Here is a 72,089-nt window from a genome sequence, read left to right as displayed (position 1 = left end):
AGTAGATTGCAAAGTTCCGCAGGTTGATATTGGGACAAGAAATAAACCGCACTAGTCCCCCTCCCTACAAGTACGTTTTTGAGTGAGGAATACTTTTCACGTTATGTTAACTAGGTTATTATACTCATAAGTAGTCTAGTAATCATATTATGTAGCATGATTTATATTTTACTAATATTATATATATTTTTTCTTAATATTGTTATTTTTTAATATATTAAAATAGTTTATTAACCTGCCAACGTTAAATTTGTTAAAACAACATAGGTTCAATATTAGGTAACTTAATACATTAATATTAATTGATATAGTAAAATAATATCAATATTTATTTTATAATTAAAAAAAATATATGCATCAGCAGGTTTTAGTTCTATATGTGAGTGGGTGGGTTACGATCATGGGCGGATAGGCCATTTTTGGCCTACCAGGCAATTTTAAAAAGGGGCCCCACATGAAAAAAAAGTTGCTCGCAAGTACAGTATTAGATGAATTATATTACCTACAATATCAAAACAAAACATTGAACGTGTATGATTTGTCTGTTATGGCAATATTAACATCTAGAAAATCTATAAAATATATTATAACAACATCTATATTCTATTATCAATTGACAATTAAGTACATCTAATTATAAAAGTTTAGTGTTTAAGTTAGGCTTTTACACTTTAAAAACAATAATGTTGAAAATTATAAATGTAATAGACACATTAAAAAACACAATTTGTGTCTTAAAAATATTAGAAAATTTATTTGACAACCCCTACTTATTTTATACTGCTGATTGCTATTAAGTGTAAAAATTATACTAAGATACCTATAAAATATAGTTTCTTTTAGTTAATATTCTACATGAATACATGATTATATTATAATTATCATAATAATTAATAAGCACCTATTTTATATATTTAGTGATGGGCCGCAATGAATAAAAACTAACGAATAATTATTCGATACCTAGTTTTTCCAAATAAGTTATTCGAATAATCCTTACGACAAATATTTGAATTATTATTCGAATATATTTTCAAAAGCAAATTCGATCTAGTAAGTACTTTTGGTAGATCAAAATTAAAAATCCTCCAGTACTTTTAAAATAATTGGGGGAAAAAAAGAAAATTTGTCAAAATTGTTTGGTAACCTTGGTTAAACTGTCTTCACTTCAATTGTATTTGATTAGTTTGAGTTTTTTTCCTACAAATGTCAATAAAAAATTATTTGTTCGGTTAAAAAGATAAAAATGTAATAGGTATATACTATATAAGTTTTTATTATACCTAAAATATTAACGATACATAGGAATGATTATTGTTTATAAGCATTTAAAGTTCAAATGTTGACAAAACCACAGTGTTAATTAATAATTTGTAGTTCAAAACTTAAAAAATATAAGATTATAATATAAAATAATATAATATTTCAAATTTGAAATTTCTTTTGTAATTATATAATATTAATGTGTCATTGCGTTAACCATAAAAAAGGCCCCATTCCCAAAATACAAAGGGGGGCCCACCGGGAAATGCCCGGTTGCCCGGTAGGCCTATCCGCCCATGGTTACGACTTACGGATAGCTTCAGTATTTGTCCCTAAGAATAAAATGTTCGTGACGCCACTGACTATACTCACGCATTACATTCATCTGTAATTTATACTAGTTTATAATTTGTTGTTCTTTGTATTATTATAATTAATATGTAATGTGACTATGTGAGTTATTATTTGTACAACCATATTATAACGCTAAGACAAAAACCTCACTTTATCCTGGTGAGGCGCGATCGTACGATCAATCTGCGGCAAAGGTCTGAGCGTATACGTACCAGCCGTCGTTGATAGCACTCGGATGGGTGACCACCCGGGTTTTAGCAACACATCCTTGCCACACATTCAAATACGTGTTTCAAATCAACCATCCCCCCCCCCTCCAAACTGGATGCAGTGGTCGGGAGTAGGGCGTTAGTTATATCGATGCTACAGTAAAACGCTACTTTATTTGTAGCAATTAACATAGCGTCGCTACAATAATAGGTACATCTAATAAAAGTGGAGAAATATTTTAGCACGTTAGAAATGTTTGGTCAGCGTACCGAAAATGACCATTATTCTGTCGCTACTTTCAACCTATTTGGTGATAGTTAAAATAGTAGTTATAATAACCATAATATTTATTACCTAATGTAGAATATAATAATGATGAGTGTATTAGTGAATTTTTCGGTTTTAATCCACAATTAACTCGCGTAGTTCAATCTCGTCCAGTGACAAAATGTTAAATAAGTTCAAACTGTAAGCTACCAATCTTTTACTAAAACATTTTTAAAAAATGTAGGGATAGCGAGCTTCTTTTTTGGTTGGAGGAGTTGTAGCGCTAGAGGACTAAAAAAAACCAGTAGCGTCCCGACCACTGCATGAATGCGTGATAGTGTGAGAGTGAATGAGTGATGAGATTGTATAATTAATAATAGTTAGTACGGTGACAATACGGCGCTGTCGCGACCATCAAGTAAATATCGCGTTTTTACTATCATCGTATGGGCCTAGCTTTTTTAGTTGAATCTACAAAATATAGGTTCAATTGAGGTTCAATATAGGTTTGTATAGTCAACATCATGAGCATATAGTATGCGCTGGATCAGAAATACACGTCGTATACGAACGATTGCATTACTGCAACGTATAATAATTGCAGTCATGCTGGCTATGCAATTAATGGTCTACTGCAGTTTCCGGAACCGCCTGTTTAATTGTGAAAAAAAAACGTAAGGAAACACGATACTTTACATCGTGTACACTGTAAATATATTAATATATAATATTATGTGTATGATGCTATGATAATATACGCACTGTAACATCACGTTTTTCCTCTGTAAAACAACTAGATAACACTATTTGCTTTTTTTCTATCATACTTAAACCACATACCACATACGATAAACTATGTATAACTACAGCATGCTGTCTCATCGTGATGTCCGTCCACATAAAAATATCTTATTCAAAAACAATTGTTGATAAAATCATTTGTACGTTAACCGTTTAACGTACTACGTTTTCAACCAATGGTGTTTTTTCAACTCTCTGAACTAGATATCTGCACATATTACCCATTATGTAGATAACATATAATAATATAATAATAGACCTAATGTCCTGAAATGCACACATATATTATAAACATTTTGAGAGTTAAATCGTTTAGTTCCATTAAGTCTCAAGTAAGTATTCGAACACACTATTACTAAATAGCTATAGACGAAACTATTCGAAATAATATTACTATCTATTTTGGTTGTAACTTGAGTCCTGCAGGGCCAGGTGGCAAGTGTAGACGAGTCAGTTATATTCTATATGGTAGGCGAGTGGGAATTTACGAGGACATAATATACGCGGCAAGAGCGCAAGACGTCCTGCCGCAGGATATAGGTACGTATACGTATACGTCGTAACCTGGTATTTGTGTGTAATGCGTATACGGTGTATACCTATATAGATTAAAACCTACCTACCTCCCTGCATTGTCCTGTTCCGTCGTGTGTCATCGATTATCATATCCATCCTAACAACTTGTTCGATGCGAGCATATATGATCAATTACATTAATTAAGTATAAATACGATGTAGGTACGGGTGGTTTTTTTTTTATTATTATCATTATTATTGCTATTATTAAACAGGTTCGCGTTATTATTGTACGCACACGGACAATATAATATAGGCACGACAATTAATGCGATAAACGTATTATGCAAGTTACAGTGATAGGTATTACATTGCACGTACAGACGTAATAATAAGAACACAGGCTTGTACCATAGATAGTCGTATACTGCAGATGCCTATATTTACTAGCTACCTGTATAATATATTTTGATACGCGAGTCGTGACGAAGAAACCGTCCCCACGGTGATATTAATTTAAAAGCACTTTTACTAGACACAATAATATACCCGGCACTGCAGACGTCATGATATATTATAATAAAAAATATCTTCCACGCTAAGATGATGCGTGTAGGCGCCTACCTACCTTTAGGTATATATAAATACCAAACGGTTATATCATTTAATGGTTATACGTGTAACAGCGTAAGGACAAAAGGACGTATCCGTACGCTATATAATGTGAGTATTACATATTTACATATCATTATTCATCCGGTGGCAGAGATCGAGCAAGCAACACAAGTCACAACTCGGGTCGGCCAGAGACGAGGAGTTTCGTCCAACTCGACCGCACAAAAACAACAGGACCCGAACTCGACCGTATTCGCGAAAAATTTATACTTACAAGGATTACGCCCATGTAGTTTTATACATAAAAAAATGTTTTTGTTATATAATTTTTTTTAGTTTTCATTTTCCATTATTATAGAACACGCATCAACACGCTGCAGGTGAAAAATTCATTTATTTGGCTTGTGGAAATTGTCCCTAAATTTTACTAGAATATTGTTCATTTTTTTTTTCTAGCCGGTATATAAATCTCACGAGGAGCCTTGTATTGAATTCTCAAGCTTTTTGACCGAGCGAACATTTTACAATTGATATTAATTTTAAAAATACTATTGATCATTGAAAATGTCTTATACCTATAAAAATCACAAAATGAGTTAAAGTATTTTGAAAATTTTATGGTGTATGGAAAATACTAATTTAAGCATTACAGCCATTATTTTAATGTTACACCAAAACCATTTTACAATAATTCTTTTTCGTTTTTCGAGGCGATTTTGAAAACTACTGGAAATTTTAAATTATATGTAATCCCGAATTCATCAACTAGATTCTAGAAATTGAAATTGTATGTATCATTTCGAGTTTCAACCAATTATTTTGTGTACAGACAAAAAAAACAAAGTTAAAAAAAACACATACATCATTAATTTATTGTAAAATCAATAAATTCTTCGCTTTGCTCAGAGCCTAAAAAATTAAGAAATCCGACTATTCTCTAGAACAGTATTCAGTCTTTTTGGATTCGTGACCCACTTTTTAGGCGATTAGGCCCACATTTTTCACGACCCACGTAAGCTTTGTAGAAAAACCAAAAAAAAGATAAAATTACTTAATAATTTTTAGTAGTACATACTAATATACTATTATAAGAATACACACTTATATTTTAGATGTACAAATGGTTATAGGTTATTGATTGGTAACGTAAGTACTTACTCAATAGTGAATGTATTAATATTTTATAATTAATAGTTAACCATATAATATACCTACTAAGAGTACAGTTAGGGTTGCTGGATTTCAAAATTAAAATACGGGAGTAAACAAAAATATCTATTCCGAACTTCACCACGAAAACACTAGACGCTAGGACATATGTTTTATGAACGTATCTTGAATTAAACTATAGGACAGTCTTCATTAAAATATGAATTAGAGTAAATTTTTTTTGTTTTTATTGTTTAATTTTTAACTTTTTTTTTCTCTATCTTATGAGGACTCTAGACCAGTTTCTTTTTAATCGACGGGGAATTTGTGGTAATGTGAGAGTGGACATGTTTTTAATAAAAGGGTTTGTGTGATTAGTTAATTTGGAGTGGAATTTTGAATATTGGCTTTTAGCAAATTCGTTAATAGTTTGAATTTTTAGGTCGTTGTGGAGAGCTGCATTTGTTATGTACCAAGGAGCACTGGTGATAAGTCTTAGCGTAATTGATTGAAAGGCTTGGATAGGACGAATATTTGCAGGTTTAGCTGGCCCCCAAATTTGGATGCCATATGACCAAACTGGCCTAATAATTACTTTGTATAGCAGTAGTTTGTTTTTAAGGCTTAAGTTGGATTTCAGTATAGAGGTCTAAGTAGATGAAGGCGAGAGTTGAGTCGTTTGCGTTTTTGCTTAATATGGCTTGACCAGGTTAGTCTTTTGTCCAGAGTGATGCCTAAGTATTTGGTTGACTGGTTTAGTGGAATTTGTTTGTTATTAAATTTTAGTGGGCGGTAATCCAATTTTTTTAGGGAAAAGTTTACCTGAGAAGATTTTTCGTCGTTAATTTTGATTTTCCAGTTTTTGGCCCAGGATTCTATTTTATTTAAATGTAGCTGTAAATTTTGAAACGCGATATCAGGATTATTATTTGACGTAAGTATTGCTGTATCATCAGCAAAAGAGGCGAGGAGAGTTTGATTTGTTGTAGGTATATCAGCGGTGAATATATTGTAAAGTAAAGGAGACAGGTCACCACCCTGGGGAACTCCAGCTTCTATATTCTCAAGAGAGTTAATTTTAAAAAAGGGTTTTCTGAATTTTAATTTTTTATCTCTTACGCTGCCCTCAATTAAATAAAAACAGAGTGAAAAAGCCTTTTAGTGGAGGTAATTCAACATGACATTATATAATTGAGACATATAGTTGATCATACATTTAGTAAACATTCGCAGACAAGCCAAACGAGTAGGTACATGACACCGTAGACGTGAACTCAGGCTTAGTTCTATGAAGGTACCAAGGTGTGCCTTGGTATAACCCTGAACCCACGTTGATAATAATAATAATATTAAAGTAATATTGATTATTGATTAATTAGTGATCACATGCCGTTCTAGATAGGCAACCAAATGTACAGAAAGCTACATCATTTTCGATACAGGTATTATCTCGTTCTGTGGTACCCTACTTCATAGTTCATGCCTTCATGGAATTAAATCATAAATCATTGTTTTTACCATTTCCTCGTCAATGTTGTATAATAAATAATAATTGTGTCGACAAATATTGTATTTATATTATATTGTGAATTAAAAGAAATTATACAAAGTAGATACTTAGATACTCATAGTGATTTTTAAATATTTATTTAAATTACCATTATTTTCACCCATCATGCTATATATAAAAATAATACAATAATAACACATTATGCGGTTTAAAGTCTTTTTTGTTAGTAAAAATTGTTATAATTGATGCTTTATTAAATAATTCTTTTAACGTTAATATTTTTAGTTTTTTAAATATATTGGCAGTATTATAATCATGATCAATAAAATCATTTGTCATCATTATTCTAATGAGTATTCTATGGGTTACATTTAAAGGTTCTAATACAATTTGATGTGCTGAGCCCCCATACTATTATACATTTATACCATATGATAATAATGATTGAACCAAACCAAAATATTCCATGACTCAAGAATATTTCGTAGCTCCTTAAATATTACAGTATCGATGTGAAAATTCCATTTTAAATGATCGTCAACAATTACACCTAGATATCTTACTGTTTTAACTCTTGCTATAAAACGACAGTTCCTATTATATAATATATCTGTTAAATGTTTCCCTTTACAATCATTACAATAGGATTTAATTAGTATTTAGTCAGGCGCGTTAATAGTAGACAAGACAAATGGAATAAAAGCAGATTTATTTTTATTCAATGCTAAACTATTTATGATATACCAATTATTAAGTCCAAAATTACCCTTTTTTTCTACCAAAATTCTAATTATCGCGCCTGAATACCATATCATCGGCAAAAGGGCAGAAGACAATATGTCACAATCTTTGTAACAATGTCTAAATTTAACAAATCATTTAAGTACCCCATGTAGAAAAAATTAATGGACCTAATACTGTTCCTTGCTGAACACCATGTGTATTTATTAATTTTCAGGCTACAAAAATCATTTACTTTTCACATGAATCAATTTTTTAAAAATACTTTGGTTTAAGTTCAGACTAAATATAATTATGTAAATCTGATGTAGATCTCTGTATACATGTTTGCAATTGGTTACTCGGGCAAATGTAGCACGTATACTCAAAAACTACTTGATTGATTTTGACAAGTCCTAGATATTGTTTATAGCGATATTAGAAAAGTTTAGAGAGTAGCTAATAATTTAGTATATACTAAGTGCTAAATCCAATCAACGACTTTGCAATTTCCTATCCAGGTCGAATTATTTCAAAAAGCTAGGTACACTGACCCCGATTTACCTGTAAATTAAGCCACACTAAAACTGAGACACACCTTTTTGGAGTAGTATTTTGTATTTGTTGATTTTTCCAATGCGAAGTTGGGTCTTACAACTATCTACTATAAAAGAACATAGATATACAATTTATTCAACTACTATTTTGTATAACCTATATAAAAAAAATTTTAAAAAATGATTATGTACACTAGCCTAGTTATATAATTTTCAACATTTTCAGGAATCTGTAAGCAATCAATTATTGTGGTTTTACAATTTTACATAGCTGAATATCATATAACATGTACTGAAAGACACTAGCACTGTTATGCGTTAGCTTGTGTGTTTGCCACTTGTGACTGGGTGGCATTTCATGAGCTATAGCCTCTAACAGAATAACCTGTATAGATAATTGTGATTTCCGCTTTTAATATACAAATCGAAAACAAAAGAAACATAAATAATTCTTAGACGCCTTTATTAAGTTTTCAGATCTTAATTAAATATTAAAATATTAAAATACTCATCAAAATAAAACAATATTCCATATAATATGATATAAATGATTTATTATCATCATAGCAATACACAGCTTCCAAAAAATGAAAAAATAATTGAGTATCCAACTAATGAGGTATTGTGTTCAAACATCACATATTGTATGGGAACGCTATTAAAATATAAAGTATTTTGTACTCCTAACTATTAAATTAAAATTCTAAAATAAATAGCAAACAAAAGTTAAAATTTTCCAAGTGTGGTATTTTCACAACTTAAAATGATTTGGAATCAAATTATGAAGTATAATTCACAATTAATGATAAATATTATAATTAATAGCTAAATAGTAAATATTCATTGGTAAATTTGATAAATTAATAGTTAAAGTATCAACATATTAAAGCTAGAAAATAATTATGCATTTATAGACAAATAATATGGTATTTTTTTAAAATAAAAATCTATTTCAAAAACAATAATCATTGGCATGTGTCTACACCTAAAACAAAATAAATAACTCTGTCTTTTTCATATATTATTGTTATTGTTATCTATAATATTTTTACTAGATGCAATATTGTTATGCATCAGGGTACTTACATGCACATGATAATATATTATATGGGTTTAAAATAAATTATATTCAGCTTGTAAATCAGTAGTAAATCTTAAGCTTAAATAAATTTAACACTTTGGAATATATACAGGAATAAAATGGTAATCAATAAAATTAACTAAATGTAACAATCACTTTTTCAAGCCTTTGGCTAGTGCAAACCCAATTCCAACGACAGCACTAAGGCCCAATGCTAAAGCTCCAGCTACCGCCATTCCTTTGTGTGCATCTGAAATAATTTCAAAATTAATAATTCATAGCATATTATATAATATTATAGCATATATTTTGTTCCTAATTTATTTATATTTGATATGGACATCCACACATTTAAAAATTTTAAATACCTATATCAAAAATAGTCCAAAAAAATATAACAAAATTATTGAATTCCTTAAAAACGGCCGGTATCCGATCCCCCTGAGAAAACTGTATATTTAATTATATTTAAATTATTGTTAATTATTATTATTATTAATATATAAATATCATATAATATTTTATTTTTACATAAACAATCTATACAATTTTGCACAATAAGTTTATATGATGAGAGTATTTAAATGACATGAAAGGTGTGAATTAAGCAGCCACCCATTAGTGACTCTTGGCTATTGATTAGTTATTATTATTATTCCCCCCCCCCCCCATTAAGAGACATTAGACATTAAACATTAAAGTTTTGTAAAAGGTCAAGGCACCAATTTCTTTTTAATCCGCAGTTAAGATTTCCTGGGAGAGTAAGGATGGAAAGATCTTTTATAAGAGGGTTGGGATGGGTTTGGAGTCATTTGTGAAAACGTGTATAGAAAATGCGTGCTTCCTCATCTATTGTTTTCATATGGAGATCATTATGAAGAACGTAGTTAGAAATATAGGGCTCCGTATTGGTTAATCATCGCAGTGTTATATTTTGGAGCGTTTGGATCCTATTAGTGTTCAATCTTTTTGCTGCGCCCCACAGTTGAAGTCCATACATCCAGATTGGTTTGCATAATATAATATAAATATATTTATTTTTAAATATCTACTTGTTTTTACTTCATAAAAATTATAATAAATACAATATAACTTGTGGTATAATAGACAATAGAGAGTAAAATACATTTTTATTGGGTACTGGAAATTCCCTATGTACCTGAAATTTATAAATGTGTGCACTGTACATAATAAGCGAATAAGTGATCACTTTACACACTAATTACAAATGTATTTATTAATTTTCCTAATCAATTAGTATCATATTTTTAATTTTTAAAAATTGTTCTTTTTTTGCGGGATTCATTTAATATTTATGATACCTTTCTTATAATTATTATTAGAGTTTAAGTGTAAAGCAATATAAAGAAGCAAATGACATTGATGATAATGGTTATTGATGATATTGATGAAATATTTAATTATTTTCAAAACGTACCAGATTCCATTTTCTTTTGAATTGTGACCAACAAGTTCTGTGCTTGCATATTTTCAGGTTGCATATGTAAAAATGCTTTAATAAATTGCAGAGCTGTACTATATTCCTGAAAAATGTGTATTAATTGATTAAAATATTAATAAAATCACATAAAAACATTGGCACATGATATAAGTAGATGACTATAATATAGATCCTTATAATTTCAATATGTATTATTTTTATAAGTCCATAAAACCTAAGTCATACTTGGTACTTACTTTAATTCTTGAATTTCCTAATGCTAAGTAATAAAGGTAATTTCGTTTGGTATCATCATCATTAGCTTCATGTTTGATCAACTGTTCCAATAATATAAGTCCTTTTCTGATGTCAGCTGGATAATTGCTTCTCACTAAGCACCAAGCATAATGAAACTTTGTTTCTTGCGAAACAGTCCCTGTAGTGAGTTGATTGTGATATTCTTTTTCAAATTTCTGAAAATTATAAATATTTAAAATTTTAATAAAAATACCTATAACAGATTGTAGTTTCTTATTTTCTAATAGACTACAATTATTGTTAATATAATATACCCAATATTATAACATTATCTCACGACACATGTCACAATAAAGTTTCATGACCTTGAACTTAAACCAAATGGAAAAAGGATACTTTAGTGTTAGAACAAAACAAGGCCATAATAAATGTTATAAGTACTTTAGGTAAAGTAAGCATTTTCCCATGACGATTGTCGACTGTAAAATAAAACTGCTCAGTGGTAATCCATTCCATATACTCGATTCATGTTCATTATATATACCTACCTAGGTAATTTATTTTAGTACATCCATATTCAATAAAAGTATAGTGTAAATTACAACAAATTTATTTAGTTAACCTTCCACGGTAATAACAGTCTTGGGATTCTAATAAAATATCTATTTTTGCATATAGGACAAATTTATAACTCACAAACTGACATAACCGAGAGGGGAACACAACAGTATTGTATAAATGTATTATTTTATTATTATCCAAACCCATTGAAATAATACAAGGAAAAACTTTTACCTAAAAACTAGAAGTATCTACTTAAAATCAAAAACCGTAATGATAATTTAGTGTTCCACTAAAAGACCAAGAAATGTGCCGTGCGCATTTTATAACAACCGAGAATACAAATGGATGAACAATAAAGACTTACCTTAAGATCGTCCATGGTGACCACATCGCTTAAAACGTCTTCAACGTCCATTTTCCCGTAGGTTTTCAAAATTTTAATCTGCTAAATTCTAGAATAAATGTAAAAAGTTAAAAACGTACGGCGTTCACGGTTCACACGAACAAAAGGGTGGCGGCAGACAACGACGGACTCGTATAACAAAGATAACTGGGCGAACTGGCAGACCTTTGTAGATGTGTTAATCCGATTCTGACGAAATAACAAATAAGAGATATATTAGTTGGGTAAATGAATGACGTATCATCTGACTCAATGTTTGTAATTATTATAATTTATACTTTTATATTATTATAGTTCGATAAGCATATACATACAGACACGATTACCGATGTTATAATAAATTGTAATCAAATGTGAGAATTCAAAATTTTGTAGATGTCAAAACGATTGGATTGAGTTATTAATAATAACTAATATGTAATTATAATTAACTTATAATTCATTATCAAAATTAAAAAATAATTTTAATTAGGCATTGATTGTGTTTTTGTGTATTGTACTATTGTGTGACAGTGACACAACCACAACAGTCAACAACTACCACCAGACGTCACCACGTAACTCAGCAGCTGATCGCGTTGTTATCAACACTTCAACACTGTTATCACAGAATAATTTATTCTGTGCTGTTATTCTAAAATGCTTAGACTTAGTCAGATCATATACACGAATACACGTATATGATCTAAGTGCTTAGATCACGGTCTTAGAAGATATCTTATCTTCTAAGACCGTGGCTTATATCATAATCTAAGACCGTGCCGTGGATCATATTATTAATTATTTATTATGATTGTACATGATTTTAGGTAAAATGTAAACAATTATGTTATGCATAGATAATAATATATAAATATGTTTTAATATATTAATATAAGAATCTTATTTCTTTAAACATAATTCTTATATTATATATAATGTTATGATTAACTGTGAATCACGATGTATATTCTGCAGATAATGCTTAGTCGCGTAGAGTGTAGACAATATTAATAATAATAATATTCATAAAAATGATTATACGTCTATATTCGTATTTATATAATTATATATATATATAATATTTTATAATATATCTACGATAACAACCACAGTCATAAACTTAGGTATAATAGAATAATACCACAGTCCACTGTCCAGTTGAGTAGCCCCATGAAGAATAAATATAAATTTATAATATGTATATATTTTATTCTTCATGAGTAGTCCACACTTCCACAGGCCACAGCTATAGATAAGAATATTGTGAAGGGCACAGATGATAGATATAATTGTATTATAAAAGTTAAAAAATAATAAAATAATATACAACATTGTCAACATTGGTGATTACTGTTTAAAGACTACTCAAGGTGGTTTTATAAAATTATAAATAAATGTATACATTTTATAAATCCACCTTAACTCCAGTGTTGGGTGGTAACTGAACAGTATATTATATTAACATTTTACAGTAACGTAATACATAGTAACTTCATTATTATTATTTTTGGGTACTACAATAGTAACTACGTTAACTATTTAGAAGTAACTTAGAAGAAGAACGCGTTACATTATAAATTTAACTTTTTTTTTGGGGAGTGGGATATATCGTGGTGCTACTTCATGGGGCAGTCCTTCCCCTCGAATCCGCATTAGAAAATGTAATTATACTAATAATTTAAGTAGTATGTAACTAAAACATTTTTCCAGTATAATCTAATATAAATATATAAATAAACGATTTTGTGTTAATGTTATTTTCAATTCAACTGATTATAAACATGGATTACAGCCTATACAGGCAACAACTCATAGTTTATTAGCTTATTTATTTTTAGATCACCTGATAAAATATGTAGGTCGAAATACTGACAGACAGTCTTACGGATTACCTGTTACTCTATGGGATTACCGCTAATAACTATTGGTAAATGGTAGGCCAGAGCTTTTTTCAACAATTCATAATTATATTATCACTCTTTTAACATAAGACTATAAGAGTAACGTCATTGTAACTACTAACTAGTTACTTTTGAGTAAAAATGTAACGTTACGCATTACTTTTGTACTTGAGTAACTAACAAGCAATCTAGTTACCTATTTCATGTTGTAACTTTTAACGTAACTGAGTTACTTTTAAAAAGTAACTTACCCAACACTGCAGTTAACTTTAATAATTAGAGTAATTATATTATTAGTATTGTAGAGTTTTAAAGACTTACAAAAATATTAAATAGGTATAAGGCAATATTTATAGTTATGAATTAATTTAACTGGACCAGCCTTGAAATACAGTAATTGTAAATGTATAAACCATAGATATTAAAAATACCAGTGGTTGTCAACGCTGACGATATCATTCACGATTCACCCCCCGGTGTGTGGTTACTATTGATACCCCTTGTACCGGGGGCGGTGAACTAGTTTTGGACTACATAGATACTTTAGATGTATAAATATAGACTTATGTCGATGTAGTATACACCGATTATCTCGTTTTGTACTTGTGTATAGTGTATAACTACTGTAAAGACTAAGGAGTGTATAATTTTATAATATGGTTTAGGTATACGGTAACTGTACGGTCACAAATTACTATTGGAGGGCTACTTGAGAAATCCAAAGTTTTTGGGAGCCATCAAAATTAAATGTACATGTTTATCCAAAGAAATTAAGGGAAAATGAAAAATTAATATGAATTAAATCCTAATATATTAATTTCACCATACAAAAAAATATAGTTCTTGTGTCCGGGCCAAGCAGAGTAAAGTGGCCGCTATTTGATGACCCCTGCTGTATTAGTAGGTATGCATAATACATAAATGTTTAATAGATAGTGTGTACCACTGCAGTACCACCAAAACACCACTAATCACAAAACGTCTGTACAAATACGAAATAAATGAGTATCTAACCTATCCTAAGTTCCTAACACAACCTAGGTACTTCATACAGTTAATATTTGTTCTTAATGTTCTTATATAGTTAAAAAAACTAAAGTTCGACAAAACAAATGTAAACATTTAAATTGTTGGTATGGAATTGTGTGATATGTATGGACATAGCTCAAATAATTTATTTTCGAGTACCTACTTATTTAATAAAAAATGTTCTTGGGAAGTAGATTTTTTGAAAACCGGTGCTTATAACATGTCATGTAGTAAATTATTAAATCAATGAGTATCTTAATAAATAAGTATATGTTCAAAATATCAACGCCTACCATAGTCCCACACTTCCAACAACACAATTATAACAATTTAACCTATAAGTTAATACCACAAAGTCTTATTAGATACTTTATAGGTTATTGAAATAGATATTTTGTAGCTACCGTATAAAATAACAACAATTTAATTTTAAATATTAAAACTAGGTAAGAAACTGAGAACTAGTAGCCCCCCAACTCCCAAGTACATTAAATTATGTTTCATCTTCATAAATATCCTTGTAAGTACCTATTCTGTATGTTTACTCATTTTACTGGACACTGTACAGTAGTATAAATATTAATAAAAATATAAAATACGTCTTGAACCTCAAAAGGTCTATGGACTAAAGTTTTAATAAATGGAAAATAATATGGTACAATAACTAATAATTATTCTAACCTCTGATTTCTATATTAATATATTATAATAACCACATAAATACATAATAAAGCCTTAATAAAACAACTATTAGTTATATTAGATAGTAAACCAGTCCCTACCTACCTATATAGATTAGAATTAATATGTGATGAGTTATTTTAACCTCTACGGATTACAGAACATGTATATGTATAGGTTAGCTTGTGATAAAGTTATAAAAATGAATAGGTATACTTTGTAAAATAATTAAATGAATACTAACATCCACAAATGTATAGCATCTGAAAGTTGAAACATTTAACTTTTAACCTCTACACACACGGTATACACTATACACTATACATTGTATGACGTAAAAAATAGTATGTACGTTATTATATAATACTATAGCTGATCCTGTGCACTTTGTTGTCTTTAAAAATGCCAACTCTCTAATATGATACTCGTCTGTGATAATGCGAGCAGTAGGTATATTATCAGGTAGGCTAACCATCTGGCATCTACGGAATAGTACGGATCTCGGCATCTCGCTAGGTCTATATTACGAATATGTTTTATTTCGATTTTAATTGCGAACACGCCGATGAGCGGCTACAAGTGCAACTCAGCCACCCTGGTATGCAATGAGTGAAAATTCGATTTGATGCATTATGCTACGATTTAACGATTAACCAAGGGCAACAATTTATGTAACAAAATTTCTCTAGCAAATCTCAAAACCCACTCAAACGCACACACAAAAATGTCATCAAAATGTGCCCAGCTGTTTAGACAGCCATAACGCATACGAGCCACGAGGCATGCAGACAGGCTGACAGATATACAGTTGTATATATTTTATAGATTATAGATATATTAAGTGCCACTAACGATTTCGGCGGCATATTATAACTTAAAATTGAAAGTATGCTATTTTCATTGATGGTTATCAATAATTATTACCTATATTTGTCTATTTTTTATGAAGAATGATATGTATAGGTAGATACCAAAATATATATTTTTGTATATATCGAAATTGTCAGTTGCCAGTTTGTCACTCGTGCAGTAAATAGTCATACTATTCGTACCTTCATACTGACGTAGGTGATAGATAGCCGGTTGAGATAACATAATTGTGATTTTATTTCATATTATTTAAACATAAGTTAAAGTCATAATCTACATGACTATTATGGATGGATTATATTTATTGTGGTATTGAATGTATGATTATGTATATTTTGTATGGAAGCATTGTCAATTGTCACAGAGTAAATTATGGTATTATTTTGGACCTTATTGAATATTATGATCAGAGCCGGATTTAGGATATGTAGACCCCCTGCAGGCTCAACTGGGGTGTGGGCCCGGGCATGTCCCGTTTTCGCCAAAAATCCGGTTCCCTGATTTACACATAGCCCTTTTCCATCAAAAACGAAAAAGGTATGATTCCCGTTTCCGCCAAAATTTATTTTCGTGAAAAGGCGTTTCCGCGTTTAATATTATAGTATTTGGGAACCATGTAAATTTTTACATATTATTATCATTATACTTCTTTATACATATTAATACAAGTAGATAATAATATTGTATTAGTCGAATATAGGCACAATTTTATTAGTTTTTAAAATATTATATAATCAAAAATAAATTAAAATATATTAAAATATAGTCTCAATAGTTTTGAAAAAACGCATATCATCATTTTTAAATATTTAAAGATGTCACAAAAAATATAAACTATAATACAAGTACATGTCAAGTTTTAAAAAATTACAATCGTAAGTATAGGTCAGGTTTTAAAAATCTTATAATTAAAAGAAACAGTTTTGACAAAAGTGTACCCACTTGGCGGAAATTTCGAATTGGCATCAATATAGATTAAGATAAGAATCGACGTACACGTACTTACTATATTTGCTGTCATCAGGGATGTCTGACATAAAGACAAAAGAAAAACAATCCGATACTTCCGAAGGGTCCAAAAATGTTAAACCAAAAGTGTGTTTTAACAAATCATTTTTTTTATACTCTAAGGTTAAACCAAATTCTTCCCGTTATCGACGATTATCAACAATATTATCGAAGATCATTGGTGTATACATTACAAATGTCATTGCCAAAGATTCTTGGAAGAATCCAGCGTTGTCAGGGCGCGAATAGGTGTGAAGTTGAGGGACCAAAGCCAGGAGACTATTTCTTGAAACATTAATAATCTATTAATCTGCCATCTGACAAGTCTATAATATTGATTTATGAAATGCGTTAGGACTTAAGAAGATCATTAAGGACAACCTATTATAATAATAATTGGCAACTTAAAAATACACTTCAATATTATTATATTATATAACTAATAGACTATAGAATAGTTTTCTTGTGAATATTATTACTTACAAGTTACAATTCACCTATGTACAATTAAATTAATAAGTCTGATATCTTTGCAATACTGTAATGCTGAATGCTCTATAAGGTAGTAGTAGTGGTACTTATTATATAGCGCCTACCGCCTCGTGGACATTGTGGAATAGAGTAGAACACAATAGATAGGTAGTCTGATATTAATATATTATTAGTCTTGTATATATAGAATATAGATGAATACGTTTTGTATTTTAAACCGTAAGTTGTACATGCATAATTTTTCAAGTAGGTACTATTTGTTTTTTCGCACTGTTGTCTGTTCGTACTAAAATATTATCATGGTACTTGCAATATAGCGGTAAATGTTCGGACCACAGATCTTAGTCCGTGGTTCGGAACATGGCTATAGATACTAGGTTAGGTTAGGCTAGGTTTTTTTTTTTATTTATAAAGTTTTCCTGACACTTGGTAATCTAAACTAAGGCTAAAAGAATATAATATTTTGACATTTTGAAAAAGGTTAACATAAAAGTATTAAATTAGTAAAATATATTAAAATTATTATTTATATAAATAGTTAATAGGATGTATAAATATATATTAAATTCAAATTATAAATTATAATATAATTAATTGTATGTGATTTTTCTTAGAACACTAGACGAAAGAAAAAATATTTCTAACTGAATACTAATTTTGATAACTTTTTTACTTTATTTTGTTTTTTAGTTTGTTGGTTTTTAGCGTAGCTGAAGTGCCTCATCCTCGTAGTAATGTAAAGAACAAAAATGTTGGTAACTATTTCACTTTTATGATCTCCACAAGGAAAAGTTAATTTAAAATTTCTACTAAAAAAGTCTTCACAAGTTTCCTCAAAAACATTTTTCATTTTTTGGTATACCAAATATATTTTTTGATTTTATTTGAGGTACCCGAACACTACAATAAAAATCAGACATTTTTACAAAATATATAAAATAAAATAAAAAATATTAATGCTGTACTAATAGCCATGCGATGGATTGATGTCTAATTTTGGCAAAATATGTGTGGTCTTAAAATATGTATGATGTATATAATAATAATATAGTCTATCTAATATTTTTGCATGTTATTAATAAAGAATAAAGATATAAAGCCCGCTAAAATTATAAATCTTGTTGTTTCTATAGTAATTCACTAGGTAGCGCTAGGTGGTATTATGATTCAGCGAGAAACTTGTATGCCGCCTGTGGGTATTGTATTATTTAACATTGGCCGATGGGCAACCATAGTATCTATAGCCGTGTTTCAGAATAATGTAACGTCGAATTTGTTATTGCTCGTAGCAAACACCACAACCCGATTCTATCACGGTCTTTGATTCTATTATTTCTATGATTCCACTGTTAACCAAACCAAACCTGCATCGTGGTTCCATCATTGTGGTCTGTACCAACCACGGATATAGATACTAGTATCTATATCCGTGGTTGGTACCAACCTGTCCGGTGGTCGTGTATCGTAAAATATACCACCTTTTTACTATTGTTATCATCACGGTTTAGTTATGTGAATGTTTAAAATTTTATATTTTATATTTTTTTAAAGATTTTAACATTAAAATAAAACCTATAATATACTAAGAAACAAGTTAACAAATTTTAAATAAAATAAAAAGTAATAATAACTAATTAGTTATTACATTTTTCTGTACTTCGTAGTATTGGTCCGGTTCCGGTGTTTTACTATTTCATTAGTTACCACGCTACAATGAATCATAAAAGTAGTTCTTTTTAACGAAATTCTCCGTTTTTGTCCCCACACTGTCCAAACACATTATATAAAATGGAAACGAGCGGAGCAAAAAATATTTCAGATAATGCTAAAAGCAATATCCAAAATGCTGTAAACAAAATCGAACCAAAACAGCAATCAGAGGAAAAAGAAAAACTTGTTCAAGAACTAACAGATATGGGCTTTTCCAAATCTCTAGTGCTACAAGTAATATATTTTAATATTGATCATTTATACTTAAATTCTTATTTTTGAATATCTATGTTTAAGATTGTAGATAATGCTGGTGATGTACCTAAGAACTTAATTGTTGAACAACTGTTGACTACAAGCTCAGAGCCTAGTGAAATTATACCTGTAGTAGATGATGACGGGGATAAATTATGGGAAGATGTTACTATTGCAAATAAAATGGTTATCGTCATAAACAGTGGCTTAAACATGAGCATTGGGAAAACTGCTTCACAAGTAATTGAATATATTATATAACCTATATTAAGTCATTAACAAGACATATTAAAAAAATGGAACAAGTCTGCTCCATCGGACACCATTTTTCTCTAAAATACATGTTTAAGTATGATGAGTTCAAGTGCTTAAAAAACATTGTAGAAGTTTATTGTTCAAAAGTTATAGCAAATCAAAGTTGTCGATATTACCAACAACTTTATATGGCTTAAACACCCATAACTTTCATGTATAGTGATACCATTGTAATGAATATAACATACCATGCAACTTAATCATATAACTATTTTTATTTTTTGCAGTTTTTTCAAATAAATGATTTTAAATTGATAATTTTTGGTCAAATGTGAAAATATTTTTAAAATTATGATTTTTTGATTTGGTATATTGTAGGCTGCACATGCTGCATTGGGCTTGTATGAAGTGATGAAAGAACGTGCAGATCTAAGCTATGATTTAATTACTTGGAATGAACAAGGGTAAGATTGAAACACTATATATTTATATTTTACAGAATAAATAGGTGATTTACAAATTATCTTCTTTAGATTCCTGTACACATTTAATCTCCTCTCCGAAAATAACTTTTTCCAAAATCCAATACAAATCATTAATAAAAATATTAAAAAATGTAAAGTTTTGTAATAGATTATATAACATGTGTTAATTACTCGCCATGTGAAAGTTTCCCTATTTCATTATAAACAAAAATTACAGGAGTTATTACTTCAAACTTCAAAAATATTTTCTTTTTAGAAATTATTAAATGCTTAAATCTATAATACTTAATAGATAAAAATAAATTAAAACTAGTATGTAAGATGTAACAAAATGTTTTCAAAAAAAAAATTTATACATACCAAGGGTTTTCTGTATTAAACCCGCTCCCCCATTGGTATTTTTTACTAAATATATTAATTGTACACTCATATAGATTTTTTAAATGTACAAAATATTTTTGTATTTAATACATACATATAGGTATTACATATCATTTTTTCATAGAACCCCTCCTATTGAAAATATCTATAGACGTTGCTGCATACACAGCGGATACTCATAGCCATCGACAATATTTGTAATTACTTGATCATCAAACTTATAATAACATTATGAATTATAAGTATTTTGGAATTTGGATTTATTCCTGGAAAATGTTAATGCCCAATTAGTTGAAAATAGAATGTGTTTGTGTGCATCATGACCAAATCTACGGTTTGCAGTAGTGGTGAGTGAAGCAACCGTAGTCATTGTCGCCACCCGTAGTGCAGCACATTACAAGTGAAAAAAATAATTTGAAATTATCAAAATAAAAGATAACAATAATTAACTATTTGTTATCATCCATTTTTAAATTCACTGATACAGTAGTTATTTAAGATTAAAAAGTCGCAATTTTTGACAACTTAAGAAGATTGTTTTGTTGGATGAAACTGATACAAAGCTAAAAGAATATTCCCTGTATAATGTTATCTTTAATTTGTATAATAGGTTGGGTAACACTAAGTCTAATCAATTCAAAATGAAACCTACTTTTTGAATGTATGTTTGAAGAATAATAGCTGCACTGAAATCCTTTTAATGATGATTAAGATTAAAATAAGATTATAAACTGTTTTCAGAAGTCGAAAAATTGTTGTTGCTGCAAAGAACACTAATGAACTTATTAAAGTGTGTTCCGAAGGAAAAATACACAAAATTCCATTTTTCTGTGTCCATGATGCAGGTCTGACTGAAGTGGAACCTAACTCATTCACTGCATTGGCTTTTTTTGGATCAGATCAAGAACTTAAGCCTGTGACCGGAAAACTTAGACTGCTAAAATGAATAAAATATATCTGTTTTGGAAAACATTTAATGCGTTTATTGGTTATATTTGATAACTTACAACTAATTTTTTTAGTTATACATCTATGAATGTGCTACATGTAAACACAATATTGTATTCAGTTAAAAGTGAATAAAATTGCAAGTAATCTGATGATATAATATTATATAGTTGATTTAAAAAATACAATATTAAGTATTAATATTTAAAAATCAAAATAATTTACCTATAATAATTTAATCTAGGTAATTAGAAACTGAAAGGTTTCCTTCTTTTAAATGAGTAATTTAATCATTATATGTTATCTAATCTTAAAATATTATAAAATTATCTAAAGAAATAATTAACTTGACAATCCAAACAATAGTAATATTTAACTTTATATATAATAGGTACATAACATTATATTATGTATATAATATACAGTGTTGTAAAAAGCATTATAAATATCCATTAAATGATGTTAAATTAATTGCCAACACCTTACAATACACAATCTAACCAAAAAAATTACATGCCATGGTCAGCCTAAAAGGGGTATTTATTCAATTATGATAAAAAGTACAAATTGCGTTCACGCATAACCTGAGAATGAGTAAATTCCAATACATAATAAAAACATAGCATCAGATTTTTCTTGTTTTTAACATGTCAGTCTATTATGGGGTTTAAAGAAAATATAAATAAATTAAAACCAATAGTTGTTTGGAGTTGGTTTTTTTTTGAATAAATTTGTTTAATTTTGATGATTATGATCATAAAAGAATTTAGAAGCATTTGGATAACGGGTAGGACAAAAATCAGGATGTGTATCTAGTCCGGATCTGCCAAATGTCCTAATGCGTTCGGTATACGCATTCTGTACAGCGGTGTCAGCTCCAGCACTTGTTATCACTTCTGTATTGATGGCTACACCTGCTGCACCCATGGCAACTTCCAAATTTTCTAAAAACATTATAGTAACAATAAAATCAGTATAGTTTTAGGTACAATATTTTCCAAAAAATGGTTATAGTGTATGGGTAGTTTGTTTGTTTATGGCTACATATTTTTTGCTCAACTAGAATTCTACTTGAGTATGTATCCATACTAGCTGTATATTTTGTAATAAAGTAATATTAAAAACATATTTAAGAGTAGGAATATAATTTTTTTGAATTCATATTAACCCTGTATTGTATATTATTGTTGAAAAATAGATATATTTTATATATACATATAGTAGGTTGCATTTTTTTTGACATTATCAAATGCATATATTAATGAAATGTTAGTCATTAACATCTGAGCTTTAGTTATAACTTTGTCAGCCATGAGTTTAATCAAAAAAATATTATAAATTAAATACGAACTGTCAAATATCCTACATTCAACTGGAACACAAGTGGTTTTATTTGTGCGTTATTTGTATTTTTAAAGTACTTGAAGGTACAAAAGGTTATTGTTTATGCCATGACACCTGCCACTACCCAAATATTTAAGCCCTTTGAATCAATATATAATATAATAATAATGTTAACACAATGATTATACTCTATTCAAGTTAACACATTAAAAGACGACGTTGATTCAGAATGGGTGTCCTCATCAACGATTGCAAGTGCGGGCACCTGTCGCCTAGCTTCTTGGAGAGTGCTACCAAATTGTCAATTAAATATAAAAATTACGACAAATTAATACCAACTATGGTAGGAAGTAAGCAATATGTTACTGAATGGCCTACAAAAATATCAAATGACGTATGGCATTAGCTGCTTTCATAAATTTGTAGTAAGAGATACAATACGGCATGTCAACCAGGGATTGACACCGGCCATGGGCGCCCGCGTACTTGTGTCAACCCGTAGTTGACATCGGCCATGGCGCCTGTTTAGTCGTATCAACCACTGGTTAACATTGACATCGAACTTGTCAAGTGCCCACTTCAGTATATCCATACAGGGTCACTTAACCTAGTCAGACCTCTTATGTTAACTCTGTGCTCTCTAACAGGTCAGCAACCCTTGTTACTCCTCTCAGTAATACATATTTATTTATAGCAAAAAAAAAAAATAGATGTTGAGAGCTTGTAAAAATAAAGATACACACTTAAATATGATAATGCATCTTACTATGTATATTATATACAATAACAGTGTCATGAAATCAACACCAAAACTTTGTAGTCAGTAACATTATAGGTCATTTGTGGGAGAGGATGTTCAAACTAGACCAATTTTTGATGGTAAAGTTAAATTTAACTTGAATAGAGCATACATTTTTAATAGATATAATGAATCAACTCACTAGCTATAATTTGAGATAAAGACCCTTGTGGCTTTGAACTTGTCACTATCTTCCTGCGTTTGTTAGGCATACCGGATAAATATGCATCGCTATATGGTGGCTGTGTTCCTTGACGTCTTTGACGTTGTGAATCTCTAGCTATGACTGGTACCCATTCCTGTAGATAAGAAAACTCTCATAAATATAAATTTTTTCGTACCAAATTAATTATTTATAAATTCACTGAAGGAACATTGTGGTGCCAATCTTGAGATCCAATAACAACCTCGGGTAACGGTTCATTGATATTTTCAGAAGAAGGCATAGAAGGATTGGATGATTGTTCTCCATTATTACTCTGGAATAAAAATTATAAATTTATATTATTTCCAATTTCAAAAATTATAAAAAACATAAATAAGTATTAATACAGACCGCTCTTAATAGTTGTGCAGCTTCATCAAATGGTACAATATAGTCAACTACAGATAAACTCATCATTTGAAAAGTGGTCATTCTTTCCCAGTATTGGTCAATATTCGCACGTAATTCATCCATTATTAAAATGTGTAAATTTGAAGGAAGTGGCAAGTATTGCTAAAATTATTTTGAACATGATTATCAAGTATATTTAATATAAGAATATTAATTAATTACCATGACTGCGGAAACACATAGCCGAAATATAGGGCGGCTGTTACAGCAATAAACTATCAATGATAAAAATCCTTCAGCAAACACGGACAATAAATTCACAATACTATCAATGGCTCCTATTCGATCTAAAACATATTTATATATATATATATATATTAATATATTGTATGAAATAAGAGATACAAATTGTTTTGAAGCAAAAGTTAATATTATTTATTATCTTTATTTTGTATTAAGTAAAACTATTCAAACTTAATTTTAAATGTATTCTATTTGTTTCAGTAGAACAATAAAAAAAATAAATTTTATTTACAAATGATACTGTTGAATGCATACTTCAAATTAATATTGATATATTAATTTGTGAAATTAAATTAAATTAGTTTTATTATTATTATAAAATTAAGAGGACACCATACCAGAAAGGTGTCTGTCTTACAAATGTATAATTTAACAAATCCATCAACATAAAATAATAGAATATACCAGGAATGATTTTGAATGGTGTTAAGTGTAATATATTGAAGCAAATATATGTGGGAGAGATAAATAATGAGAGGCTAATATATGCTTATGCTAAGGTATAATAATCTTTTTGATAAATCCATAGATTTATATAATATATTAGGTTATATTGTAGGCTCACATATTTTTTATCATTCCTGGTCAATTCTATTATAATATGTCGATGAGTAGATAATACAAATTGTGTAATTAGGTTCAATAAAGATTGAATAATAAATCATATTTTCTTGTGAGTTTTCTAAAATTAATTAATTCATTCATTTTAAGCAAGTTAGTAATACTAAGTAAAATATTACAATTTATAATTTGGAATATCGTAAAAAAGTAAAAAAAAACCTTATGGTAATATAAATAATGTTCATACATTTAAGTTTGATATTTTCACTCTATTATTTAAGTTAACTTCACAAAATTGAAAGTGCAGAACACATGGATAGTTGTTTAGTGCAAAAGAAAATGGTGTAAACTCTAGTATAAAGATTTATAATATATAGTTTAAAGTACTCGAAGAGTAAATGTTATAAAAATATTTACACACTATTATATTTTTTAGTTCTACAATAAATCAATTATATATTCTTAAATGTTGGAATGATTCTGATTGAGGAACAAGTCAAAGTAATTATTGAGTGAAGCAAGGAACTTTAACAAGAAAATAATACCAATTTTTACATAATTGAGTACAATAAACGCTATGATTAAACTTATACATTAATCAAAAATCTTACTTTCACCACAGAAGTTAATTATTCCACGTAGATTTTGAAGAATACATCGCCGGAAAGAAGCATTCACATTAATATTGGTACGTGTTGGCACAGTACATTGCTAGTGTATTCATAAATAAAAAAATGTTTATAATTGGATCTTAAAATTATTTAATTGATCATTAATATACATTTTACTTACAAAAATATTTATGTATGGCACGATTTCTAAAAATATACGATTTGCAGCATCCTCAATATTTTGATTGCTAGGTGGTCGATTAAGCATAATTCTATCCAATATGAAATTTATTAATTCTTCAGAATGTGTAGCAACAGGATTAGTTCTAAGTGTTGATGTTTCTGACGTTAAATTCACACTGAACATGTCCCGTAGAGTCCAGTTACGAGAAATCATCAAGAATAAGTCTACCAACAAGGATTGACCTTCTAAACTTCTAAAGTATGGTATTTCACCAATAGGAGTTGTAAGCAATACATTTGGTGGAGTTGACTGAGAGGTAGATGTACTCATTGAATGCTCAAAACCCTATTCAAAATATAATAAAAAGCCAACATTAAGTAAGTGATACACAAAAATTTTAGTTGAAAATAAAAAAATGATTATACCAAATTATCAAAATTGTTTTATTAACATTATTATGTTTTATTAGGGCATGGAATTTGTTACATTGAGCTGTTTTTTTGAGGATATTAAATTTATAAATGTTTTCTAAAAACTGTAAAAACAATAAATAAGAATAATCTTTTGAGATTAATGAAGAATGTATAGGAAAAAATATCAGTAGAAGATCTCCATGGGCAGAAGAACAAAAAATTATTAATGGATTGGCCATGTACCGAATGAAAAAAGGATGTTAATTGTATAAAATATTAAAAGAAATACAAGTCATAGAGAAGAGTTGCTGCAAACCTCCACAAAATCAATACGGAAAAAATAAACAAATTGAATAAGTCACTGGAATAAAATGCTCGGAAGCATACAAATGATGGATATAAATTGTTAAGAGAAAATCACATTACAAATGTCTACTTACAAGTACTGAACTGCTTGTAGGTGGCAAATTTAGGTCTCTGGTTCTATCAAAATCTACTTCCCTTTCCAATGTGTCAAAAACACTTTCCATTCCAACTCCTGAAATAAGTTATATATAAGTTTTTTTTAATGAAACACATTATACTTTAGTACCGTTTAAGATATACAGGTTAGATAATGCAATACTCAATTGTACAAGGTACAAAAGTGTTACGGTACATTAGTACATATTTTAATCACATCTATAAAGAGCTTGAAGTAATTGGGGTTAATATCATTGATTATGAATAGTAAACTTATAATTTAGGTTTATATTCAATGGCATAGATAGGCATATTTGGAGGGAGGGGGGGGAGGAAGACAATATTCATTATTTTTAAGATAAACCACAGGGGAGTACCTTTTTCTAACTTATATTATATATATAAAAAGTTGACAAGTGGGTACTGATCTGCTGTGTGGATGAGTTAAATAATTTACAAAATTTTCAATTTGATAAGTTATGTCAACATTTGAACTGTTACGATTATAAAAATATCATGCATATGGATTTTTAAAATGCTATCATAACAATGTGTGAGGAAACTTGTATTACATTTTTAAACTTTTTGACTATGAAATACATTTTTTAGACATAATATTTAGAAAAAACTAAGACTTGAAAAAGCCTAAAAATAATTAAAATTGTATTGTGTATAGAAAAAGTTAATATAAACATTCACAGAAAATGTCATGTGCCTATCTACGGTACTGTTATATTTTTAGAATTACACCACATAACAAAATTGATTTTTTAGAAAATTATCAGTTTTGCCTAAAAATTCTTTTTCCTTATTTATTATAAAAAAATCATGAATTCTAAACATATCTCCTAAATAATAGTACTTAAAAACAATGGTAAAATTACATCTCTTTTATAGAAATTTAAAGTATAAAGTGCATATATAACAAAAATAAATTTAACAAAAAACTTGAATGAACAATTTAAATCTTAACAAAGTAATTTTTAAGAATTCAGAAGTTGGTTTTCTATCTATTTAATTTTGTGCTAAGAAAAAAAGGTAAGATTAAATAATTACATATATCACAATAGAGTTAAGTTGTAAATTATTCAACCCAGCCATGCAAGAAAATATAGACTATACCCTTAAGTTGTACCCTTGTACCTATTATCAATTATCTTTTTGTAATTATAATATAAAAATAAATAATTCCCAAGATAAACAATATAGTAGGTTCCATTTCAATATAGATTCCTAAACGTCCAGATACCTACTAGTTAGAGTTAATAAAATACTATGCATAAATTATCTATACATTATTTATTATAACTGCATACACATAACACTAACACATTGTTTTGATATAAATAATCAAAACGCTATACTTAAAAGAATAATTGCAAATTGCAATTCATTTATAGCACTATGAATTATTTTTTATTCATTTATGCTGTATATTTATCTGATAAAACAAAATAATGAAACCCTAGGTACTACTAGCACATTATGCTAGCGGTAGAAATAAGTACCAGCCAACCCTTACACTTCTGGACAGCTCAACTGGCACATGATAGCTAACCTGTATATCTTAAACCATGTACTTAACTACACAATTATTATAAAAACAATTAATACACAGGGTCTATGACATACACTGATTAAACTCTTATAAAATAGGGATAAATTATAATCATAATAAATATGAATATTATTTTTCTAGAAAAACAAATTTTTGAAATCCATTAAATATTCCATGATATATTTTTATTTATCTAACCTGAGATTAAATAAAATATAAAATGAAGGTAAAAAAAATAAATACATAATGAAAATTACTTATTTGTCCAGCTAAAGCATCCGTTAAACTACTACCCTGTCCAGTAGCCTGAGCAATATTGCTTGCAGATGTTGTAGCTGTATTGTTACGTTGTCTTCCCCAAGTTAGAATTGGATGTATACCAGACATCATTGCGTCGGAATCTTGCAGATAACGAGTTCTTGATCTACCTGGACGCCGACTAGTAAAAGATCTTACTTCATTAGGTGAAGTTGGGGAAGAAGTATCTGTAGTTGAGTTGCCACTGGTGGCAGAAGATGTAGATCTATCAGTTCCTTGAGTAGAACGCCTAGCTAATACCACTGGTCTTAAATTTGGTTCAAAGTGGTGGGAACTACACGGTAAAAATGGATCCATACGAGGGGTAGAATCCCAGCGTCCACGAGCTAAGCCTATAACAAAATATATTATATAATGTATATATTGATAAGAAAAACAGGTAATAATAATTTATTTTACATTCAATAAGTATTAAGTAATAAAGATAGCAATTTATAGTTAAAATAAATAATAGTGCAGTGTTATTTGAGTACTTAATCAAGATTAAAATCAAAAATTAGTAGTACACATTTACACAATTATCAGTTTGAAATATTCCACAGAAGGTTCAAAAAAGTTATGATAATAAATAATATGGGTACAAAAAAAAATACTGAATTTAATACTTTTACCAAAAATGAATTTTTTTATAAACATCAATAATAATAATAATATTATGAGTTACGCACAATACATTTATAACTGGGGTGCATGAAAAATTATAATTAGTTGAACATGAGCCACTAAATGATGTTTAAAGGACCATTAGTTCACTATTGATTAGTTAAATGTTCAGTGATTGTATGTGCAACCCCCAGCAACAGTCTTTAAATAATGTTTACTAGTTAAAAAATGTTTTGGAACTAAACTTACCTAATGAAAATAACTTAATTAAATGTACCTTGTGATGGAGGATTTGTTGTCGATGATGAATCAGTTGTCCTAGGGGTTACACGAGGAGTTCGAGTAGAAGTAGTAGGGATATTATGCCATTCTGAAGATGGTTCAGACATGAAAGGACGTCGCACTCCACTAGAGATTACATCAATCATCTGATCCATCCAGTCAATAGGCATTGCTGCTGGATCAGGAATAGTAACAGATGGTTGTTGTGGTTCTAAAAAACAAATATTTAATTATTATTTTTATTTTATTGAATACCATATTCTATACGCACGAGAAACAGCTGCAGGTACGCCTGTTGCCGCAGGGGCAGTTGGGTTAATAAATGCAGCTTCTACGGAATCTATACGAATGGACCCTGGCGCAAGATCAAACAAAAGTTCTACCCCCTGAGGAGTCTCTGTAGATGATGGGAACTCAGTAGAAGTATTATTACTTTCAGTATTTGGATCGACTGACATGTTTGTGTTTGAATTTGAATTTTGTTCAGTAGCTGAAGTGGACACATTTGGAGTTTCACTTCCTTCTCCATCTGGATTCATAACAATGGTTAAAATATTTGGCTTATCGTTAGAAAGAATTAAAACAAAATATAACTTACAATCAAGTCTAAAAGCTCGTACACTTGGTATAGATTGACTTGTGGTGGTTGTTTGTGTAGAAGTAGGTTGTTGAGTAGACGGAGGTGCAGCTGTAGTAGTTGTTGTAACTGAATGAGCAGCGTGTAAAATAGTACCTTGTAGCAAACAAGGACGAGATTGGAAAGAACGTGGTGGTGATCTGTTAAATGCAATTCTTACATCACTAATTGCATGATAAACATGTGATATAAAATGCATCACTTCAGACACACCATTGAAAATAGATTGTGCTCTAAGTGATCCATGTTCACCCTATAAGATATGCAAGATTCATATTTATAAAAATCAAAGATAAAAGAGATTATTTTTTTCATCAGTTTTAATGTCAAAACAAATAATATATTAGATGTGTAATATTCCAAAACTGTTTGTTATCATACTTCTATAGTTTCAAATCGAGGATCATCAACAATAAACTGGCAATACATAGCATAAAATGGTCGTAATCTTTCATTTAATTTATTCAATTCTTCAATTAATTCTCTTAAACGTCGCCTGTCATTTACAGCAACCGTAGATCTACTTTCTGAAGTTTGACGATCATTCCTTTTTTTTTTAAATTAAAAATTAATATTAATTTCTTTAACTATATAAAAAATAAGGACATTCTTATTGGTCAAACCTTGAAGGTTGTTCAGATGATGCAGAAGATGGTAATGTTCCAGTAGCTTGTTCAGCTGAAGATTGATTAGTTGATCCTCCAACTGGAACATTTTCAGGAACATTTGAAACTTCACTTTCAGCAGCTAAAAAACATAACGTAACTATTTAACTTTGTACAAAAGTGTTACATGTTACAAGCACATTATAAATTTAATCAATACAAAAAATTCACAAATTTAAACTTTATGTAAACTACACACAATAATTACTTTCCATATCATTGTTAATTTATTATTAGTTGAAAGAATCTTTCCAAATGACTAAGATAAAGCTCTCAAACGAAGATAACAGCAATAAATTCACTCACAAAAATAGACATAGTGAATTAATTCTAAAGACATATTGCACTAACTTTTTTAATGAAAAAAAAAACATTAAATATGTTTTTTGTATTTATTCGCCTTAAAAATTAAAAAAATCTGAGAAGGACTTACATGTTTCAGTTGTATTTTGATGCATTGGAAATAGATTATTTGCTTGCATATGGTTGTGAACTTGACGCATTAATCCCGGAGGCATTCTCATGTGATGTGTAGCATCAATAGTGACAACAACAGTATTTGGGAATGTTTCATCCACTTCGTAGCTCCTATTAAAATAATATATATCATTTAAGTCAATAAACACAAACATAATAAATATATGTGATCATATTTTGAAATATATTTTAAACATACACATTTACTGAATCTGGATCTGTTTGTGATTGTGGTACAGATGATTCTGAAGCAGACGATTCTGGTAGGGATGATTCTGGTGCTCCTACTCCTTCTGGTGGTACACTTGGGGATGAAGCTTCTGCCTGTTGTGACCCTACTGGATATTGATCCGCAGGATTAATAACATGGGATGATAATGGTGGTTGGGGTCGTGGATGTTCTAATCTATTTAATATATCATTTGCTCTGCGTATCATATCCAAAGCCAATGACACTCTATTACCAGTTCCATGATTTCTAGTACTTATAAGACGTGGCAATTCTGAAATAAAAAAATTATGACAATAAAATATGTTGTTAAATAAAATAATACAACAATTCTAAAACAGCAAAAAACGCAAATATAATTTTCACTTATGCAGTATTTGTTACCAAAATAAATCAAATTATGTACTTGGAAATCAAATAGTTTCCAAAGCACCGAAGAAAAAAAAAAACATTGAAAAACAAGCTCTAGTTATGACTTTAGGAGTATATTACATTAATATGTTACAATTTATAAATACTCATAACTCATTTGAAAATGTAAATATCGTAAAAACCAACTTAGAACAACCGATATTGTTCATGCCCATTGATTACTACGTTGACCTCATATAGTGGGGAGCTAACGAAAAGAGGTTACAATACACTAATTCCATAAAAATATGTTAAATATATGACATTTGTTTTTGAGGAACACTGACAACCTTAAATTTTTTATGGATGGGGTTTGGACCTAGTGACAGCAATGGGAATGTTGAATATTTGATTCTAGATTCTTTGATCGTTATAAACTCATATAAGAGTATCCTTAGGTGGTAACCAATTTATGTTTGATTCTGATCTTGATCCCATTAATCACATAGGTCAACTTTTACATAAACTTTCATTTCAGATGAAACAGACATGACAGAAAAATTCTGTACCATTTAAATGTTAAGACCACTTGGAAGACTTTTATTGATATTTTAATTTTGAAGCAAGTTATAATCATTTTAAAACTGACAACAAATTTGTGATTGGCTGCAGTAGTCAGTAGCGAGACTGCATGTGCACAAGCCGCAATGCTTTTGTGATTTTTCCAAACTTCCTTGGAATTGAGCATAGTATATTGGATGGCGCAGTGTTCTCTACACGTAGTACAAATTAGTTTCAATTAACCTACTATTAGATATTTATAGGTAAGCATCATCTCATTATTCTATATCTTATACAGTTTTGAACTGTTTAGCTACATTTGAGGTGTATGTGTTGTTACTTTTATGTTTAATAATTGGCCATTTCACTATAATATTAAAACTAACAGAAAATTGGTTCTGCAGGACAACAATTTGATATTTTGTAAGTATCTTCTTAAGATTTATTGATAATGAAATAGATGCTGGGAAGCAAATTAACTTTATATTTATCAAGAAGTATTCAAAATAATATTAGCTCATCAATGATCAAACATTTTTAAGGAAAAATTAACGAAGGAACAAGTATTTCTGCAACCAGCATAAAAATATGTATTTATACATTACCTCCAGCATGCATTAACTCTGAAGGAATACCAATGGCACCAAATAAAACAGTAGGATCGTGTGTATGCCATCCTCTAAATCCAGGTCCTGCATGTTGTGCTGAACGACTAGTAGTATTAGTTGTTGTAGATGATGATGATCCAGATGTAGTTGTTGACAAACGAGGAACTTTCTGCACAAGATGCATAACTTTTCCATCAATACCTATTGAAAAAATGTTTTATGTTATATTCATATTTTTATTCAAATAAATACATATTCACATCCGCGCAAGTATCATTGTACAACCTTGTTAAGTGACTTAATTCTGGAGTGATAAAATAATTTTTAATATAAAATGTTTATTTTACAAGCAAATATTATCTGGCTTCTTTAAATAATAATGAGTTGTATCCAATAATTGATAGATATTTTATCTATTTTTCAATATCAATTAAATTTCAAAACAGAAAATAGAAACACACTCTAAAATTGTATCAAAATATTGGTTGATATTTGGAATAGGAGAGAATGTGTAATTCTGTTTAAGTATTATTAATTTAAGGTAGATTAGTTATATTAAAAGGAACTGAGCAGAATAACATATAAATGGAACACAATTAATATAAACTAATTTAGGTACTTCCGAAGTTAAATGCATGTAAACAAGTGTTAATTCAGTTTAATATAAATCTGGCAAACTTGAAATGGTTTAGTTAATTTCCGATAAGAATACAAAATGTATTTAAATATCAAACAGAAAACGCTATTAAAACCGAATGCGATTTGGGAAAAGGAATAGTTGAAGTAAACCGATTTGACAACTGTGCATGTAAACTAGTTTAGTGGAAGCATATTAAATGAATATGGTTTAGTCGAGTATGTGTATTGTGAACCTTACTTAGCATTGATTCAATATGAATCAAGCTAATTTAAATTAATAGAAGCGTGTAACCATGGTTCTAAGTTACCTACTATTGTTCAAAACATTGATAGTGTTCTTGTAATTAATTTCATGGAAGTTTTTAATTTTAAAGTAAATTTACTAAAAAAATGAATTTACAAAAAAAATTCTGATTTATGAAAAACGTAAAAATGTATTGCAAGATATGTTATATAAAAATAAGCTTGATTTTACCAGAATTAAATACTTCAGCTTGAAAATATGTATTACCTTTCACATTTTATTGATTTATACATTTAAAGCTATAACTTCTAAAATAACAGTTTAAGGTAAACAGTTTGTACACAATGATTTTAAGCATAAAAAACTAAGTTGTTAAAAACAAATATTGAAAATCATGAGGGGCTATCTAAAGTGCATTTTAGCTGTCACCTAAGTATTTTATAATCATAACTCAATAAGACTACTAGGTAGCAAGATCTATTATCAAAAACGGATGGCTTTCTTACCAATATCAGCAAGTTTGGTTTCATTACTCAAGACACGACCACAAAATATCAATCGTTGTTGGACAACTGCGACGTTTACTTGTGCCGCAATAAACTCTTTGAGCTCCAATATGGTAAACTAGTAATAATAATAAATAGGTACAATAAAATATATAACATCAATAATGTATGAGAAATGACATAGTGACTTACAGTGTCCGGAACGCGAAATTTGTGATTCTGTGAATCCAACGTCTTTATTGTCAGATCAATCATTTTGGCGTTCGACGTCGTACTGCTTTCGGTTGTCCTGAAATGCGCAAAGTTTTAAAAAACCACTATTTGTGGCAAAAACGTAGACAAGAAGATGCTATCACAAGTAAATAAAATAACCCCATAGAGCACAGACTACAGTCAGTAATTTATTGTAAGGCGCACGGCGTAATCACCTAGATAGTAATAATATGTTTCGAAGGTGTTTAATCAATACGATGATAATGCGCCTGCACAATGAAATAGGCTAGGGAACACAGATTATTTTGTATCGGCTGTGCGGCGGACAATGATTCTGCGTTATTATCGTTGTTTGATCATGGTTCTGCGGACGTTCAGCGACACTTACGGTTTGAAGATGCCGAACATTCGAGAAATGAATTCATACGGACTCGACAACGGATCGAAAAAAGGCGAAGCAGAACAGACCGTCGTAGATTTGAAGTGAGAGTGTGAGCACTGTGAGCAGTGTGGTGATCTGGGAAGTGGGGGAGAGAAAATAAAAAAGAGAATACGGAATGACGAACATCCGTGATAAACCATGGAGTAACAACGAACGGCGCCATCGGAGAGAAACACTGTTGCCAACGATCGAGGAAATGGACATTAGCGGAATGTGACGCCGTGCTATTGGTAGTTGGTACATAATATTATATTATAATATTGTGTATACTGTATAGACCACTTAGGTATAAAGTATTAATTTTCTGTAAGACGACTAATAACCTATTGAAGTATTGAATCTGAAGCCAATATTAAAATAATATTATTGTTCTACGATAATAGGTATATTAATAAAATATTGTGTAGATGTAGAATGTGATTACTGTATAGTTGACGACCGTTTTTATTTTTTTACTTAGCTTCGCGCCGCTACCGTTGAATTGAGAGACCGAGTCTAGGATTCAATAATCAATAATTATGTACTATCGATATTATTCTATCAATACAATATTAATAACAGTTATAGCACAGAATACAAATTAATAGTTAAGTAAGACTCATTAATATTACTGTTTATAGTATGAACCACGGCTATAGATAATCTTTAATCGTGGTATGAACTATGTCTAGTCATCAATCATCTTTGATATTAAACTTATACATACGACATTGTACAACCATCAGTCATCAACTAGGAAGTTGATATAAATATAAAATACTCCACAATCAACATCTTTACAACAGCAAGTTATCTCTTGTTTAAATGTTAGTTTGCATCACTCAGGAGTTTTCTGTACCAGTGAGGACATTCGTTTTTCTATCAGTTACGTTGGTCTAAAAGTGTGAAGGTAGGAATGCGTAAAGATACACCATACGTTTAATATCAATGATATACTATTAATAATAGTAATATTGATGATTTAGACTAAATATATTATGTTTTATTGACATATATTTTTGTATTACTTACGAATTCTCTTCCGACTGACCCGAAGGGCTTGAATAACATTTAGCCATTTTGTTATAAAATTACAGTACCTATTGTAATTTTGTTTTGCAAATTAAAATTTAAAATATAATCACTCACAGCGAAAACGCCATGATACGCATAAACATTAAACAAGGGTCAAAGAGTAACTAGTAAGTCGTAACTTCACTGTTATAGTAGTCTGTTACTAAATGCTGAGGTACTAGCAATAAGGTCAAAAGGATCACGAATCACGATTAAAGATATACAAGAACAGGTTGCACATCGGGATATGATAAGGAGACTAGTTCGAGGCACACCAAGCCGGTACACAGAAATTATATGAAAATTATTTTACCATCGTAAGATTTTAGATTATTTTCAAAATATAATTATGACCAAAACAATAAACAACGGACCAAACGGAGTTCTCGACTTTTCGAGTAAATAGTAAATATTTCAAGTGATCGCCGTGAGCTAAAATGTATTCCAGTGTAGCCATAATGTATGAATAAACCATATGCCAATATTATTGTACTGTTGTTTGAGTTGCACTTTGAAATTCGATTTAACTTCGATTTGTACCTATCGGCTATCAATACAAACCCAAACCAGTATTATTTAATCAATGATATTTGATGGTACCTAATAATTTGCATTCATGACGATATACTATTTCAAGATCATGACGTCTAAAATACTATATGTACCTTATATAATACATTATACTGGAGAGCTTATAGGTTCTCTACTTTATACCAATTGGCTATTAGATGGCCAGATGCCCTAACAATAAAATATTACATAATTTACTAATAGTTTGAAGATTTAAATATAATTATTTCAGTCCTAACGAGTTAGATTATTAAGCTGCATTAATGTTTTATGCTCAAGTTGTAACTTAGAAATAAAAATTATGCTCAAATTTACAAAAAATAGTTTAATAAACAGAGCATTCATGAGTGGGCGACCACGTGAGACACCGTATGGCATTTTGGCATTTGGTTAGTTTTTTTTATTTTTTTATTTTAAAAACAACAATATATTTACAATCTGTATACATTTGATACAATAAGTAAATTTTTTAACATTATTTACAAGGCATGTGGGCGTGATAGAATGGGGCATCTAATGACACTACTTCAATAATAAATTTTGATTTTTGATTTTGATTAGCAAGTTTTTGTGCTGATTACAAAAGTATCGGCGACCGCCGACTAGTTACGTTTAAGGCGTCGAGGAGGATTGTTGGGAATGGTGGCAGAGGAAAGATTATAAATTAGGGGGTTAGGGTGATTGTGAGTGTGCGCCTGGAAATTCGAATAATATAAACGGGCGAGAGTAGGAATGGTGCATATTTTTAGGTCATTATGTAAGGAAAGATTACTAACATACCACGGAGTTTGGTTAGTTACAGCTATTAAAAATTTACAATTTTTTTAACTTTTTTTATTTAAATTATAAACATTTTCTAAAATATAAGTATTTACCAATAATACGTTACATAGGTACATTTCAAACAAAAGAGAATCTTAGTTTAGACGTAAACTGTAACATAGCAAGCAGCGCACATAAAATAATTTCCGATCTGACAAAACTGATTTGGTTGAATGGATGTTAATTCTGAAAATAGATTTTGATTCAGAATATTTAGTTGGAGGTGGATTCATATCAATCCTCCTTGATTTGGTTGCTATGTTTTAATTTAAATAATTAATTACTAGTCCAAAAAATGATTTGTGTTTATTTAACTATAATAACATATTTTTAATTCAATGTTTTGGTCCATCGAATTTCAGTTGAAAATAAAATACATCAAAAGTTGCTTCGATTAAGACATAGTTCATTGTTAATGATTCAAATTCTGTTTTCAAAATAACCTACAATAATTCGTCTAACCAAAATGCTATACAGTTTGTAAGGCTAAAATATTAAATACAATACAAGGTTTTTGTATATCATGTTATGAATGCAGCAGTTGTGACTTGCGGATTTAAATTTACTTACGAAGGGGGGGGGGGCATACAATTTTTTATGTACACAATATTATATGATGTATGTATACCATAGGGCATAGGTCCATCGAGTCTTACTCTATGATGTATATATTATATTATTAAAGATTTTAGATTTTTTTTATAAAACAAAATTTAATTTTTTGACGAGCTTTCCATTTTTATACAAGCCCACTGAGTGAAATGGGTGAATAATATGGTCCCTATAATATACCAAACATGTAATTTTTATTAAGGGCCAATAGTAATTTACAGCATTAGATATTAGTAGTTAAATAATAATATTTTTCAAAAATACTCAAAAAGCTTACTTGAAGGAGTTTTGTATAGGCAATTTATCCAAGTTTCTGTAAAAGCATCACCGCACTGAGGCTAACTGTTCGAATATTTAAACTTTTTAAGTATTTGTTAAATACTTAAATATTTCTTTTAATTATTTAAAATTTATAAACTGTAATAGGTACATTCTATATTGTAGTGTTAAAAATTAAAATTTTGATATATTACAACTTTAGTTATTGAAAAAAGAAAAACACAATAAATGTGGTCCCGTAATTTCGTATTGGTAACAATACATAATGTTATATTATTATCTTATCATCTTGTTTTGTGATAATATGTAACAGCATGAATGATAAAACTGCTGACAATAATGACAAGACTCGTGATGATAAACCTTGAACGATGAGTAGATTGTAGTTTTCGTTCATGACTCATGACACAGCCGGACGGCCCGTGCGCATAGGCTGTAAAGCATACTTTAAACCTTGTACTGGTAGTAAAATAGTTTTATTGAATGGAAATAATCAAAGACAAAACAATGTCGTTGGTCATTAATATTTTGCTTTCTCTCTAATAGTGTTTTAATCCGATATTGTTCCGTATCCATTATATTTATAATCGATGGAGGTGAATGATTACTACCATACTAATAAAAGTAGCACGGACGAAGAAGAATCATTACTAAAACGTTTAATTGCTCTGAAAAGTACGTATTTAACATTGGTTTTTTACATAGAAATTTTGTATTTATTTTAAATGTATTATCTGTGATTATCTTTAGTTGTACTTATTAGATATATGTATTAGATCAAGTACTTAACAATGTTTTGTAAAATAAAATATAGTACATTCAATCATTGTTACATTTGGATAGACATTAAATAATTCAGAAATTGCACTTTTATATCATTCAAATTGTCTTAAACTATGACAGAATATATGTGATGAAATACCCATTTACTTTCAAATCTTTCTTGTGAAGTAGGTAGCTAATGTCTTAGAATTGGTCAAGCCGTCAAGGACAATAATATTATGGCCAATTATCAAAGAGTGCTTTGCACGCGTTTAATGATAAACAAACTCTATTATTAGGTATTTCCATTTTTTTTGCTCCAGACAATATTGTTAAAATATAATATAAGTCATAACTATCAATAATTAGATTTTATAACAATTTAATTTTCCAGTAAAATTACAAAGCTAAATTGAATTAATATTATTACCTATCTAATTTGTTGAAAATATAAAATTTCCTAATACTTACTTGAGAAAAAAATAGTCATCATATGCAATGACATATTATCGTTGTAAGTCCAATAGTTCATATTATGGAATAACACTATGGTTATCATATGCCCCATATATTAGTTATCATCTTAATACTTTTATGATTTACTTGTATTTTATTTCACTATGTATTGACACAATAAAACATAGAAGACCTACATAATCAGTGCCGTATTTCGCAGTAAACACTATAAGCTAGTGCTTAGGGCGTCAAATAATTTTTAATATTACATTTTTACTATATGTAACTATAGAACTAATTATAAAATGTTTTTAGACCAACGGGATTGTGGTAATATTTATATTTTATGTTTTCCAATTTCATAATCGTAGAGATGTATATTTTTAGTTTTCATCATTAAAATTTTAAGCCATAAAGGAAAAACTATAATTGTATTGCTTTAATAACATTTTTTAGATTAGAAAAATATTTATATTAAAAGGCGGCAAATTATTTAGTGCTTAAAGCGGCACAACGGTTAAATCCGGCACTGTACATAATATTTTTAAAAATCTAATTTTAGATTTTGAGTGAATGTATTGATTTTAAAATGATGCGTTTTTTTATTTGTGTCCGTCATCAACACTTGGGACAGACTATTTTCTGGTAGGAAAGTGAAGCTAGTTGGTGCATTCAAGGGTTCAAAATAAAAATTCCTACTAGTCTTCAAATAGGAAAAACAAGAATTTTTATTTAAAATCGGTTTTTAACAAAAAAGATTTTAGTTTTAAGTGTAACTTTGTAAAAAAAATTCACTTATTCACTCAATTTCTCATGGAACAATTTACTTATTTTTCGTAATTTAAAAAAAAATACCCTTAGATACTTAAAATTTAAAAGTTTATTTTAATTTTCTAACCTAACTTTGTTTTGAGCTTTTTACATGCATTTGAAATTAAAAATTTTTTTTCTATAAATGTCAATAAAATTGTATTCGTTGGGTCAAAAAGCCTGAAAATGTAGTAGTTTTAATAGTCTTATAGTAAAAAAAAAAAATATTTTAAAATTACATAGGCATGATTTTTTTATAAGCATTTAAAACTCAAATGTTGACAAAGTGTATCAAATTGAAAATGAGTAAATTATTTCGTAGTTAAAAATGTTCTTAGCTAAGAATTTAAAATTAAAAAATTTGTTTAATTGAAGTATCATGTTTTTGTTTATTTAGAGCAACTAGATGATGATGAAAATAATGATAAACCAAAATTACAACGAAGCCCGAATAATATCAAAGAAAATATTATTACTAAGAAGAATATTAAATCATTATCAAAATTTAAGTATTGCAAGGATAATAATCATACTGATAGTAAATTTCTTTCTACCAAAATAGATAATCGTAATTTGACTAACCGTCAAAATAAAATTAAACTAAATAGTTTATTTGTTACGACTAATAATCCATCTTCCAAGTTGTATACCAAACAAAATGTGTTATATTCGAGTCCAGTCAAAACTGTTATTTGCAAAAAAAATCCTGAAATATTAAATAACAGTCAAAATATCATAAAGTTTGATTCAGAAATTAATGATATTGTGAAAAACAGCTTTGTTAATAATTGTAAACTACCATTAAATGACAGTTGTTATGAAGTTTCAGATGTTTCACAAATATTGCGTAATGTTGATGAATATATGTTTAATGTTCAAGATTATTTAACTTCATCAAAATACGTCGTTGATAAAGAAGCAGACTCTTCATCAACTAAAAAAACTAATCAATCAAAAAATGTTCATGTCAATAGGAATTTTCAAAATCAGTTAATCTCTACTAATATGTTAAATTCAAACTTAAAAAATGTGACGAATTCCTTAGTATCTATTAATAAGTCAACAAGTATAAATAAAAAAAAAATAGTAAAAAAGTTGTCTGGAAAAATAATTGGATCACCTAATCTTGTAAAGATAGGTAACACAAAATTAATACGTCAATCATTATTTAGAAATAAATGGAAAATCAACAATAAACTGAATCGCATCGAAAATAATACAACTGCTCGTAAACCACTCTCAACTTTACAGTATCCAGTATCAAATGCATTAGTACCGTCTTACAAAAAAACAGAATGGAATAAAGTTACTAATACAACATCTGTACTTAAATCAAAATTATCCAACTCTAGTAATACTAATAAGTTAAAATGGACAAGACCCAGTATTTTATTGGTTAATAATGTAAACAACAATACCTACTCTCCTGTACCAAAAGCTGATAAATTAATTTTATTTGGCAAGAATAAAATAATTAGACAATCATTAATAAATCCAATTCAGTCAAAAACAAAATCTTATATGCTCAAACATCTCTCGCATAGATTTGCTTTAATGAGAAAATTACAGCAAAAAAACATTGCTGCTAAAATAAAAACTGTTACAAGCAGTGAACAAGTTAAAAATATATTAATGAAAAATACTGTAATTAAGCCAGTTGAAATTAAAAGAAATGGCAAGAGGTCATATTCCATGTATTCATACGTGAATCCAATATTGAGGTAAGTTTTTTTAAATAAAATTCAATGCATTTTGATAATGATGAATTATTTATTTTTTAGGTCAAAGACAAATAATATTAAGTTCGATAAAACTGGATCCTCAAATAATAAAATACCACGTATACTTAATATTTCTGATAATAAACCTCAACAAAATTTGAAAATTATGAATAATGATAAAAATAAAATTCAAAATTTAAGTTTAACAAACAATAAAACACTTCAACGACTCAGGTTCATTAAATTTTATTACGATTAAATTAAATAAATAATTTTTACAAAAAAACATTATTTTCCAGAAGTAAAAAAACACTCACCAAACAGCTTTGTCTAGTATTTAATCGCTTTGGCATTTGTTCAAAATCGGATCAAGGAGAATGTGATAAACGTCATTACAAAAAATATATCACATTGTGCACAAAGTTGGCTAATTTTAATTCAAATGTATTTCTCACTTAAATTTTTGCTTTAACATTTTTTTTTAGGTTTTTAACGGGAGAATGTTCTAAGGAAAACTGTACATTATCACATAATATTGTTGAAGAAAAAATTCCATTTTGTAAGCATTATTTAAATAGTGTTTGTGTTCAATTAAATTGTCCATTCTTACACGAATATAGAAGTAAAAACACTCCTATTTGTAAAAATTTTCTCCATGGTTCCTGTAATCGGGGGAAAAAAGTAAGTTAACTTTCAATTTTATTTTATTAAATATTTAAATTTTTATTTTTATTTTAAAACATGTGGTTTGGCGGAAATATTCATAGTTATTTTTTTTCACCATAATTCAAGTGTCCTAAAAAGCACTTAGATTTATGTCCAATTTTTGAAACAAAGAATGAGTGTCCACATGGTCAAAAATGTCTATACCCGCATTTTCAATTTGAAGATAAAAGTACCGTTGTAGTTGAAATCAATGAACCCAGATACTTTGAAATAACAATACCCAATAATGACGAATCAAATGAAAATGAGTCCATTCACATTGTACCCAAACGGCGTGCACCTTTATTGGATTTACCATCTTATATACCTTTGAAAAAACAGTAAGTATTTGAAATGTATTTGAGTACATACATATTCACCTTAATATGCATTAAATACATTTAGTAAATAAATAATTGAATGACTATAGAGTATAGGGATGATATTTCTACCATATTTATTTTCAAAGACTAGAAAATGAAACTGCTTAAATTTGTTTGCTAGAAATAATTAAATAATTAAATTAGATATTTCATAAAATCTATGAAACATAATAGTTTATTTGACAGTTATCTAGATAGTATGTTTAATAGTTTGACTGTTGTCATTTAGTTTAGCTTCCAATATATTATTTGAATAATAGTTATTAAAAATAACAAAATTAGAACATTATTTTAATGCTATAAATACAAAGCAGAATAATTATACTTGTTCATTAATAATTAAACCAATATATAACACATAGAAACAAATTAATTTTAATATTGTTAAGTATCTAAATATAGTAAATACATAATTACATATCTTAATGCATAACAGCTTACATTTTTTATTTAAAAAAAAAATTTTACTCTTACTTATAAATTACAGTTTAAAGTTAATTCATTATTGAAAAAAAAATTCTTATGTAATCAAAAATCAAATTATTTATATTACTGTGAAATCTCATAATATTCATGTTTAACTTGAATTCTGGGAAATCATGAAGTACAATTATATTTTTACTATTATATATTATTTATAAACAATATATATCTATGATTTTGTTAATGATCATACTTTGATTGAGTTATAAAATTTGTAATCATAATTTTGGCTATGAATTATATTATTTTGTTTCAGATAAGTTTCTACAATAGTGTAGATTTACTTTTAGGGTAATGTTCAATATCAACAAATCTGGTATGTAATACGTTATTATTTTTAATTTGTACATGTGTATGCTACTACATGATCAAATATCCAATTAAAATAATTATTGGTAAACATGTTTTTATACATACATATATAATAGAAGACTGGTATGTTTGTATCATAAAATGTTTGTTATTTTATTTTAAGAGAAAAATTTAAAAATTACTGAAAAAAATATTTTTCTTATGAAATATATTTTTATTGTATTTGTATTTCGTTTTTTTTAGTTTTCATAATAATTGTTAAAGTTGGTACTTACTATTATTTATCTTGTTGAATATGACAATATTTAATATATAATTGAATTGAATTCCTTAAGTTATATGTACAATTAATTTAATAACTAAAAATTTTTCTTTTATATCCGTAGATATCACATTTAATGTATTTTTTATTACATTGAATAATTCATGAAAATTTTTTGTTTTCAGAGGTTTTGCATTAAGATGTAACATTTTAATGTTAAAATTTTGCATAAAATTAAAGTTCAAATTATATAATGATGTTCAAAATTATGAAAATTAATCTACAGTTAGTTGACGAAAACTGCCAACCATGTGATGGTGACTGTGGTTTGTCAACGCTGATACTCGCCCCTGTCTTGCACCCTCACTAAACATATCCTCTCTTACTGACATTTTTTCATTTTTGAGTATTTGTTCTCGTTTTTCTAACAGTTCTTGTTTCCATAAATCTATCATTATTGTTTAAATAAATAAAATGTTGATGACAAAATTATGTGTTTAAAAATAAACTTACCTATCATTTTCGACATTTCCATTTCTCCACCATATTCTTTAGGCAATAATGACTTATCAACATATGTGTGGCTCTCCTCTATTGAACTAAATATCTGGAAAACGATTTGCAAGAGTTAAATCTAGTAATTATTCTTTGATATTATATAAAATAGTTTGTTACTTTTACACGACTTCTTATTTTTTCAGATACTAATGTCATTCCAAAATCCAACGCAAATTTCAAACTTAATGGTACATTTACTCCATATATTTCTTTGTGTCGCATTGGAAGTGTTCGCTAGAAAATATAAATAAAAAAAAATATTTATTTTTATAAAATAACATTTTTTATTATTATTATTTTAGGTATAGTCTTTATTTAACAATATTATAGTTAGAAAAAATTATATTAAGTATTTACAAGAAGATAATTTTTAAACCAATAAGGAGAGGAAGAGTAAAGACTGACAGATTAAGAAAAATTATATTATATCTAGTATCAGTGTTGGAAACTAGCCAAATATGTGACGTTATCAATTTAAAAGTGTATACTTTTTTTATATAATTATATTATGTAATTTAAGTATATAAATAAATTATATAATTTTAATTTTAAAATATTGTGCTTTTTTAAAAAAAAAATAAAGTACCTCTCCATTTTTAACAATTCTGACAGCTTCTCTTGGTGTAAATAATGTTAGTTGTTGTAAGCACATACCAGCTGCATCAGTATAATGTACAAACCCACGGATTTGGTTTTCCTGGTCTTCCATCAGTGTTTCATACGTAACACCGTGCATTCTACACATTTCTGCATTGGTCCATATTGACGGGTTGAAAACTCCTTAAAATGTTTTAAATGTTGGTAACTAAGAAACTTAACTAAATCAAATAACTTAGAAATATTATATTGGTAGGTCCATTTTGATAAAATGTATAGGTTACAGCCAATCTTGTGAAATATTTCAATATTTTAAATATATATATTTTTTTTAATATTCGAGTATGTATTCTGAATAAGTTTTTTTAGTGTTTTTAATCTATATGTTAATATTTTTTCAGAAGATTGACTTTAATTTATATAAGGTAAATAGACCCCTAACTATTATAGTTAATTATTGTGTATTTATGAAGAAGTTGGGTAGGGGGCCATGGATATGCATTATATAATGTATATTTACTTGACCTGGAGCCCCACATATATTTAATGTCTAGACGCGTATACATATCTGTTAATTATCATCCAAGGTCACTGTATTTATAGGCGGTAGTGCCTCGAAGAAAGTACAAAAAAACCACCTAACAGCAGCACCATAATATGCGTGGCCTCACTATCTCGGTAACTTGTATATTATATTATATGTTTTTACAATAACTACAATAATAATCACTTAGTTATTAATTAATCATGTATCTAAATAGTATTTCAAAGCGCTGTAGAGTGAAACTTGGTGGCCTAGGGTTTATATAAATTATGAGTGATGAAGTCCCCCTTAAACACATAAATTAGATTATTAACTAGTGATGCTGGAAATAGTAGGTATCTAATACAAGGAGGCAAAAGCTGATAAAACATTAAAGTAATAATAGTATTATTATTTTACTACTAACAAACCAATTTTTTTTAAAGTGGGTTACTCTTTGCCCTTTGGTGCTAGGTCTAGGTATCTAGAGTCACTGTAACAATGGATGTGTAAAATTTGAATTTTTGAACGTTAATTTAAGAGTGAATATCCCATGTTTAACTTCAAACGCTAGAAAAAAATTAATTTGACTTTCCAGTAAATTTTTTTTTTTTTGTTTAATGTAGAAAAACTTGGGGAGATTCTTGAACTCGTTTTCCAAAGCTTAGATACAAATAGATAATTTTAAATGAATTTCTAACTCAAAATATTAAGGTAGAAAATGTTCGTGATTTTTACGAATTTTGTCAACATTCTAATTTCAGACGATCATACAAAATTATTGTGAATTTAATCTTAATTTTTTTTATTTTCCACTAACAGCAACTTATGAAGAACCTTGTACTACATTTTCAAGTTTATTGACCGAGCAAAAGTTTGTTTATTTACATTACTTTAAAAAAACAGGAAAAAGAACTAATAATAAAAAATTGTAAATGTCTATAAATAGCTCAATGAGGCAAAATATTTTGAAAATTGTGTATTATATAGAAAATTATAATATAAACATTTCATGTATCTAGATTCTAGAGAGTTACTCCAAAAACCAAAATCTATTTTGCCAAAAACTGAATTTACATGAAAATTCCCGTTCATCTTTATTATGCCCCTGAAAACAACTGGGAATTTTAATTTGACTTCCCGAATGCGTCTACTAGATTCACTTTTCCATTGAAAAAGATACTGAAGTTGAAAATCGAAGCTTTATTTTAACTTCTTATCGTGTACACAAACACAAATAAAAACAAACATCACAATACATTCTTCATTGCTCCGCTCAGAATCTAAACACATTATATACTTAAAAATGAACTTTTCATCGTTTGATTATAAAAAAAATTAAATTCTGGGTGTCTTTGGGGATTACCCAAAATATTTTCTATAGCTCTACCGAATACATATGTACCTATTAGACATGAAAAGTCACGAAAAATGTTTTCTCTGATGAGGGTTATAAAAACGAATATAGGCTGTAGCCTAACTCCTTGACTGCAGTTTCTCAAATTTGGCATATTATATTTTCCCAACAATCAAAGAGATGTTTTAAACTTTTTTGAAGTACGACGTACATTTGGCGTGCATAATTAAAAAATCTGAACATTTATATTATTTGATTACAATTTCAATCTGTTGATTAAAAAATACAGGTATATTAAATAAATAAGTAATGTACTAATGTTAATGAAAATGAGAAATACAATTTAAATATAAATGATTTTGTGTAATAAATCATACATAGTAAATATAATATAATTAATAAACTTAATCTAATATACCTAGGTACTTAGTAGAGGGGTGTATACCTACTAGACATTTTCCAATAGATTAATAAAGAAAAACTTTTATGATCTATTAAATTATCATAAATAAAAACGTTATTATAATATATCATATACCTGTAGGTATTTGGGTGCATGGTACCTATAATGGACCATTAACTAAAAAGCATATCTGTCTATTTTAAACATTGCCGGCGCCACTGACTTACCTAATATGAAGTACCTAATTGCATTGATTTTAAAATAATTAAATTAAATTTTATTCTAAAATCAATGCTAATTGTCAACATATATATCAGTGGTTTTCGATCTTCACCACAATGTAGATAACCGTCTGTGGTCTTCACTCATTAACTTCATCATATTCTACTTATTGGACTCTCGGCCCATTTTATTGATAATTTATATTTCGCCTCAATTATATGTTATAAATAAGAAAAAAGTGCTGGTTGATAAATACTGTTTTGTTATAATATACATCAATACGCGTAAAAAACCGATTTTTAATTAATGTAGTTTACCTAAACAGTTATTGTTGCTATGTTAATTGTATTAACTCTAAATTGTGATCCAATTCTGAAGATCACACGACCCAAAATTGGGTCTAGACCCACTAGTTGTCGGTCGAAGACCACTGATATATGCGTATATTATATTACCTATTATTATAGTGAGCTAGTGAGCAAACAGTAAAGAGACCTGTAAATACCCACGCAGGGAATATTTTGTCAAAATATCACTAACGTTATAAGATGCTTAGGTACCAAAATGGACAAACAAACACTTGTGGGAACTATTGCAGCAAAACACTATACTATGTCCTATAGTCTATAAATTATAATAATATAATTTAATATATTGAACAGGAAAGTAAATATAAAATTAAAAATTTGATTAATACTTATACAATTTAGGGAAAATTACTATGTAGATAATTATTAAGTTATCCAATGTAAAATAATAATTATATAGTTTTAGAATTAAAGCAGAATCAAAAATTTGTATACTATTATAATTACCTATAGTTAGGTAGATAATGAAGTAATGAAGTCTAAATTGATTACAATACAGAATTAATAGTGTGCCGTTAGTTTTAATATTAGAGTAAATTTAAGTATTATCAAACTTTTAGGTAAGATCATATCTATTCTTAAGCGTTGGCAGATTTTCGATATTTTCATTTTCAAGCAAGATACGAGTATGTGAAATAATACAAATCAAAAATGCTCTTATCTCGCTTGAAAATTAAAATATTCAAAAATCCGCCGACGCTTGTAAGCATAGATAATGTTCTTACCCACAATCTTTATAACAGGTAAATTCACTCTAATATCAAAACTAACAGGCAACAGCACACAATTGAAACTAGTGAACGAAAATGTTCTATGCCGTACGCGTGTAAGACGGAAACAACACATGCATGGGTAGCGTCCTTTTAAATTGTTTTTATAACGCTGTTATGGACTAGATGTCTAGATCTTTTATTTTCTAAAATTAATTATTTAGTTAGTGTCTATAAATGTCCTAGGCATGATGAATGTATACTGTATAGGTATTGTATATGGGCAGGCTATAGCCTTTTTCTTCATTTATGGTATCGACGATGCTGTCGGAACTTCTTGCGAATTCCGAGGAGGCTTAACAGAATTCTTTCTAGCCTCAATTAGTCCTCCTCCTATTCTATGCCTATGATAAATTATAATATATGTAATACATTATTTTACCTGGTCTTGTTATGATAATTCTGCGTCCATTCTTATCCCGCTTGGGAACTACAAATATGTACCTATACCACGAGGTAAATTGCACAAGTACATCATAAAAATTAATTTTCTGTAAAGTGTAATTTCAGCAATTTAATACAATTATTCAATTACCCAAGTTCCAGAAGTTTTTCAAGTCGTGGACACTTGATATCAAGTTCATTGAAGAGTTGACGCCCAAACGTTTGTCGTAATAATAAATATCGTTCCAAAGCTTCCTGAGCTAATGGCAAGCTAAACTTTTTGGCTCGAAGAAATCTCAATAAAAAGCTGTCATCTATGAAGGCAAAAAAAAAATGTTATATTATTATCATATTATAATGGACACTCACAGTTTTCGGACAGTGTTTTAGTAAATAAGGAGTATACTTATTAACTTTTTTTGAAATTATTCTCACTTACAACCTACGAGGACTTAGTACCCGCATGTGCTATCTCCGCCCACTAACGTATTTACAGAGGGTGGTATGCATGATAATATATAAACCTCCGAATTTTTTTTTGTTAGTTTCATTTTTCTTAATGTTCTTTAAAAACTTGTTGTAACTGTTTAATATGATTGTGATTGATGGTGTATTGGTGTTGGTGATACTGTTGATAATGGTGATATATTTATCAATTCCGTGGATTGTCCTATGAAATATCTATCCCCCTGACTAGGTTTGACTAGAGAATAGAGAGCCTTAATAATAAATGATTAATAAATCCTTTATTATTAAGGCTCTCCAGGTTTGACTAATTCTGGTCATATCACCCCCTAGAAAAAATCCTAGATATTCTATGATTGTCTCAGTCATGCTAACGCATAATATTTCAAAACATACGTCCAGCAGCTCCAATTGTAAGTATTGTAGTTATTATAAATGTAAAGGTAAACCGTTTATCTAGGAGTTAGGGCTTTTATTGATATTATTATTTTTAAGTAAGTTATGAATTTATGATCATTTTAAAATGTACAAAAGAGTCAATTTATTCTAATTATTTTAAAAATTACAGAATAAAATGGATTATTATTAACGCAAAATGTGCTATGTTGTACGTTTGTAAGACAGAGACAACATATACGGGTGTCATGTCCTCTTATGATTAAGACACTTGCAATACTATCTATTTTTAATTTAAATTCTGAGTGGAGCGATGAATGTATTGATTTTACAATGATGTGTGTTTTTTATTTTTTTGTGTTTGTCATCACGTTTGGGGCACTAAAAATACTTTGACTTTCTTCAACAGTATTTTTTCTGGTAGGAAAACAAATCTAGTTGGTTCTTTGGGAGGTCAAAAGTAAAAATGTCCTAATAGTTTTTAAAAGAGACATGAAAAACCAACAAAAAATTAAGGAAAAACGAAAATCGATGCATGACTTTTTTAGTGAATGTTCATATTAGCATTTTATATACACCATACAACTTAAAAAATATTTTGACTCATGTTGTACTATTTATAGGCATATCAAATTTTTGATTATTAGTTTTTAATGTCGATAAAAATTTTTTCGCAGTGTCAAAAAACATGAAAATGTAAAACAATAGGTTTCTTGTAAGTTTTTGATAGTGGAAATTAAAAAAAAAAATAATAATAATTTATTATGAGCGTCTGAATTTCAAATGTCGACAAAATACGTAAAAATCACTAAAATTTGCAAATTATTTTAAGTTGGAAATTCATAAAATTCTTTCCATATTTAAAATTTGAAATTCGAATGTAAAATTCTTCATAAGTTCGTCTACCTTTATACAAAAAAAATTTTTACCGTAAAGTCAAATTAAATTTTTATGAGCGTTTGAAGTTAACATTTTTACAACATTGAATATTCACTCGATTTCTCATGCAGCGATTTTCCTTATTTTATTTTCATTAAAAACTAATGACTGTAGACACTTAAAATTTACACCATGGGTTTATTTCATCAATTCATACACTCGATATAATGTTCAATATATTTTGACTCGTTTTGAGCTGTTTAAGGACATTTACAATTTTAAATTGTTTTAGTTTTTTTTCTTTATAAATCAATAAATTTCAACAATTTATGTGTTGGGTCAAAAAGTGTGAACATTCAATACAAAGCTCCTGATTTATTGTTACAATGTCAGTTGAATAATATTAAAAGTGCATCCATACGTTTTTGTTTTATAATCATTTAAAGTTGAAATTCTAACAAAATTTCTTAAATTGAAAATCGAAATATGATTTTGAAGTTATAAATGTATTACATGTTTAACTTTAATAGCTAAGAATTGAAAATTTAAGGCAAGGTTCCACTTAAATAGTTAATTCTGTAACCAAAAAATCTAAAAATGAACATAACTACAGCTTTCTTTTAAAGTTATTTTAAGATCAAATTTAGATGAAATTAAACATATTATCAACACAATGAATAACGATTTTAGTCATTTTGTTGTAATTCGGTTCCAAAATAGGCAAATTTTACATAATTATATATAATATTTTTCCAGTATCACTGATAGGTAATTTAAGAATAATATTAATTCAACTTACTGGCTAACGTATTAATAATAAGTTATAACAGTATAAATATATCCTAGACTGACATACTGTCTCCGCTCAGAATTAAAGTATGGACGAACCAAATATATACAACCACACAATTTAAGGGCTACCTATCCCTTGCCACATTTCTACTTTTTCATAATATTTAAACAGGTTCTTTTATTTTAAAATAAAGCAGACCTAGATGACGATGGGTATTATTATCAAAATAAATGAAACTATTGCTTTATTTTTTGATATCAATAATGAATGCGCACGTTGATATTTTCATAAAAATGCTCTGCTTCAGATTACGAAATTAAAAATATTGGTTACTATTTTGAAACAAAAAAGTAGTGGTAGTAGTTTTGCCAACAAACATACATAAATTGTAAGAATATAAAATGTGTTTGTATTTTATAAGATTTCATATGTGAAAATTAAAAAAAAATTTCCGAAGGTACTGATTACTATAATATAGTATATTTTCACTGTTAAGCAAATGACCTTGTATCAACTGCATGTCTGTATATAATATAGGTAATGTGCTATAATCTATCTATAATATAAGTTAAATAAGTAGATACCAATGATGATAAAATTGTTTAAGTGTTCATATAATTCACAATAATTATGTATATGTATTAGGAAGTAGATAGACCACGAGTGCTATATATTTTTTATTCATATTCAATTTTAAAAGCTTTGGAATATTTTAATGTACCTAACTCAATAAAAGGTTTATCGTTTATAATGATTAGTTATAGGAAATAAACAATGGAATATAAAATGATATTTACCACTTCGAGAATCGATAATTTTTTTATTTTGCTTCAACCATAACCGCATTTGACCTAAAGCATTATCCCGTGTTGCTTCGTCTTCTCTGAGTTCTTCTTTTGCTATTTTCAGTGTATCGATGTTCAAACATTGTTCCATTTTAATTAAATTCTCAGATTTCAGAATAAACAATACACTAAAAATTCTATTGAAATAAATCTAAAAGTATAAAAATTAAATTAACAAAACCAATTCTATACTTAGTATTAGTTATTGAGTTATTCAACTTCGTGTACTAAGGTTTAAGGATAATAATAATACAATATATGAGGGTTTGAAACATAATTCGAGGGCTATGAAGATTTAAACATTTTAGTGATTAATATAAATATACATCAATATGAATAATTTGTAAAAATGGTCCAAGTATAAAATAATATTTACTAGATCAAAATATATTATATCTACTTTTTACTTTTATTAAACCCTTTTTAAGGACTATTATCTTTTGTATAAATATTTTAATAACTGAGAAACTTCTTGTTTACTAATTTTGAATTAGTCAAGTGCATCAAAATTTAAAAAAAAAATTCCACTAGATAATTTGCAGTAAAAGGGGGTTTTCATTAGAAAACAAAAGTTTGAATTACCACAGAACACTTCTTAAGTGGCACCAACATAAAATCTCAAAAATGTAAACATACGGTATTACGAAGTATATTTGAAAATTGTTCCAAAAATCATATTTTTTATGATATGTTGTATTGAAGAAAAAGGATGATAATTTTTTGTGAATCCCTAACCTATATGTACCTATCTAGATTATAATATCTGACAGGAAACAATTTTTATATTTTATAAAATGTATTCCGTGGCAGAAATAAAAATACGAAAAAGTGTTCAGAATACGTATTTGAAAATATTATAAAAAAACTTTTCAAAATTGATTAGAATAATATTTGAGTATAAGAAATATACATAAATAATTGTACCTATTCGAATACTTTACAAGACTACTGTTATTATTTATAAAATTATTTTATAGCTACTCAAATGTTCTCTTTAAATTGTATAAATGAACAAGTACTAGAATTTTCATTTTAAAGTGAATACAATTATTGTTATGACTTCTAAAAAAAAAATAATACTATTAAAAAACAATAGATTTTTGTATATCTATAGCCTATGAGAATTAATATAATTATAATATGATATACTATTTTTTTTTTTTAAATCGTTTATTTAAATGAATATTTAAAATCTGTACTAGGGGGCACAATAGTCAATAAGTAAAAGGTTTAGTATAATGACGAAAAGGACAGTGAATGACATGAAGGCGCTTTACATTAGAGGCACCTGAGCTTAAATAATTTCCTTAAAAGGGGTGATATACCTATAGGTAATTTATATCTACGCAAATATACCCTATGTTATATTATTCTGTATTAATACTTATTTTATTAATACTATTAATTATTACAAAGTTAAAAATAAGATTTTATACAGTTTCTCGTACCTACATAAATACATAATTATAATACCTATATAATATGTATATGTTATAATATGTTAATGTGAATAATGTTCTTACTTACTGTGCGTCACGAATACACGTCTAACTTAGTGAATGTCTACACCACTATTGAGATATTGCACCATTAAATTTGTTTAAATATATACTGTACCAACCTTTTGTTAAATATTTCCTCCAATTAGGCCAATACCCCCACTATTAATTGCAACAAATATTCTAAATTAACATTCGTTCAATAATAATGGATTCTACGAATAGCTGAACCTACGATTTATATATTGCATATTATAGATACTTATTATCAAAAAATTTAAAAATATAATGAGAAATCACTGTTAAAATAATATTTAATTAAAGCTATTTATAAATATAATAATTATATTGTATTATATTATTATTTTAATTATTCCAAAAAAAAATCTATACAATTCAAATGCATTTAAAAGAGACTACCAATAAAATATAAACCTATCCATTAGAGTCATATGATGCGTTCACATTATAATATAATACATTAAATTTTAAATTAGATAGAAATCTTAACTCAGAATAAATATAGATGGCTAATTAATAAATATACACCCGTTTTCATGCATATAAAGGGTATAGGTACTTCAGTACTGGATAGACAAATGTTTACAATATTGTTATTATGTATAGGTTTTTATTATTTATTTAAAATTACCAAATACCAATTCATATCATTAAAATATATAAAATATATCTATATATCTATTTATCTATTTATATATATAGAATATATCATTTTACGGTCATCGCAGACTACCTATTAATTAGTATTTTCGTATGATCAAATTATTATAGAATTTAAATTTAAAATGTGGTGCTGTACTAGTAGCTCACATGCATGCACACGGGAGCAACAGATGACTTTTTTTCGGGTAGAAAGCCGCCAGATATTTAGTTATAAACCGCAGTAAATTGTATTTCCGTAATATTATATTTGCTCAAATTACATGCAATGTAGGTATATTATAATAATTTATAGTTGAAAACAAGTTTTATATATTTTTTTAGTAAATATGTAGCAGTCAACCAATTACACTTTTTTTGGATTATTTATTATAATTATAATTATTATTATTATTTTTATTATTTATTATTTGTTGGAATCAAATGAACACCATTCCGTATTAAAAAATATTTAAATACAAATCAGTGAAAAATTATTATATGTAAGCAGTTAATATTATGTAGTTAAAAACAAAATCGTTTCATTTTTGGTAATCATGGTTAAGAGATTTAGACTTAGAAATTTAGAACTATTAAAGTAAAATGCTTACAGACTCCAGGCTTACAGCGTTTTAAATTTTCTCAAATACCTTTCAATGAATTATTTATAACATATTATGTGTTAAGTATTGTAGCTGTTCTAATTTTTTTATAAGACAATGTTACTTTGAAAGGATGTCACATGATCTCAAAAATATTCTATTTGTATTTCAAATGTAGTAAATGTGTTTAAGTTTCTAGTATAAACCTAGGCAATTTCGATGTTTTTGGAGGAATATTGCTATTTTATTGTCGCAAGATGTATAAAGTTCTGTGTCAGTTTATTAAGATTAACTACATTCGTATATGACCATACAGGAATTAGGTAGGTACATATTCTTAAAGTTAGAACACTTGAGAGTTAAGACTAATAATATTATAATATAGTTCAGGGGACAGGGGTGGCCGAACGTCTCGCACAAAACATTTTCACTTAGGTATATAATAATCAGTGTTCAGTAATAAGTATTATATTATGAAGACAAAATATTATCCCGTACAAAATTTAGTCTGACATTATTGTACTTTAGTATATTGTTTCCAATTATATACATTGTATTACCTACATTTGATGTCTTATGACCTATTCCTACTATTTACGATAATTGAGAACATTTTTTTTCCTGCTCTTGGCTCCTACATATTTTCATTATACTGTGATAATAATTAATAGCTGTCATTATACTGATGAATTGTACTGCAGCAAGCGACTATTTTGTCGTTGACCACCCCTTGTTGAATGTGTGAATTTTATATTTTACATCTATATAAGTGTAAAGTGACAGTCCTAAGAATTGACTGCAGTAAATTGATGCATAAATCATAATTCTTAAACATTTTTAGAAGATTTAAAATGTAGATTTATAGGTGTCTACATGGTTACACCAAGAGTTCCACCTATTTTATATAACATGTACTAATAACTATTTAAGAAAGTTTATTTAAGTTTGTCTGTAAGTATAGGAATATACTTTTACACTCGTTACTCATCAACGTCGTTATATCATTTAAATAAATCTTTAATCATTATTCATTTAACTGTTAAATGCAGTGACTTTACTGAAGTGTGTACCTATACGTAAATATTAATAGATTATGATCGATCGACGATGATTACATGTATTAGACGCTGCAACGCATTTGTATTTATTATATTTTAGTATTATACGGTACACCTATTGCGACTATTACAGATTTTGTCTGCATATATATTATAGTTATATATTATTTATAACTACACAATATACTATTAACATAATGTAACTATTAAACTATGCAACACCATGTTACATTATGGTGGTCATCTAAAGAATACAAATTCGCTTGTGTATAGTTGGCTTAGTTTGACAGTGATTGAATGTACAGAAATGAAAGGGAAAAATAGAATTGTCTGTAGAGCTATATATTATTATAATTTATAATATTGTTAAGAAGATGTGTATTACGCAATCCGTCTTATCGGCGTAGGTAGGTACTTCTGCAACCCTTCAATTATTTAATATACTTTTATTACATGGTATCCAAACAAATTTTAATAAGTAGTGAAATGCATTTTATACATACATAGGTACTATACAGTCTACAATAAGTTAGAAATGATTATGAAAATAATAAATATTGAATGGTGTTAAAATAACAATACATTTTTATATATATGTACATATAGTCTTATTATATTCTATAGACTATATTGTATAGTTTTGAAATCTGTATTGTTATATAGCCATATATATATATATAGGTCTACTCCACTACGGCACTACATATTATATATACCTAAGTAATACATAAGCCTTTATGTATATTAAGTATTTATTTAATGTTGATTCAATACTTTAATGGGTTAAATGTATATACATTTCATAATTTATATTTGGTAAAGCATTTGCCCTGCAGTTACATATTATTATCTCTGTAATATATATATATATATATTTAAAAATAATATTGCAATATTACAATTTATTATTTTTTTTTTTAAATAACCAAATATTATTTTCACATAATTTAATTTTAGCTAATTTATAGATTGCAATGTATTTCGTAGGTACTTAATACCTATATATCATATATTACATAAATACAAATAAAAAAGATAATTCACACTAAGAACTATTACCAGGTGTGTATCGTTTTCACCAAATTCTAAATTTTTGTTTTCGTCAAAATAAAAAAAGGTTAGGTTTTCGTTTTCATTATTTTTCTCAAAAAATTATTATTTGAGATTTGAGAATCAATAGTCATTATTCTGGTTTTATGTATAGGTACTAGATAGTATGTAATAATTGTTCTATGGTTTTCTGAAAATTATATTTCCGAAAATAGTGCATTTCCACGATTATAGCCACAGTTTGGTCCAATTCCAGTGATAGATAATGCAGAACAACAAACAATATTGTGAGCTATGTCTTTCAAATAACAACGAATAGTTCTTCAAATCGCATTCTAATATTAATATATTTACTAAAAATTTGAATTTGAAGTGTTGTTGTTAGATTTGCAAATAAGCAGTTCTAAATAAAATATCTAATAATCATAGATTATTCAATACAGTGATTAATTAACACATCAACTCAGTGGCGTATATAGGGGGGAGGCCCCCTAGGCCAGAGCCCATAGTGAAATTGCAGGTTTTATTAAAGTATTGTATGTATATTTACACTGTTAACAGTTTTTCACCATGATTAAGTTAGCCGGTTGATTAAAATCATTTTTGAGTAATCTACAAGGAAATGTTAGATATATTGACGGGACTTGCTTTAATTACTTATTGACTTTGATGTTAAATTCATAGTAAGATAACATTAAAATATTTTTAAAAAAAGAAACAAAAAATTAATTTTACATAATAATTATAAAATTGAATTGCGCAATTTTTATTTTAACTGTATAATATGTCATAATTCTTAATTATATAACAGCTGCTCCCTTAAAAATGTATAATTATGGCTATGCTGCTTGACTAGTGATAATTGATAAATCGGCCCGTAGTGAAAATAATTCGTATATACACCACTGCATCAACTACAATATTCAATAACAAAGTATAAAACTAAAAATATTACCCGTATAGAAGTTTTGTACATATATGTAGTATGTAGAATAAGGATAATTGAAAATAAATCAATTAATCGATAAAAATATTAGTGCTAAAATAAAAAAAATTTAAAAAATGTTTATCTCCTTAATGATATGTATTCAATAACCATTTATTTTAATATATTATAAAGAAAAAACGGGTAAGTGGGTGACGCTCTGCTGTACAGTGGGTTACAAGTTGGTCAATGAAATGGATGGCGTTAAATTTGAATTCAATGATATAAAATCATTGTATACCAAAAACGATTCTGGGTGGAGATGGTTTGTAGACCTATGATATTTTATATTATATTTATATAGTTATTATTAAATATTTATACGGTAGCCGGTAGGTTGAATTAGTATTATTTATGTATAATATTATACTTTAGACGTTTATACAATATAACTAAAATCATTATTCTTGGTTATTTTATTAATATGTAATTTAATCCAAATTTATATACATTTGTATACATATAATATTTTATTTTATGAGTTTATATATATATTAGATTTTTTGGTTACAGAATTAACTATTTACGTGGAACCGTGTTTTAAAATTTCAATCCTTAACTATCAGAGTTGAACGTTTAATACATTTTTAACTACTTTTAACTACTACATAATCTGTAAATTTTAAATATAAATTATTTTGTCAAAAATTGAATTTTCAATGCTTATAAAAAAATCTTGCTTGCATATTTTTAAGTTTTTTGAACTGCTATTGTACCTAACAATATATACGAGGAGCCTTGTAGTAAATGCTTAAGCTTTTTGATTTACAAATAACATTTTATTGACATTTATAAAAAAACAATTTGAAAATTGAAAATATCCAAAAACTTCTTAGTTAGTTTTGTTTTTCCTGGCGCTTTTCAAAACTACTGGGAGTATATACAGAACAAAAAAAATTTTTAAAACCAATACATCTAGCCCTCTTTTCATAAACTAAAAATACATTTATCAAGCCAAATGTTCATAAATAATTTAAAAATTGTGAAATATATTTTAAATATCTATGGACTACGGTTATTCATTTTTGAGCTAAACCAAAAAAACAATATAACTTTTAAGGAAAATCGGTTTTGCAGAAAAATTCAAGTTTTCTTTGGTTTATCCAAATTATTTTGATAACACTGGGAATTTTTACTTCTGACACTTGATCCAATTCACTACCAGGAGCCGCCCTCAAAGTTGAAAATTGAAATATTTTTACGGCCCCAAAATGCAACTAGGCAAGCCTAGACATAAAAAATTAATAAGTTAATTTAAACTTTGTAACATAACTTTTTTAAATTTAATTTTTAACTGGACTGATTTTATTTTATAAACTTTATAAATAACGGAGTTACTTTGTCCAAATTATGTTTTTTTGTGCTATTTAAAGACATCTGAAATGTATGACATTTTTAGACTCTGGGTGTCTTACAGAATGTATTGGTCTTTCAATGTGTGTCCAACGTCACCTTTATATAGGAGCAATAAAATATTTGGATAATATGTAGTTATATATGCTTGGAGTTTCACGGGAGTTTAAGGGTGGTTTCGGGAAGCCATATGTAACTAGTTGGTACTTTCGAAATTTAAAAATGAATTCACTGTGGCTTAACAAGTTAAAATATATGATTTAACAATTATTTAGATTTGATTTTTATGTTCTCAAAGTTAAAAATAAATAGTATGTTTTTTATTAAAAAGCAAAAAAATGCCAACCGGACGTAGTGTTGCTAAGCGTCACCCATCCTAGTACTAACTACGCCCGACTTTGCTTAACTTCAGTGATCTAACGATAACTATAGTGAATCAACGTGTTATTACTTATTAGTAGAGGTCGGATTTTTATGATTTTACATATTTGTTTCTAGTTTATGCAGTTAAATGGGAGTGAGAAATCTTTACGAATCACGAAACACAGAATTCACAGGAAAAAATTTATTTTGCATAAAAAAGCATATTTTAGAGGTTAGAGAATATTTAACACGTTAGAGAATATTTGGGAATATTTTTGTGATACCCGGCATATAATGAACATATTTCACGCATATCAGCATTTGATAAATACAATGTTCACTAAATGATTTATTTCCGGATTTTAATAAAAATTAATCTCCAGGTATTCCTTATCGATTGCGAAAGCACAACTGTTATTTCGTTAGCTGTCACGACTATACATCGAACAATATATAGTAATTAATTGTTATTGTAAAATTAATTTAATTAAATATTTTTAAAACCAAATTAATAAAAAATTAATTTAAACTGTTTTTTTTTTTTTATATCAAAAGAATATTTTGCATATTTAAGGACATAAAACATCATATATCTGGTATTTTAAAGGAATATTAAGAGAATATATTGCTTATTTTATGTGACATACAAACATCATATTTTAAGGATTTTAAAAGAATATAAATCCGACCTCTACTTATTAGTTATTATAGTTGGCGAAACCGGAAACCCATTATGAAGATAACATTATTCAAGAGAACGTTACACCCGTATGTGTTATTTCTGTTCAACAAATGTACATAATAGCAAAAACAGTTTAGCTCGGGATAGAACCACTCAGGCTGTTATGATAGTTAAGTCTCCAAATTGATAAATAATTTAGATGAGAACGTTATCTGTGAAATATTGTTTTTATTTTTTCGATGTCACTTATACGAAAAAGGTGCTTAGTGTTTCAAAATCCATTATTTTTTAGTTTTTTGAATTGAATAACTTTATATGTACTTCCGATACCAAAAAATAAAATAAAAACGATATTTCACAGCCAAAGTTATCCTTTTTATGTGGTGTGAGTGGTAGTCTTTATGCGCAAATAAGAGTGTTTAGGAGCATAGCCATTCAAAAGTATGCCACTTGCTGCACACCTCCTATTGTTTCTAAACACATAATATAATGTCTTTCATTTAGTGATGAGGGATGCTAATATACGCAGAGGCTAATCCAGCCCAGAGAAATTTGAGAAATCTAGCAGCCCAACAGCCCACGTATTTGTTTAATAAACGAACTCTTGAGTCATAACTACGATCTAATTTTAGAGGAGGCTTTAGTCACATTCATTTCTTAAAAATAGAGACCCCACAAATTTCAACAATCCCTTTAAAAACAACTATGCTGCTAAAGCAACCATAGGCGCACATACGGGGGTGCTAGGGGGTGCTTAGCCCCCAAGTCCGTAATTAGCGCCCCTAGATTATTTTGAGTTAATAATATTATTTGAAGTGTTATTTTTTATAAGAATGAGTTTATTTCAGTTTGTATTAATAGTGCACTAATGCCATGGGCTTATATTTCCTGTTAAATTATGTTTGGTATATTTAAATTGAATAAAATAAATAAAAAAACAAACAAACAAAAATAATGAAAGTACTGAAAATGTGATGACCCTGATTTCATCCTTTGTTCATCGAAAAACGTAATAGTTGTTGTAATGATTGGTTGTAATATATTGGTCAAAAAAAGATTCTTAATTGAAAACCAGATTCACTATACTTCGATTTTTTTAACGCAGTCATTTATAAGGTTATTTGAAATGAAATTAATTTATGCCTAGTGTGTATAACCGTATAACCGTAAAACCGTATAGTAGACGAGTGAGCGAAGTCCCCAATGTAAAACTTTGGGGTAAAACATTTTAGCACTCACAAGTTTAATATTGAATGGTGCGCCTATGATAGCAACAGCAGCTATATGCCATATTAATAAGGTACAACTCAAATGTCTCGTAAGTCGTAAAATCTAAGTTTCTCCGGAAAAATTAATATTTTTCATAAGGTTGGCTTATGATTAATCCATAGTAAAATTCCAAATTGACAACAGTATTTAAAAAAAATGTTTTAAGCATTTAAAAATTGAAATTTTTTTTATTTTATTTTGGTGCTTTTAAAATGACCAATTTTTTAGCATTTTTAAAAGTCGATTTAATAAAAAAATCTTAAAAATGATTAAAAGTTGATTAATAGTTACATCAGTAGCAAATCAAACTCAATTATAATGTTGATTTTTTTTTAAATAGCTTAAAAAGTCTCCCCTCAGTATACATTTGAGCACTGCGTAAATGTATTCAATTTTTGACCAACCATATAGTTTGAAGATTATTTTGTTTTATACATTTTGGTAATTGCTGGTAGAAAATCAATTTCAAGGCCGAGTAAATGTGCATACTATATTATAGCAGTCAATCAAAGTTATGATTTCATAAAAAAATTATAATAATTTACAGTTACTTTACAGTTTTTGTGTTTATGTTAAATTAATGTATTTCAATACCTCAACATCATCTTAAAATGCCTTCCATGGCTCCATTATTGATTTTCTCTATGGCTATATACAAATTTTTATTTTCTGTACCCAGAAATTAATAATCAAAAGCTTACCCAGCTATGTAAGTAGGTCATGTTTAAATATTTATTACTCAAATAATGGCACACTTCCATGACTTCAATATTTTTATCAGCCCAGGAATCTATATCTCCATAATTCCTTTAGCCAGTTTGTGTCTGTGATGGTTAATTTAAATAAAAAATTCAACACAATATTCTTATAGAAACGATAACTTCGAAAAGATTATTTCTATTTACATTTTTTTTTAATTTAACAGCATATCAAAGTGTTATTTTACCACTAAGTAAAACAACACGTTGTTTTTTTCAGTATATTATACCTAATAGATATATATCTGATATTTTCATAACATAAAGCATTACAATTCAAACTGTAATATCAATTTTTATTTTAGTTGGTGAGAGGTGATGACTTAGAAGCATTTACGGTGGACAATGCCTGGGCCAGATTCATCGTATTCTTGTTTGGAGATCCACATCTGTTGGAAGGTGGACAGAGAAGCCAAGATGGAACCACCGATCCATACGGAGTATTTACGTTCTGGTGGGGCAATAATCTTGATCTTGATCGTGCTTGGAGCTAAGGCAGTGATTTCCTTTTGCATCCTGTCAGCAATACCTGGGTACATGGTGGTACCTCCGGAGAGTACAGTGTTACCGTACAAGTCCTTTCTGATGTCAACGTCGCACTTCATGATGGAGTTGTATACGGTTTCATGGATACCACAAGATTCCATTCCCAAAAATGAAGGTTGGAACAAGGATTCTGGACAACGGAAACGTTCGTTTCCGATGGTGATGACCTGTCCGTCAGGTAATTCATAGGATTTCTCTAAGGAGGTGGAAGCGGCGGCTGTGGCCATTTCCTGTTCGAAGTCCAAAGCAACATAACATAATTTTTCCTTGATGTCACGTACGATTTCACGCTCAGCTGCAATCATGAAAATTATTTAGAGATAACGATATGTTTATTTCGCAGATAAGAACAGCGATAAAATACATACCAGTAGTGGTGAAGCTGTAACCCCTCTCGGTCAAGATCTTCATCAAGTAGTCGGTCAAGTCACGACCAGCCAAATCCAAACGGAGGATTGCATGAGGCAATGCATAACCTTCATAGATTGGGACAGTGTGTGAGACACCATCACCAGAGTCTAAAACGATACCAGTAGTACGGCCGGAAGCGTACAGAGATAATACTGCTTGGATGGCAACATACATGGCAGGTGCGTTGAATGTTTCAAACATAATTTGGGTCATCTTTTCACGGTTAGCCTTTGGGTTCAACGGGGCTTCGGTCAATAGGATTGGATGTTCCTCTGGAGCAACACGTAGTTCATTGTAGAAAGTGTGATGCCAGATTTTCTCCATATCATCCCAGTTAGTGATGATTCCGTGTTCAATTGGGTATTTTAAAGTAAGGATACCACGTTTGCTTTGGGCTTCATCTCCTACATAGCTGTCCTTTTGTCCCATGCCGACCATGACTCCCTAATAATGAACATAAATCCAATGGTGAGAAATCGAAACGTAAGGAGAAGGACAAAATTAAAAAAAAAAAAGAAGATTTCCGCAATAAGATATTTCTAAACACTCAAAGACTCAACACAATAACTATCTATTTTGTTTAGTCACAATGATGAAGAAATGGCGAGTGGATACTAGTCCAATATGTGACCTGCCTTTAAATTGTGTTTTGTATACCTAACGTTTGTAATTTTTGAACAAGGTAAAAATGCTATAAATAATCTTTTTTAATATGAAAATAGCATATTAATTTTAAAAAAAATGTTTTGTAATATAAAATTATAGATAAAAATAAAGGATTACTAATTATAAAAGCCATATATAAATTCTTTATGGTGAAAACATTGCAGATTTCAAGTGTTTTTCTCTTCAAAATTTTTCTTCAGAAATGTTTACCACCCTATTACAATGTATTGACTATTAACAAGTGTTGGTAGTTTTTCTGCATACAAGCACATACTTATAAATCATCGTTATAAGTATTTTTAACTTAGATCAATATTATGGAACAAATAAATAAATTATCGTTACTTGTTAACTGTTTTATTTTCAACAACACCTAAATAATACTTTTTATGAATAATAATGTTTAGTTTTTATAACTGTAATAAAAATAAATTACTGTATCTAATTGTTTTATAAAGGTAAACTTTTAATTAAATATTTAAAACTGTTTTGCATAATGTTTCAAATAGATGTTTAAATATTTTATGGCAGGTACCTAGGTCACATACTGGACCTGGCCCGAGCAATGGAATTCGAAAAAGTGGTTTGTTTGAAATCTGATGTATATAAAATAAACCATAGTAATAAAAAATATAAATTGAATGTATAACTAAATATTATATTTATTGTATCAATAAAAATTATATTAACTCCCACACAATGTCCTTGAAGGCCCGTGCTTATTTTAACTCCGTCTAACAAGTTCGGATGACATTTTTTTTATAGTTACAAATGTTGGGAGTACCTTATATGGTATCAAGCGATGGTGGATTTATGGAGGAGGGGAGGGGGGTGTCCAAGAGCTAAAGAACCGACCGTTCCACATATTGAACTTTTTTTTTATTTTAATTTACTTAGATATCAGGTATCAAGTGGAACTAAACGTATTTATTCATAACTGTAGACTACTACCAAGAAATAGGTTAAATATATTTTCACCCCGAAGTTGTTCACTAGAAGTAGGTACTTAATTGGCTTCATCAAGATAGAACCCAACATAAAATAATCCTAGTTCCACCACTGGTATTTAGTAGTCAGTTGTTATTATATAATAGCTAATGATTTAGTTTTATGTGATTTTAACGATACTCTTTAGTCTCTGTCAGAACATATTTTAAGAAAATTACATGGCACTATTACTATAAGCCATAAGGATTAGGCCAAATGGCAAATACCTACCTAGAGTAACTAGGATACCTAGGATCACTAGGTGGCATGACTGCACCTACTCTATGTGTTAAAATATACTCTGGTCTTTGTAATAGGTATGAAATATTTTAAGAAAGATAAACAATTTTATTAATTATTTATTCTTTTCTATGAATTTTAAAAAGCTCCCAAAATAATAGGACTTTAACGATGTTTAAAATTTGTATTTACTGTTTACTGTTTACTGTTTAGGTAATGTTTTTACTAACTTGATGACGTGGTCTGCCGACGATTGACGGAAAGACGGCGCGGGGTGCGTCATCACCGGCGAAACCGGCCTTGCACATGCCGGAGCCGTTATCGACAACCAAAGATGCTACATCATCGTCACACATTTTGATGGTTTGAGGTTTTGTTCCTAAAAAAACATATCAAACGATAATCTTATGATCAGGATAGGAAACAGGTAAATATTCTGTTAGTGAGAAGACACCACGCACATTATATAAAACATTTCAGTATAGGTATATTGTTTTGACTTATCGGTGTACCTATATATATTTGTATAAATGTAATGAAATATAAAGAAATCAGAAAACCTATCAAAAACTGTTACAGTGATTTTAAATGTGCTTGGTTGGCTATCGACACAATGTGGTGAAAATAAGCGTCCAAATGCTCCGATTATACAAAATTACAGAAATCATGAGTCAGCAGATGTTAAAGACTCTCGGAAATAAAAATATTTGGCTCATATAATATTATAATAAAAAGAACACCACACGTTTATTTTATTTTTATTTTTTCGGAAAATAGATCATTCAATGTCCGAAGTACCAAATACATTAGGTATACATAATATATGTTAAATATATTAATTAAAAAATCGTAAATGAACTTCACGTCTTCTCTAAATTATATAATGTAAATAATTGTATATTATTACAATATAGGCAATTACACCATTTTTATTTTTTGTTAATTGTACGATCACACAACAATCTCGTACAATTTTGATGATAACCTATTAAAATTCTGAATTCGTGTGTGCTGGTAAAATATTAAAAAATGCTATTCTACTCACCGATTAACGAAGAAAGGAATCTGGAATACTACTCTGTGGCTGACGATGTCAATATGCGCAACTGCTGGTTGGTACAGACGGTTTTATAAACGGACTCGATCCAAAAATATAATAGTTTAAGTAATAACACTAACAACTTATATAGTTATGTCGGTAGCGTCTCTTAGACTCTGGAAGTGGTGGATAATTATAAATTATTTTAATATTTTGGCATAGTAAATATAAAATTGTCTACCAATCTATAATTATAGTGCAGATTTATAAACTCAACAAGTTTCTAACTATATATACCTAATTCATTATTAAGAGTTGAGTATTATTAAGTAGTTAAGAACTATGAATATAATAATTAATAATCACCAAAATAACAAAAATTAATACAATAAATAACATTAAATTGTCTATAGTAAAAAAGTTTGTTCAAAACTTAGAACTTTTTCATGACCTATATTTTTTTTCTTAAATATTTAAATATTATACTTAAGTATGCACTAATAAACGTATTACTTATACTTATAAAATATTAAAATAATAAATATTGTGCCGTGTACCAAATACGAGTTGTTGTTTTATATTAATATATAATATTTATTATCTCCTAATTCAGTTATATACAAAAAGTAGGTATACATACCCATGCAATGTATAACTAACCGCCATGAATAATTATTCATTTATTATTAAAAAATATGCTGAATTATTATTTCATTGATATACCTAATAATATTTTATTCTGGTATTCCTATTTGATCAATATTGGTTAAAGGTTTCGGATTACGGATTTTTATGGATTATTCGGGTGCAAAGTTCTGAAATGTGTAATATTAATTTAATATTATACAAGTTTCAAAAAATAAACACTCATAGTACCATGTAGGTGGTAGTGCGGCTGTATTATTAGCACAGTTCCCCTTTCTTTTATTTTTATAATAATGGTGTCCGACGGGTGATACCCATATATGTATATATTTTCAAAAATGTAAATCTGTTTCACCATTCCCAAATATAAAATAGTAGCGTTATTCTCAAAGTAAGTGTTAATATTGATAATAAATTAAATATGCATTAACTAATCAATGCAAAACTTACCTAATACGTTTCGTTTGAAAATTAAAAATACTTACCGGGTATGGTCGAACTGTAGAAATTAATAATTATTGCTCTCGGACCACGGTTTATCCTATATAAATTAGTTATAGTCGATAATTGCATGTAAGTGTCGATCAATTTAGTATTAAAAAGACGTGGACAATTTAAAAATAAATGTGATTACATATTTACATTTACTAATATTTTAATTGCAACATTTTTATATTAGGTGTCATGTTTATTAATTTGTAAAAAATTTAAGATCCCAGAAATACCACGTATAATCATTTTAAAAAAAAAATAGTTATACTACCAATCAATTTATTAAACTTCACATATATTATATAAGATGATGAGCCATGCTCGTTGCTCTACCCTTCATTTTCAATAAATTGAATTACTTTAAGATCTGATTCTGGAATTTCAAAATATATTAAAAATCATATTTTTGAAAACGTCAGAACTTTAAAGACTGCCCTTTGGTGGTACAAAGTTTTGTAAGTTTGTTATTCTAACACCGTGAGTAACTATGTATAACATTTTAGAATTTTGTAGCAGCCTTCATACAAATCAGAATTTATTGTAATACATGGTTACATACTCGTATTATTACGTCTTACGTAATACGCTCATAGAACACTGAAAGCATTTTTAATTTTTCCTGCAATTTCGGTAGTTTTACAGCCCCCTTAGATCAACTAACTACGCCACTACCACTTATACAGTTATACCAATCAATTATTACTATTGAAACGCTTATCAAAAAAAAAAATTGTAACTTGTATGTTTTTATAGCGTTTAATTTCTGTAAGAAAAACTCATCAACAATTTTTACTTACAAACAAATTATAAACCCATAGGACTAGTTGCTTGTGGAACTCTATCGAAATCGAATATTTGTTATCAGAGTCTGAGCACCTCCATGCCATGACAATTTGAATAAATATAATTATTAAGAACTTATAGTCATCGAATGATTTTATTATAATATGTTCTCATTGTTCTCATAATATTTCTACTATATCACGATAATACGATCTTCCTAGTTCAGTAGTTCCGACCATCATATTCGTTATTACTATTCGATCGAGTTTCTACGCTTTTATCAGAAACACGCAACTTATACTTAAGTTATTTTTTATGCAAAATACAAAGCAAGGATTTCTGCCATTTTTTTGGCTTCGAAATCATTTCCAAGTCGGCTATCTAGTATTTTTATTTATCAGTGGTTATTACTTATTTATATATGGTGTCAATTGTTTGAATAACAAAATCAAAAACAATTTTATATAATTTAATGCTTAAATCATAATATATGTAATAAGTACTTTGCTTGTATACATATGAATAAATATGATATATTAAAAGGTAGCAAACAATATAGTGTGCATAGTATACATAAATAGTAAATTATATATGAATAAAAACTAAAACTTAGGTACCTATATATATTGTGCAAACATTCTATTAATTTTTACATATAAAAAATTATAAGTTTGAGTATACCATTTAAATAATAAATATAAGATTAAAAATGCACACTAAAATTGTATCATAATAGTGTATGTGTGTAAGTAAAATACATTAAATGTATCATTTTAAGGAATCCTACCAAAGGATGCTGCGGACCGACTACACGATATCTACCACGGATATCTGATTGAGGACAATACAAAGCCGCGGCTCGCCAAAGGTTATGCTGCTGTGGCTGACTTTACGATCATCATCAAGTGATTGGCCACAGTGCCACACCATCGTTTATAGTCGTGACTCGTGAGCAGTATTATATGGTCATACGTCTGGTATCGTATAGTCAGCCATTGTATCTCGTTGATGGCAATTGCATTGTGTATTCGCAAGCACATCATAATATATTGGTCGCAGGCCGCAGCATCGTGTAGTTGTCATAGTACATAGTTGTCCGCAAAATCATTTGGTCAGCTATAGCCTCTTGCAGTCTGCCGCGGTATCATTTGGAAAGCCATGACATCGTATAGTCAGCCTCGAAATATATTGGTCGTCCTTGACAATGTATATAGGTACAACATCGTGTTAGGATAAATACAAAAAGGGGAGCATGGGCGCCAATGCGAATGCATTTTAAGAATCTAAAAAAAAATGTACATGAGGAACACACTATAAAGACTGCAGTCTGCAATCCCTAAATAATTAAACCGAAAATGGTATCCAAAATTATTAGCTCATTAATCAATAATTTTTTAGAAGCTTCTAGCTGGCTATAGATTGGCCATGGCCAATTAATTAGGTTCTAATTTCCCTTGGTAATATTTAAATATTTTCTTTTATTGTTATGTTTCTGCAGTACTGAATACCTTGGTAGTTAGTAGGAAAAGATCGTTGCAATGCACACGGCCAGGGATAATAGTCTACTACCACCAGCCTACTATTAATTATCATCACCATAACGTCAACTATCCATAGTCGATAGGTTTCTAACCTACTTATGATTTATTTAACCCTCTGTTGTAACAGCATAGTCGCGCGCAGAAGGCAGTGCGGGGAGTGCTGGGTTTAATCACCCACAGGCGTGCGACTACCAGAGGGTTAACTAGGACCCTTTGAATAAAAAGATCTTGATTTGATTTTCTATCTTAGTGTCTGCTTATCAAGTTGAACTTTTAATTATTACAACTTGAAGCATATAATATAAGTGACAGGCGATACAGACTTTTCGTCGCTTATATGTGCTTCGAGTTACTAGACATGGGTCCATTCATAGTGTATGATCTAATCGAAGGATAACACATTAACTGTAACCTAGACTTGAAAGTATGATTGGATGTAAATTTTAAAAGTAATTAGGTAGGTAGTATTAATTGTTTCTAACCATGTGTCTGCCAAGTGTTACAAATGCTTATCAATTTCAACAGATCTCATTTAGCAATGAGTTTTAATATTAGAGTGATTACTATTATTTGGAACCAACGAAGCATAATAACTGCTTAACTAAAATTTGATATGTTACATACTTGTAAGACACAGTTAAACTATTGGAGACTACACATTCAGGTGAAACGTCTTCTTTAAAGCAACATATTGTTGTTAATATTTTAAGTTTCATATATTGTGTAAAATATCTAGGAAGATGTTTAGATTTTAAGCACCTTAATGGCGAATTTAAATTATTTTATTTTGGAATTCTTGAAGCATTATCTGGATGGTAAATTCTCCCTCCTTCTACCACCAATAACCACAGATATAAATAAATATATATATCTGTACAAATAACCGACACCATTAAAATAATTATAATTATTACCGGTTATTATAATCTATAATCAAAATAAACAATTTGGATTTGTTTTGTCTAAAGCACCGGAAACTATGGCCATTATCATTTAGTGGTGGGGGTAAGTTTGGATTTGAGTAATACGTATGTATGTGGAGCTAGGATTCGTCGCTAAACACCCAGGTGGTCACCCATCTGGGAGCTATCGACGCTGGAAGACGTTTGGCATAGAATATAGATTAAGGACTGCAGCCCTATACCCTATAGGCTATATTTAATCTAATCTGTGCCTATACGGCTATACTAATAGACGGGGCATCCAGGGCGGTCGCGGGTGCGTGGTGCACTAGTGCGGTCTTTCCTAGCGTATTAGCAGTGATGCTATTCCTTGCGACCAAAAACGTTGTCATTAACACTACCTACCTTAATATTATACTAAATAATGTGTATTATTATTCCGTTCTAAAAAATGGCAATGTCCAATGATGGAAGGATTTAGTAGAAACAACGTAAA

At 28.6% G+C, this 72,089-nt stretch overlaps 6 protein-coding genes and 2 long non-coding RNA genes across 13 annotated transcripts; 3 read left to right on the top strand and 5 right to left on the bottom strand.

Moving 5' to 3' along the window:
* Window positions 1–8,408: 8,408 nt before the first annotated feature.
* Window positions 8,409–12,229, bottom strand: LOC111038166 (mitochondrial fission 1 protein). 3 transcript variants are annotated; one of them, XM_022321145.1, is made up of 5 exons: window positions 12,024–12,229; window positions 11,671–11,898; window positions 10,742–10,957; window positions 10,482–10,587; window positions 8,409–9,293 (listed from the first exon to the last, which is right to left on the bottom strand). In XM_022321145.1, the coding sequence occupies exons 2-5, from the start codon at window positions 11,719–11,721 to the stop codon at window positions 9,196–9,198; spliced, it is 471 nt and encodes a 156-aa protein (XP_022176837.1). In that variant the 5' UTR covers window positions 11,722–11,898; window positions 12,024–12,229; the 3' UTR covers window positions 8,409–9,195. The 3 variants fall into 3 exon arrangements, with proteins under 3 accessions (XP_022176837.1, XP_022176838.1, XP_022176839.1); XM_022321146.1 differs by having other exon boundaries at window positions 8,973–9,293; window positions 11,988–12,201; XM_022321147.1 differs by lacking the exon at window positions 12,024–12,229 and having other exon boundaries at window positions 8,973–9,293; window positions 11,671–11,956.
* A 6,681-nt stretch (window positions 12,230–18,910) lies between these two features.
* LOC111038151 (probable peptidyl-tRNA hydrolase 2) lies at window positions 18,911–21,866 on the top strand. The gene is made up of 4 exons (XM_022321127.1): window positions 18,911–19,616; window positions 19,680–19,877; window positions 20,271–20,356; window positions 21,500–21,866. The coding sequence occupies exons 1-4, from the start codon at window positions 19,461–19,463 to the stop codon at window positions 21,702–21,704; spliced, it is 645 nt and encodes a 214-aa protein (XP_022176819.1). The 5' UTR covers window positions 18,911–19,460; the 3' UTR covers window positions 21,705–21,866.
* On the bottom strand, window positions 21,719–36,713 carry LOC111038149 (large proline-rich protein bag6-A). Of its 4 annotated transcripts, XM_022321124.1 has the most exons (21): window positions 36,284–36,713; window positions 35,979–36,147; window positions 34,810–34,906; window positions 34,618–34,735; window positions 33,226–33,429; window positions 31,679–31,982; window positions 31,436–31,590; window positions 30,961–31,084; window positions 30,719–30,884; window positions 30,299–30,590; window positions 29,972–30,229; window positions 29,696–29,911; window positions 28,755–29,147; window positions 26,918–27,015; window positions 26,062–26,409; window positions 25,881–25,980; window positions 24,628–24,752; window positions 24,406–24,567; window positions 24,215–24,328; window positions 23,992–24,148; window positions 22,442–22,650 (listed from the first exon to the last, which is right to left on the bottom strand). In XM_022321124.1, exons 2-21 carry the CDS (start codon window positions 35,999–36,001, stop codon window positions 22,442–22,444), a joined length of 3,663 nt encoding a protein of 1,220 aa, XP_022176816.1. In that variant the 5' UTR covers window positions 36,002–36,147; window positions 36,284–36,713. The 4 variants fall into 4 exon arrangements, with proteins under 4 accessions (XP_022176814.1, XP_022176816.1, XP_022176815.1 ...); XM_022321122.1 differs by lacking the exons at window positions 35,979–36,147; window positions 36,284–36,713 and adding an exon at window positions 35,219–35,347 and having other exon boundaries at window positions 21,719–22,650; XM_022321123.1 differs by lacking the exon at window positions 35,979–36,147.
* Window positions 36,714–37,306: 593 nt separating this feature from the next.
* LOC111038153 lies at window positions 37,307–38,854 on the bottom strand. The gene is made up of 2 exons (XR_002604946.1): window positions 38,607–38,854; window positions 37,307–37,903 (listed from the first exon to the last, which is right to left on the bottom strand). It is a non-coding gene; the product is annotated as an uncharacterized LOC111038153 (long non-coding RNA).
* Window positions 38,855–39,005: 151 nt separating this feature from the next.
* Window positions 39,006–43,834, top strand: LOC111038150 (putative uncharacterized protein DDB_G0282133). The gene is made up of 6 exons (XM_022321126.1): window positions 39,006–39,283; window positions 41,034–42,357; window positions 42,418–42,591; window positions 42,657–42,779; window positions 42,843–43,038; window positions 43,150–43,834. Exons 1-6 carry the CDS (start codon window positions 39,199–39,201, stop codon window positions 43,405–43,407), a joined length of 2,160 nt encoding a protein of 719 aa, XP_022176818.1. The 5' UTR covers window positions 39,006–39,198; the 3' UTR covers window positions 43,408–43,834.
* Window positions 43,835–44,681: 847 nt separating this feature from the next.
* On the bottom strand, window positions 44,682–54,652 carry LOC111038168 (alpha-tocopherol transfer protein-like). The gene is made up of 8 exons (XM_022321149.1): window positions 54,590–54,652; window positions 53,015–53,213; window positions 49,836–49,998; window positions 49,683–49,744; window positions 45,647–45,840; window positions 45,178–45,294; window positions 45,016–45,109; window positions 44,682–44,950 (listed from the first exon to the last, which is right to left on the bottom strand). Exons 2-8 carry the CDS (start codon window positions 53,151–53,153, stop codon window positions 44,778–44,780), a joined length of 942 nt encoding a protein of 313 aa, XP_022176841.1. The 5' UTR covers window positions 53,154–53,213; window positions 54,590–54,652; the 3' UTR covers window positions 44,682–44,777.
* Window positions 45,024–45,338, top strand: LOC111038169. The gene is made up of 2 exons (XR_002604948.1): window positions 45,024–45,139; window positions 45,204–45,338. It is a non-coding gene; the product is annotated as an uncharacterized LOC111038169 (long non-coding RNA).
* Window positions 54,653–63,649: 8,997 nt separating the features above from the next.
* LOC111038137 (actin-87E-like) lies at window positions 63,650–67,363 on the bottom strand. The gene is made up of 4 exons (XM_022321094.1): window positions 67,237–67,363; window positions 66,422–66,570; window positions 64,256–64,742; window positions 63,650–64,182 (listed from the first exon to the last, which is right to left on the bottom strand). Exons 2-4 carry the CDS (start codon window positions 66,545–66,547, stop codon window positions 63,665–63,667), a joined length of 1,131 nt encoding a protein of 376 aa, XP_022176786.1. The 5' UTR covers window positions 66,548–66,570; window positions 67,237–67,363; the 3' UTR covers window positions 63,650–63,664.
* Between the last annotated feature and the right edge of the window lie 4,726 nt (window positions 67,364–72,089).

Source organism: Myzus persicae, unplaced genomic scaffold (genome assembly GCF_001856785.1).
Source record: "Myzus persicae strain clone G006 unplaced genomic scaffold, MPER_G0061.0, whole genome shotgun sequence".
NCBI classification, from domain to species: domain Eukaryota; kingdom Metazoa; phylum Arthropoda; class Insecta; order Hemiptera; family Aphididae; genus Myzus; species Myzus persicae.
Note: the sequence above shows the minus strand (reverse complement) of the source record. Positions and strands in the feature narration are given on the sequence as shown.

Coding starts and splice junctions, on each gene's coding strand:
- LOC111038166 (XM_022321145.1), bottom strand. CDS start 11,721: ATGGACGTTGAAGACGTTTTAAGCGATGTGGTCACCATGGACGATCTT. Junction 10,958..11,670: donor TCACCATGGACGATCTTAAG/GTAAGTCTTTAT, acceptor TATAATTTTCAG/AAATTTGAAAAAGAATATCA. Junction 10,588..10,741: donor TAGGAAATTCAAGAATTAAA/GTAAGTACCAAG, acceptor CACATTTTTCAG/GAATATAGTACAGCTCTGCA.
- LOC111038137 (XM_022321094.1), bottom strand. CDS start 66,547: ATGTGTGACGATGATGTAGCATCTTTGGTTGTCGATAACGGCTCCGGC. Junction 64,743..66,421: donor TCGGCAGACCACGTCATCAA/GTTAGTAAAAAC, acceptor GTTCATTATTAG/GGAGTCATGGTCGGCATGGG. Junction 64,183..64,255: donor TTACAGCTTCACCACTACTG/GTATGTATTTTA, acceptor TCATGATTGCAG/CTGAGCGTGAAATCGTACGT.
- LOC111038168 (XM_022321149.1), bottom strand. CDS start 53,153: ATGGAACAATGTTTGAACATCGATACACTGAAAATAGCAAAAGAAGAA. Junction 45,841..49,682: donor AATTATCATAACAAGACCAG/GTAAAATAATGT, acceptor AAACATTTTAAG/GAGTTTTCAACCCGTCAATA. Junction 45,295..45,646: donor GAATTGTTAAAAATGGAGAG/GTACTTTATTTT, acceptor TATATTTTCTAG/CGAACACTTCCAATGCGACA.
- LOC111038150 (XM_022321126.1), top strand. CDS start 39,199: ATGGAGGTGAATGATTACTACCATACTAATAAAAGTAGCACGGACGAA. Junction 42,358..42,417: donor TACGTGAATCCAATATTGAG/GTAAGTTTTTTT, acceptor TTTATTTTTTAG/GTCAAAGACAAATAATATTA. Junction 42,780..42,842: donor TATATCACATTGTGCACAAA/GTTGGCTAATTT, acceptor ATTTTTTTTTAG/GTTTTTAACGGGAGAATGTT.
- LOC111038149 (XM_022321123.1), bottom strand. CDS start 36,330: ATGGCTAAATGTTATTCAAGCCCTTCGGGTCAGTCGGAAGAGAATTC. Junction 29,912..29,971: donor CGTACCTGCAGCTGTTTCTC/GTGCGTATAGAA, acceptor TTTGTTTTTTAG/AACCACAACAACCATCTGTT. Junction 27,016..28,754: donor TGCTTTAGCTGGACAAATAA/GTAATTTTCATT, acceptor AACTTATTTCAG/GAGTTGGAATGGAAAGTGTT.
- LOC111038151 (XM_022321127.1), top strand. CDS start 19,461: ATGGAAACGAGCGGAGCAAAAAATATTTCAGATAATGCTAAAAGCAAT. Junction 19,878..20,270: donor TTGGGAAAACTGCTTCACAA/GTAATTGAATAT, acceptor GGTATATTGTAG/GCTGCACATGCTGCATTGGG. Junction 20,357..21,499: donor ATTACTTGGAATGAACAAGG/GTAAGATTGAAA, acceptor AACTGTTTTCAG/AAGTCGAAAAATTGTTGTTG.